The sequence below is a fragment of the Tripterygium wilfordii genome, chromosome 17 (genome assembly GCF_013401445.1).
Source record: "Tripterygium wilfordii isolate XIE 37 chromosome 17, ASM1340144v1, whole genome shotgun sequence".
Classification (NCBI taxonomy): domain Eukaryota; kingdom Viridiplantae; phylum Streptophyta; class Magnoliopsida; order Celastrales; family Celastraceae; genus Tripterygium; species Tripterygium wilfordii.
In genome coordinates, this window is record NC_052248.1 from 9,380,709 (window position 1) to 9,452,797 (window position 72,089).

The 72,089-nt window shown below is 38.2% G+C and overlaps 3 protein-coding genes and 3 long non-coding RNA genes across 11 annotated transcripts in view; 2 read left to right on the top strand and 4 right to left on the bottom strand.

Moving 5' to 3' along the window:
• The first annotated feature begins 6,112 nt into the window (after nt 1-6,112).
• LOC119982774 lies at nt 6,113-11,059 on the top strand. Of its 6 annotated transcripts, none has more exons than XR_005464466.1 (9): nt 6,115-6,733; nt 7,015-7,075; nt 7,496-7,570; nt 7,752-7,826; nt 8,389-8,986; nt 9,639-9,700; nt 9,857-10,102; nt 10,493-10,569; nt 10,680-11,059. It is a non-coding gene; the product is annotated as an uncharacterized LOC119982774 (long non-coding RNA). The 6 variants fall into 6 exon arrangements; XR_005464464.1 differs by having other exon boundaries at nt 6,118-6,733; nt 7,496-7,826; nt 8,389-8,481; nt 8,684-8,986; XR_005464465.1 differs by having other exon boundaries at nt 6,113-6,733; nt 7,752-8,986.
• Nucleotides 11,060-12,255: 1,196 nt separating this feature from the next.
• On the bottom strand, nt 12,256-14,330 carry LOC119982483 (adenosylhomocysteinase). Its single transcript, XM_038825889.1, has 2 exons — nt 13,559-14,330; nt 12,256-13,285 (listed from the first exon to the last, which is right to left on the bottom strand). The coding sequence occupies exons 1-2, from the start codon at nt 14,267-14,269 to the stop codon at nt 12,539-12,541; spliced, it is 1,458 nt and encodes a 485-aa protein (XP_038681817.1). The 5' UTR covers nt 14,270-14,330; the 3' UTR covers nt 12,256-12,538.
• Nucleotides 14,331-19,275: 4,945 nt separating this feature from the next.
• Nucleotides 19,276-20,561, bottom strand: LOC119983092. Its single transcript, XR_005464551.1, has 2 exons — nt 20,267-20,561; nt 19,276-19,830 (listed from the first exon to the last, which is right to left on the bottom strand). It is a non-coding gene; the product is annotated as an uncharacterized LOC119983092 (long non-coding RNA).
• An 8,459-nt stretch (nt 20,562-29,020) lies between these two features.
• Nucleotides 29,021-30,988, bottom strand: LOC119982819. Its single transcript, XR_005464505.1, has 2 exons — nt 30,550-30,988; nt 29,021-29,337 (listed from the first exon to the last, which is right to left on the bottom strand). It is a non-coding gene; the product is annotated as an uncharacterized LOC119982819 (long non-coding RNA).
• Nucleotides 30,989-63,496: 32,508 nt separating this feature from the next.
• LOC119982565 (stromal 70 kDa heat shock-related protein, chloroplastic) lies at nt 63,497-68,580 on the top strand. The gene is made up of 8 exons (XM_038826021.1): nt 63,497-64,178; nt 65,284-65,536; nt 65,730-65,809; nt 65,921-66,063; nt 66,592-66,690; nt 66,864-67,053; nt 67,192-67,590; nt 67,882-68,580. The coding sequence occupies exons 1-8, from the start codon at nt 63,624-63,626 to the stop codon at nt 68,275-68,277; spliced, it is 2,115 nt and encodes a 704-aa protein (XP_038681949.1). The 5' UTR covers nt 63,497-63,623; the 3' UTR covers nt 68,278-68,580.
• A 2,114-nt stretch (nt 68,581-70,694) lies between these two features.
• The window catches only part of LOC119982990, a 1,822-nt gene continuing 427 nt past the window's right edge, over nt 70,695-72,089 (bottom strand). The window contains exons 2-3 of the mRNA XM_038826624.1: nt 71,946-72,089; nt 70,695-71,657 (exon numbers count right to left, since the gene is read on the bottom strand). The exon at nt 71,946-72,089 is cut by the window's right edge and continues 100 nt beyond it. Coding sequence (XP_038682552.1) covers nt 70,783-71,657; nt 71,946-72,089 — 1,019 coding nt within the window. The 3' untranslated portion in view covers nt 70,695-70,782. The remainder of the gene's footprint in view (nt 71,658-71,945) is intronic.

A 72,089-nucleotide genomic window follows, 5' to 3' on the forward strand; every position in this document is an offset into this window, starting at 1 on the left:
TAGTGTTGTATTACAACAACTTGTGACTTTTCCCAAATCCATCAATTTCGAACCTTCTTATAACAATAACAAATCCAAGAGTACATGCAGTATTTTGAACCCATCCAGATAATGACTCACGCGAATTGAAAACCTGATGATAAAATTGATTGTGTTAGAAATGTATAAAATATAAACTTATATGAAATTCGTATATTATACGAATATACCATTTCAATGACAAATTCATCTGTGACATCGATATTCTTTTCTTCTTCGTTTTCTTCTTCCACAGCAACCCCTTTCTCCTGTTGTATTTCATTCCTAATAAAATCATCCTGCAAATAATAAAAATTATGCTACTATTTTACTTAAAAAATTAAAAATAACTACTAAACCAATGATTTACCTTACTGGAACCGGATAATCTTAAATCTTTGGTCCAAATTCTAAGATGATCCATACTTAATAATGTAAGCACACTTAACGTGAGAGGAAATCTCTTGAGAGGAACGAACCTCTTGACGTGAAGAAGACAACAGTGCTCAATGGAACACAACAAAATGAAACAACCGGAACACAAGAGAATGAGTGATAAAGCAGTTTTTAAAGGTAACCGGAGCACTATAGTAGTACAGTGCATAGAGAGATAGAGAAAAACAAAAGACAAAGAACATTGTCTTTACTTTTTTTCCACGGAATACAAAGAGAGATAAAAACAAAAGAGATAAAAAAAACAAAAAAAGAAAAAACAATATATAATGCTATAGACCCCCAAAACTTGACCCCCAAAAGTCCCCCAAATCTATGTGGCATTAAAATAACTATTGATTAAAAACACACATATGGGGCCCACTTCACATTCAACACTCCACATTAAATGGGGGTCTTTTGGGGGTCTCAAGCATTATTCTACACAAAAAACCAATGAAGAAAACATCATATCCCATGTAAACAGTTTGACCCAGTTCAATTTGGGAATCCATTTTTCAAACATTTCTAGTTAGGTATTCAAATTTCAAATTTGTTCCATTTTACTCATTTGGGCAGTAAACTAACTGAGATGACATTAAAAAATCAAATAATTAATTTTTTTATATTATGAATGATGTGAAATTTTGTAAAAAAATTAGAAATTAGAAATTAAAATAGGGAAAAATTAGTCAAATTGACATTTTGGGACTTATATATTCTAAAAAGGACAAAACGGGAAAATCATTACAAAAAAGTACATTAGTGTCAAGTTGACAAAAATATCCTTAGGATCCATTTTACTGTCACGCGCGTGCTATGATTCTTCTTTCTCATTTTTTCTCTCTTCTTCTTCTTCCTTCCTTCACACCGACCACCGGAAATTGGTCTTTCAACCATCCTTTTCGACGAACGAACTACCGAAATGAAGCTCTTGGTCAGCCCAATCAAAGCACAGTCATTACCGGTCATCGATTATCACTTGATTTGCTGGAAAAGCTTCTTGAAATCACGGTCACCTTTGGAAAAGAGCTAGATCTGGCCAATACGGCCAACTCCGATGACCATCAACTCCACAAATCTAGGCTCATCACTTTTGAGGTTTTATTGCTTTTTCCAACTATTTTTTTTCTATCAGAAATCGGATATGAATTTTTCAGATATCATATCTGTTTCGTATATGATATTATATCTATTTTGTATCTGTCAATATTATATATTTTTTTATCTTTAAATATTCTTCTGAAATCGAAATCTGAATCTGCAGATATTGTTGTCATCAAAAAGTGGCCCAAGGTGGTGATGATTTGTAGGTGTATCAAGGCTTATAGTTTCCTACACTAATTTGAATGAAATGCATCGAATGTAAATAAGACTTTTATCTAGACAATTGAACGAACTATCTTGGGACCTCAATAGTTCTAGGTTCCCCAACTCCATTGGAGTGCGCTTTATTGAGATTGAAACGAAAAAGAATAGATAGATACCAAGAACAATTTACACAATGATGGTTGGCATTGAAACTTGACAATGAATAAATACAAGACAAATTGGAATGAACAACATAATATTTGTTCGAAATTGATAAGGATTTGAAAAATAATTGGGATGCTAGAATGCTAGGAAGCTTGAAAGTGCCTTTGGGCATGAGTAGTTTGTTTGATTTGTTGAGTGTGTGTGTGTTTTCTCGGTCTATCTGCCAGCTTTTATACTTTCTATCTTGCATGACATTCTCCCTTCATAAACCATGATCTTACTGCAGTTATTCCCTCATTTGTGCCATTTTCTATCAGTTGGAAGTTAATACCACCTTCTCACAACAACTTCCCTCACTTCTCTCATAAGCTACCACCTGGACCACATTTTTGTAACTACCACAACCTCTTCCACTTTACACGGGACACTCTTAACAAACCTTCCTGGGCCATTTTTCCAGCAATTGGACTTCTTTTCCTCTCCAATATAGGCTTATAGGCTGCACCATTCCAAATCATAATAGATTGCACCATGGGCCTTGCACATGTTCTACCTCTTAGGTGGTTTCTCTTGCCTTCTGCACCAATCAGGATAGCTCAGCCACAGACACCTCTGGTTCAGCTCTAAAGAACTGAGTATGAAATGACCGTTCCATCTCCTACCATGTGTTGATGGAATTTCTTGGTAGTGTGGAATACCAAGTAAAAGCAACTCCTGTCAAAGAGTTTGGAAATAACCTGGGACGAAGGTTGTCAAAGTTGTCATAGTTCGCCAATTCATCACATGACATGGTGAAACGACCGATATACTCCACGGTGGACAGCCCTTCTTCTCCAGAAAATAAAGTGAAATCAGGTACTCTAAATCCTCGTGGGTAAGGATTTTCCCTATCCAAAATAGCTGGATAGGGTTTGTGATACTCTGGCCGACCAATCTTTCTAAGGTTGTGGCCATATAACTCTTGAACTAACTGTCTGAGAGTCTCCAGATCAACAGGTGGTATTTGTGGTGGAATAATAGGTTGAACCTTATGAGCAGCTCCCATCCCTGTAGCGATGTTGCCTCTTGGTCCTATAGGTTCAGTGGTTGCATAGGCAGTTGGATTGTTCATAGGATTAGTATTTCCATATGCAACAGGCCTGAAATTCTAACCATTATTAGATGGAGAGCGCATTGGAGGAGGAGTGTACTTGCTGTAAACACCATCAGCTTGGTAGTTTGTTCCTTCTGTGATGGGAATTGCCCCCCGTAGTCATATCTTCAAACTTCTACTCCAACTTTCGCTCAACTTGCTTCATGGCATCTTCAATTGTTTGGTTAGAATGTACCTCTAGATTTTTGATGATTTTAACCAAATGTTCAAACAAAATGGCGGCTTCATCAGATAAGCCAGCTAGTCGTTCAATAAGCTCTTGTTTTTCTTCAATGCTACCATCATGGGCAGCATCTTCCATCTCAACCAGTGGGTTTTCCTCCTGTGGATTCTCCTCAAAGATTGGTTCTTTTCCTGACAAGCGAGTACGCGGTGCCATGGTAGTTTTGAGATTTTTCTTCTCCGGTCCCACCAGGTGTGCCAAAAAATGTTGTTGTCACCAAAAAATGGCTCAAGATGGTGATGATTTGCAGGTGTGCCAAGGCTTATAGTTTCCTACACTAATTTGAATGAAATGCACCGAATGTAAATAAGACTTCTATCTAGACAATTGAACGAACTATCTTGGGACCTCAATAGTTCTAGGTTCCCCAACTCTACTGAAGTGCGCTTTGTTGAGATTGAAATGAAGAAGACTAGATAGACACCAAGAGCAATTTACACAACGATGGTTGGCATTGAAACTTGACAAGGAATAGATACAAGAGAATTTGGAATGAACAACATAATATTTGCTCGAAATTGACAAGGATTGGAAAAGTAATTGGGATGCTAGAATGCTAGAAAGCTTGAAAGTGTCTTTGGGCTTGAGTAGTTTGTTTGATTTGTTGATTGTGTGTGTGTTTTCTCAGTCTATCTACCAGCTTTTATACTTTCTGTCTTGCACGAAATTCTCCCTCCATAAACCATGATCTTACTGCAATTATCCCCTCATTTGTGTCATTTTCTGTCAGTTGGAAGCTAATATCACCTTCTCACAACAACTTCCCTCACTTCTCTCATAAGCTGCCACCTGGACCACCTTGTTGTAACTGTCACAACCTCTTCCACTTTACATGGGCCACTCTTAACAAACCTTCCTAGGCCATTTTTCCAGTAATTGGACTTCTTTTCCTCTCCAATATAGGCTTATAGGCTGCACCATTCTAAATCATAATAGATTGCACCATAGGCCTTGCACATGTTCTAAGCCCATTAGGCCCAACATATTTTTGGTGCCAACAGATATTATATCTGTTTTAGATATGTTCTGATATGTTATCGATTTTGGTCCTTTTGAAACTTCAAACAAATAACATTTTAACAAGACATATAACATTATAATAGCTATCAAATTAATCGAAACAGATAACATATCACCTGCAGTCTGCAGATCTCACATCAGAACCAAAAAATCACGAAAATCATCACAGAAAATGTCAAAAATAATGATGTGATGACAGATCGAAGGAGAACAACAAGATCTACAAGCCTCGTGGTGAGTCTGAGTAGATCTAGTTCGAATACAAAAAAAAATGGGGATGAAAAATCACTGAAAATGCCATAGAATTATCGAATAAGCCATGGGGGGCGAGGACGAAGCTTCCGGCGATGGAGACGAAGATTCCGGTGGAGGTCAGAGATGAATCATGGCTTGTGTCATCTTTGAGGATGAAGATGAGGGTATTTTAGACAACAAAATCATATATTTTAACTTTTTGTCCTTTATGGAATAGTATTTTAAACTTTATAGACTTTATGGAATAAAACTTTTAAAAATGTCCTTGTTGGAATAACACTTTTAAGAGATGGACTTATCACCAATTTTCCCATTAAAATACTACAAATCATCTTCTTCAAAAGTTAAACCCTAAATTCCCAATCCCCTCCAACCTCTCCTCACCTCCTCCACCTCTCCAGCTCCACTCTCTTCACGGGGCCTTGACAAGCTTTTGAACATGCTTTTCCCCATTACTGTTTCTCTACTCCTCATCGACTTCTTCTTAATCGTCTTCTTCCTCAGCAATAGTGGTATGTTGTGTTTTGAGTAATGATGCCCTCCACATCTCTGAACTTGGAGGACCTGCTCTTAATTTTGGCTTCCCCTTCACCTCCAAAATCCAGAATAATAGTTAAGGTCGTACGGATTTGATAAGTTCAGGGAGGACCTCCTTTTCGCTTGCCCCGGTCGGCCAATATATCCTCGGGAAAGGTAGTTTTGGTGGAATGGTGTTGCATTGGAGGGGAGGTTCAACTTTGCTATTCCAAAATCATGAAAATAGCCAAATAGGTGGACGGCCAGGTTCGGAAGAGTCGGATTTCGTGGAGTGCAGGGTGGTGGTTATGTGTAGTTGGGTAGATGGAGGACATTGAAGGGTCAAGGGAGGAGCTTTGATGGGAGGGCGACTTTGGTAATTTTACATAATGTTTTAGTAAATGGTAATTTCTCGGTTGGTATTTTCCTATGTCTTATTATATTTTCTTTATAATTATATAATAATAATATCCAAATCATCAAGCCACACATAAAGCAAAATCAATGGAATTTGATTTTTTGAAGCCACATCGGATGTTTGACCGTCCAAAATGGTGGAAAATTGTCTGTGACTATCAAAACTGGTGGAAAATTGTCCATGTGACTTGTTTGAAATAATTTTGAAATTTGAATACTTAATTTGAAAGGTTTGAAAAATGAATTCTAACTTGAACTAAGCCAAGTTATTCGAGACCAAAAATGCTATTAGTGTTATTACCCCTAGATTCATGCCAACAATAACCTAATACTATCAATTACAATATATAAAGTCCATAGATTTAGAGTTATTCTGTGGCGAGTTCCCTCTTTTTTTAATACTCGCGCGGCTTTTGCTTCACTTTCTCCAGCGCAACGTCGTCGTTTCTAGCTAATTTCGGGACACCCAAAACGACGTCGTTCTTCGGCTCTCGAATTTTGTTCCGTTTGGGGTGCTCCGCGTTTCGTCGTCTCTGGCGAGTCCATAGCTAATTTTGTACGCGCACGAGTCCAGAGCCAAATTTCTTTCAACCTGTTCTGCGGTTCATGTATCTACTTTTCCTGCCTTTTCAGTGATTGTCACTTGCACACTTGCAGGTCTTCCTTCGGTTGTCTTGCTTTCTTGTGGGTTCATGTATTTACTTTTCCTGGCTTTTCAGCAGTCTTCGTTCTGTTTCTTTCTTCGGTTGTTCTCCAGTTCTTTCTTCGGCTTGCCGCGGGTGGTTGGGGTGTTTATCGGTGAGTTGGTGGGTTTAGGGGCTTTCGTGCTGTCTTTGCTTCGATTTTCTTGGCCGTTGCTCTTGCTTTTTGTAGGTTCATGTATTTGCAGACGATCTTGAGTGAAGAAAGCGATAATGGAAGAACATACGTGCTTCGACTACCTCGGGCGTCGAATCAGAGCCGATTTCTCTGATCAGCTCATCTCTTCCCATGCTATCTCCGATTCCGCCCTCCCCTTCTCCTCCACCGCCGTCGTTCACGTGCACAAATACAGCAAGACGAGTGCACATATCTATTTCCATTGGTTTCTATTTCGATTGAATTGAACTCTATGGACTGTGTGTATGTCTCTTTGTTTAAACTGTGCAGATGCCGAGTTCGGCTTCCCGATTCATTGTGGTACAGCTAGCTCACGATGGGCATCAGTGCTTGAACAATTATATGTAAGATCGTGTCTCTCTTCGTGGTCTTTGGTGGTTGTAAGATTTTGGGTTTCATGGTCGATAACAATTTGACTATTTATTTTGCTTATCTATGCTGGAACTACGTGATCATTCCAAAACTGCATGAGTCAGAAGTGATTTGGAGCAGAGATTATAAGAAGTCATATCGTGTTCATATCATGGTTTATGTGCATCAAAATTTAAATCCATGTTTTATGGCTTGACCTGTACATCTCCCGCGGGTGATTGGGGTAATTTGTGCTTGCTTTCTCTTCTCGCAGATGAAGAAAGAAGAAATTTGGGAGAGGCGACAGCAAAGGCTTCACTCGACGAAAAAAAGAGGTAACTTCCAATTACTCTTCCAACTTTTTCTCTGTTTCTTTGTCGTCTTGCAAGAACTGTTGTGATTAGAAGCATGGTCTCTGCGTGATGTAACGAAGATGGCCTTTTTGAGGAGGGCGCTATTGTGGGGTTATTTATGGGCTAAGCAGCTGACTCTGTTGTCCATCCTTTGCAACACAGTTTTTTTAGAACCCATTCCCATGTAATAATTGACTTATGATTTTGGTAACCAAGCAAATAGTCTTGCTCACTTGCTTACCACTGAGACTTTTTTGGTAAGAATGCATCACATCACTTTACTTGTGTTTGTTCAAGTTGATAGTTGCAAGGTCTGAGAAAATAGAAACAAATGTTTTGCATCTTTAGAGTCAGAAGGAATTTGGTTATTAATTTGTGGTCTTTGACTTGAATATTACATAGACAATGGAGAGATCAAGGTCTCAAGAAATTGGAATTTTTAGAAAGAAGCCTGCTCATTTGTTGTAAATCTTCAAGGTATGGTTTGTTTGACGCAAATTACTGTTGTGCGGATTTTGGGAGTTTGAGATTTATATTTGTATTTAGAAAGAAGCACACTGAAAATCCAAAGAAGGTGCACAACATCCTTCATAGGCCTCCCCTTTACGGTTGTTTTCTCTCTCCTTTTCCTTGGTTTTTCTTTTGTTTCTTGATGCAGGTCTCTCTCAATTTATTATCAGCGCTCCTCTTCTTCACAAGAAGAACCCCCATGACGATTCATGATCCAGGCCAGGTTCATCTTTGAATATTCACTTTCCGTCTCTTTTTACATAATGATTGCTTTGTTCTTAAAGAGATGAAGTTGATTGGTTTTTGATTATTTTGCTTATGTTATTGAAAATCTATTTTTCGGGAAATTGTAATTATTTCTATAGAATAGCTTTTCATTCCCCAACTTTTTCACGTAAAATCAACTGAAAGTATTGTCAAATCGATACAACTTCGCTGTCCTGTAAAAATGAATCCACGCATAGACAGAAACTGGTAAAAATCCTATGAATAGTACACAAAGCTGTAGGATCAAAGTAAAGTTCTTCGAGATGTATTGATTCCGTACAGATCGATAATCCAATAAATATTCCCGACCGTACGCATAGATAGAGGAGGTCAGAGAAGAAGTTAAGAGCACAGCGAACCATAGCTCAAAGCCAAATAGCAAAACAGCAGGCCTGCGAAGAAGATACTCCAATTATCATCGATTCTCTATAAACACTTATTAGTCATGCCAATATCTCCAAGGCTGGTGGATCTTCGATTGACTCACTTCTATGTCTCCCTTTTCTGCTTCTTTCCAGGGAGCTTCGGTCTTTCGTATTGGGCATGAGGCAGAGGAAGCTATCAATTATTTCCACAAATCTTACCTTGACATTTGCAGAAACACATGTGAGGTATGTACCCACCATCATTCTTTCTTTGTTATGTTGTCCTTCTCTCTTTCTTCCTTCTATTCATTTTCTTTACGAAGACTTTGAATGCTTAAGTTTTAAAGTGTTTTTTTTACATCTCTGTATAGCGCAACAAATCCCTCATCTATTGTTTCCTAATATAATTTAAAATGGTTTTCATGTCCTTATCTTGGCATGATCTCAGGAGTCCTTGGTTGGGTTGTGTCGGTCACATTGGAGCGTTTCTGTGCGATGCTGTCATAAATGTAATGCTAATTGGGCATCAAACTGTCTCTTATTACATTACATATGTATAAATTTGAAAAAATTGGGGCGTTTCTGTGGCGAGTTGAGGGTCCTTTTTTGTACTCTCGCCAATGGGCTTAGTTTTACAGCAGTTGTGGCCAGGAAACGATGTCCCTTTTACAGCACTGATTGTGTTACGAGCTATATCGCTGCTTAGATGTTGCCATGAAATCTAATCAGATGTGAGGAGAGTGCTTCGTAGGTATGATTTCAAATTTCAAATTGAGTTAATATTTAGTGCTGTAATTCTCATTTTTCTTTACACGTTATGCGGCATTGACCCAAAGGTGAGGGAAACTTTGAGTCATGGGTATTGGGTAGAATAAGCATGTCCATTGAAGAGAATCCAAGCTTGGCCACTAAGCAGAGAATGGTGGAGTCAAGTAAGACAAAATTATATTGTTTTGATACTCACTTACATGGTTTTTCTTGGTGCATGACAGAGAATCGTAAGATTCCTTCTACAGTAGAAAATTTAAGGCAAATTATTGTTACTCTTCTTTGGGGATCAATTCATTGCATGGTTTTGATGCTTGATGAGCATAGTAGTAAAAAAGAATGAACGTTCTTTTTTTTTTTTGGGAACCATTGAAAGAATTCAGCGAATGGTAGGATGCTTGATGAGTGTAGTAGTGAAAATGAATGTTTTTTTTGGAGACCATTAAGGACATGCTTTGTTTTAGAGGATTTTAGGGAAAGCTGTATTCATTTTTTTTTTCCTGCAACACCACTGTTGAAAGTGGTTTGGTTAAACATATATGTAGCCAATTCAAATTGAGAATACCAATTAGTATTTTCCCTGATTGTCATCTGTGATCTCAATTTCTAACAACAATGGTCATATCTATTTAAAGTGCATGCTATTAGGGCTTTTTTGTGGCGAGTCCCACTGCTTTTCAGCTGAGCTTCATCTCTGGTGAGTGCTTACTGTTACGATTTTCTTTATTATTCTTGCCTCATTCTCTAAACTTGACAATAGATACTCTGTGCATGTGGTGTTATGATTTTCTTTAATAGTCTTGGCTCCTTCTCTAAACTTGACAATGGATATTTTATGCATCCTTGCTTGCAGAAGTTGAGTGTCTCTTGCTTCGAGGCTGCTTTTTTTTCTTACTAGGAAGTCAGGTCCAAGCTCTCCAATGTTCAACAGGATCATCCGTGATTCATCCACAGATGAGTATTCCAATAATAAATCAGCTGCTCTGATGGAAAATCCATTGTTTTCGCAAGTGGACGAGGCGAAGGTCACAGTGGGATCCCTAACTCCATCCTCCTTGCCAGTTTTAACTTCGATTACAGTTTTATCTTTGCATAGCCGGTAATACCTTCAGTTCTCCCCTCTATTGTTCTAACTGATGATACATAAGTCATTTCTTGATCTTTCTTGATGTAGTTTTGGGGGAGAATATAAATATTAAAGTGGTGAACTCATTTGAACTCAAATAACCTCAAATTGGAACTTTGGTTTTCTTTTAACCCTTTCTTAGAAAGACGAAAATTAACTGCATGTTTTTGGTTTCTGGAGCCCACCTTTCCTGAAACTTCTTTGCCTTCACCCTTTTACATCTTAGAGTTTTCACTCTTTGCTAGGGTAAAATTCTGCTCATATAATGCTCTTATTTTCTTGGTTATTGAAATGGAAGAGGTCACTCTGTTTATACTTCTTTGTGTTCATGGCTGTTTACTTTTTCTTTGGGTTTATTTGTAGGAGAGGCTCATTCACTTGGAGTAAAAGAGCTATTGTACGAGGAAAAATTAGAATACCAAGAGATCTTGGTTTTTAAGGTATGCATTTGTAAATCACACACACGGTAGTTATCTTGAGACTGGCTTACCTAAACATATACCTTATTTATGTCTATATTGGTGCCAAACTCTTTTTCTTTTATATGCAGTCCTCAACATATGGGAAAGTGCTTGCAAACAGACTGAAATTCATGTATTTCCAACAACCACGCACAAATGGAAGAGCCTAGAGGAGCGACTTAACAAATTGCAGGTTCTTCTTTACAGGTGAGGTGAGGACATGATTGATAATCTGGAGGATGGTTACACATAGAGAAAATATGGACAAAAGGCTGTCAAGACTGCTGTTCTTTTGTTCCGTACTATTTTTTTTTGTTCTTGGGTTCAGCACTTAGCATGTGTTTGTGCTCACTATTCTTTGGATATTTTGGACAGATCAGTAAAACTAAAGATGACATAGTGAAGCTTTTTGACAGTATTGAACAATATCGTATGTTTGTTATCTGCTATACTTCCTTTTTGTCCCAAATGTCGTTTTACAGGCATCGCCTCATTTTATGCTGCTCCCACTACTAAATATACTAACACCTATGTTATTTCAAATTTTCAATGTGATCTAATGGATACTTTGCTATGTATTTCCTTGATGTGGATGATGGGGCCTTTTACTTTGATGAGAAAGTTAGTGAGTGCACTTGAGCATAAAGGTCCTCTGTCAACTACTTCCTCCCTGTGAAACGTCGAAAAAAAAATACCCACAGCAGAGCGCGGGCTACACGCTAGTATAACTCTAAAGTTGGTGCTTTTGGGGTGATTCTGTGGCGAGTTCCCCACATGTTTTTGTACTCGCGCATATATGGGTGTTTGTGTCTTAATATGGACTGTTCAATTGCTGTTAGCCTTTCATCCTGGTCATACAAAGTGATGCATGCACCTCTGAAATCGTGAGATATGTTTATCCCTTTCTACGCCTTTGTCTTCTCCTCCATCGTTCACTCTCTCAGTCTCTCTCATAGTATTTCCTGAGGCCTATTTGATTCTCACTAGAAAATACTTGGTGGATTTTGTGTTTAGAGTGCTTCTTTTGGTTTCTTCTCTCTCGCTATAAAATATTTCCGTTTCATTTTCCTTTGCTCAGGTGAGATTTGTTTTGGGCTTTCTTATATGTTTTGTTTCCCGTGGTTAAAAAGATTTGTATCTTCGTTAATTTTTTTAGTGGTTTTATTTCTCCTTGTGAAGAAAAACTATGAATTTGTGCAGCTGTTTTTCTTCCAGCAACTTGACTTCAATTTCGTCTCAACTCTTTGATCTGTGTGTGCTGTGGGTAATAGCTCGCCTGCTTCTTCTGGCTAGGCTTAGGTAAACTCCTCCGGGTTGTGTCTTTGCTCAGGTAAGAAACACTGACGGCTATAACATAAAGAAACATGCACATAAGGTAGTCACGGTGTTATACGGCTATAACATAAAGAAACATGCACATAAGGTAGTCACGGTGCCATAACAAAAAGAAAGGGTTAAAGAGAGGAGAAAGTGTTTGCCATAACCCAAAAAAAAAGGGTTGAAGAGAGGAGAAAGTGTTGCCTTTGGTTTCAACTAATGAGGACCCTAACAACTCACAATTGTGTTGCGTTGAACATTTTATTTCCTTTCCCCTATTCCATACCGTTAGCTTGAAAACATTATTATTTTTTGATATAGATTTTTACATTTCATTTCTCATCTGTATCGTTCCAATGGCTTTTTATTCCAATTTTATCAGATGACTCCGAATGGTTTCAAAATCTTATTCAATGCCATTTTGGTCCAACTCCTTAAAACAGGGGCGGAATTCATTTCCTTCCCTCCAAACCTTCCAAACCAAAACAAAACATAAATAAATTTTAAAAAAAAAAGGCCCTACAAAAACTCAAATCCCAGCATTCTATTGCGAATCAACATTCATATTGTAGAAGAAACAGTCGAGCCGTCCAGGTGTCTTCTTTTTCTCAAACTCTCAAGAGTTTATCCCTCAATACCTGTAGTGCGCAGGCTTGTATGGACCTTCAACAGGAACACTAATGTAGTCAGCCTGGTCCTTGCTGAGCTTGGTAAGCCTAGCCCCAAGCTTCCCAAGGTGAAGAGCAGCCACCTTCTCATCAAGGTGCTTAGGCAAAACATACACCTTCTTCTCATACTTTCCAGTGCTCTTCTCTGTCCAGAGCTCGAGCTGTGCAATCACCTGGTTTGTGAATGAGCATGACATGACAAAACTAGGGTGGCCAGTGGCACAACCCAAGTTCATGAGTCGTCCTTCCGCCAACACAATGATGCCTGAGTTGGTGTCAGGGAAGACCCACCTATCAGTTTGGGGCTTGATGGTGATTCTCTTCACACCAGGGAAGGTTTCAAGTCCAAGCATGTCAATCTCATTATCAAAGTGACCAATGTTGCAAACAATGGCATTGTTCTTCATCTTCCTCATGTGGTCAACCATGATGATGTCCTTGTTGCCGGTGGTGGTGACAAAGATATCAGCCTCAGAAACAACATCCTCCAGGGTCAAGACTTGGTATCCCTCCATCAGAGCCTGAAGCGCACAAATAGGGTCTATTTCGGTCACGATCACACGAGCTCCAGCTTGCTTCAAAGCAGCAGCACAGCCCTTGCCCACATCCCCATAACCACAGACAACACCAACCTTGCCGGCAATCATGACATCAGTAGCCCTCATCAGACCATCAGGGAGAGAGTGGCGGCAACCGTACAAGTTATCAAACTGTTTACACCAAAATTACAGAAATTCATAACATAAGAAAGGATTCAAACTTGCTCACCTAGACCTAATCAGTATTAAGCATCAAAACAAAATCATTCGGGGATTAGCAGCCAACATGCATGTGTAGACTACAAATGTCACTTTGTCTCAAGATCTTTGAAAGCAAAACCGGATTTGATAGCAAAGGCTTAGTCTTTGACTAACCAAATTATAAAAACTACGCAGATCTAAACCATATCAACAACTGAAATCAGATCTGGATAAGTAGAGTACCTTGCTCTTGGTGACAGAGTCGTTGACATTGATAGCCGGGAACAAGAGAGTCCCATTGATCTGCATCTGGTACAGCCTCTTAACTCCAGTGGTGGTCTCCTCAGAAACACCAACTAATCTCTCCTTCATCTTGTGGTATCTCTTGGGATCGGTCTTGAGTCCGTCTCTGATGATAGTCAAGACGATTTGAAACTCTGCATTATCGGTAGATGCAGGATCCGGAAGCGTCCCTGTCTTCTCATAGATCTCCTCGGCCTTAACCCCCTCATGAATCAAGAGAGTAGCATCACCCCCATCATCAACAATCACGTCAGGGCCACCACCAGGACCCCAATCAAGAGCACGCTCTGTACACCACCAGTATTCCTGAAGAGTCTCGCCCTTCCAGGCGAACACAGCAGCACTGTCACGAGCAATAGCGGCGGCGGCATGGTCCTGGGTCGAGAAAATGTTGCAGGAGCACCAACGGACTTCAGCGCCGAGTGCGGTTAGGGTCTCGATGAGGACAGCGGTCTGGATTGTCATGTGGAGGGAGCCGGTGATCTTGGCACCCTTGAATGGCTGAGAGGGGCCATACTCAGTCCGGCAGGACATGAGCCCAGGCATCTCGACCTCGGCTAGCTCGATCTCGAGGCGGCCAAAGTCAGCGAGGGACATGTCCTTGACCTTGTACTCGCGGCCGGCGGCGGTTTTCTCGACAAGCAAAGCCATTTGGTAGATGTAGATCTGCGATGAAGAAAGGGAGAGATTGGAGTCTGAGCGAGGGTTTAGAGGAACGAGTGAGGATGTATATAGAGGGGAGAGTGTGTGAATGGACGGCTGAGATTTAGTGAGTAGGGTTGGTGGATCTGGTAAATGATGTAAAATATCGCTTGCGTAGGGTACGCGGCATCTGATGCGGGGCCCCTTGTGGCTGTAGATCAATGGACACACTAAATAATGGCAATTATTATCAATCTTAGAGAGGGATTAGGGTTTTACAAATTCTGAGTGCTTTTGGTACTTCATTTGGATAAAATTATGGCTGTTCTATTGTTTATCATTATCATTGTCATTGATAAGCTAATCCATGTTGCCAAATGGGCTTCTCTTGTACTACGAACAAAAAAGGAGCAAATGAATAACATTGATTTTATTATTAGTTTATTTTTTAGAGTGTGGTGGGTTTGAAACTTCGACCTGATCAAACTAGTTCTTATAGCATTGGTAAATCTGATTTACAATGTCATGAAAATCGTGTCAAACATCTATTCGGACAAGGGACCAGGTCATCAGGACAAGGGACCAGGTCATCAGTTCAATCAGTGAATCATCGGTTGAACGAAAGTTCAATTAAAAACTAAAAAATACATTATAATTAAGCTTTATATTAAAAATAAATACCAAAATATGATCCTCCAAAAAAATCTAAAACAATAATAATTAAAGTTCACTTCATATATCTAATGGCTAATTAATTAATTATATAGAGCAATACACCCAATGATCCAAAATGCCAAATACATATGAAAATCAATGTCAAATAAAATTAACCTTGGGCCGCAATGCTACGTGGACCTCCAAGTTACACACCTTCCGATGGTCACTAGAGTCTTCCTCGTCACAAGTTAAATTTCTGCCGCAGAAAATAGTCAGCGAGTCTGTCTGCCACGGTGGTGATCGAGAACGCTCAGACCCTCAAGTCGGATTTCCAATTTTTGAGTAAGTGTTTTTGTAAGCAAGAATTCATCTCATACCTTATGTTACCTTTCTCCTATTTATAGTATCCATATTATCCTTTAATTAAGGGATTTTCGTATCTTTCAATAACTGATTGCGGAAGTTACTATGCAATTAGAGGGATCCGTTAGAGTAGTCAATTTGCCTCTTTGGTGGGTCAACTATCTTGGCGGATCGGCCAACTTGGCCGAACCCCTTGATCATGTGATGGGTCTTCAGATTTGTCTTCCCCTTATGCCCTTCCTTCTTTTGACACGTGCACACCGCTTATTGGTGGGATTTTTCCTCCTCTACAGACATTAATATATTATATTGATATATTATGATTTCATGATTTATACTAGTGACATCACATAATAAACTGATAAATGATATGTCTGATATTAATCATATATTATATTATATGACATAAGATTTAATGATTATATTATATGTGAACATCTGAAATGCCCCAACCTTTTTCAATGTTTGGAGAGGAGGAGATGGTGATGCCCTCCTCCTCTCCCCCTAGTTATTATTCTTAATACTTTTCTTAGTTTTTTTTGTAGTTTTTTGTTTCAAAAATATGGACATATGGCGGGTTTTTCTCTGGAACTCAATTTGGAAATAACTTGACTTCAAGAACGGTATATAATCGGCGGTTCATCAACACGTTCTAGATTTCAAGCAACAAGTTTAAGCACAGATGGGTATAATGTTCAGTGGATCTTGATCTAGATGTAGATCTACTTCTAGATCTATTTGGAGGATTGCTCAAATTTCTATATCTGCCTTGTTAAAGTTGCTTCTTTATGGTGTTTGTTCGTTTAGTCTACTCGGTTATATTCCGATGTAGTTTGTAGTCTGGTATATTCCGATGTAGTACGTTATAATTTGTTGTTGTCCGATGTTTGTGATTTTATAGTGTAACCCGATGTTGTTCGGCGTTCGTAAATTTTAGGCCACTTTCATGGCGTTAGGTTTAACGATTGTTATCATGGAATGAAATGTTAGGGTTTTCATCATTTTCAAAAAAAAAATACAAAATAATTCAATATTTATAATATGTCTTTTTTTTTTACTTAGGTTTTGTAGCCATTTAATCCTAAAACATGAATCTCTACGGTTCGTATAAACCTAGCCAACTTTACGATTAAATGAAATACCGTCCGGTTGGAGCGAGTTATTTCTAAGTCATTTGTTTAAGTGGTGTTCCTAACAAGAGTGTGTTGGTTTGATGGCGGCCAGGTTACTGGATTTGTGATCCGACCGGCCGGCATAGTTGAATTTTTATAGCACTAGATTTTCATATTTTGTTTCTATAAATAGTTAGACTCAATTTTTTTATTAAAAAAAAAAAAACGGTGCCTTACTTGTTTGCCTATTTAGGCCCTTTTAGGGGAAGCCTCTATGCCCTATGGATCATAAATTTTAGTCAAAGAAATGATGACGTCGGCGCTACATCAAAGTTGGTGATCCATTACGCGACCCATCAGATCCCTCAAAAGGCTCCTGCTTTTTGCACTCCCATTTTTACTTCGTAAACTCTCTCTATTATTTCTCCCATCAAATCACTTATCATTATCAAAAGTCACCTCATCACTCACTCACCCACCTCTTTAATATTTCTCTTTTTTAGTATTTATTTTTAAACAAATGAGACCCATATGACATTTTCTCTCTCTACTTTTGCATTAAAAACTATCCATATGACATTTTCTTTCGGTTTTACAATCTTACCATTTTTAACCAAATTGACCCTCCAATTGTTTTCAATTACCATCTTGTCTATTGCTCTTTTTAACATTTTTTTGCTAAAATGATAAATGCTATTAATATTTGTAGATAAAAAAAAGTTTAAATTGCTATGCATCAATTAAGGGAGAGGGGGTTCAATTAACCGGCTATTCTTCATTCTACATAAAGACTCCAATGCTTTGACTGACTGAAATCACGGCGTTGTAATTTACATAATTTGTTTGAGTATTGAAATGTTATTTGTTTGTATTTTAGTTGAATATTTAACAAAAAGAGACATCCTATAAGTGAAACCAATGAAAAGTAGTGAGTGCATCAAAACATATATATATACACACATATATGTACGTAAAAACTTTATCAAGACAATTTGGTCAATAATATTTCATACCTCCATGTTGTCCCAATTCCAAGCATACTACTAGATTTGGGTTAGGAATCAACTGGTCACAAAAAGCACCACAAGGCCTTATTTGTCCTTTTCCGATTCAGATCTTAGCAATTGTCTGTGGTGGATAGTGTAAGATTAAGATAAAGACAAAAGGTGATTTTGTTCGCTTCCCAGCCCCTCCCTCCCCCAACTACTTTCTAAAACGGGCCCTACACAAAACAACATGCCCAATCTAAATTGCGAAACTTTCCTCGCTAAATTAGTAGCATAACGAGTGGCTAAGAGTGTATTTGGATTGAGAGATTTGGGAAATGGAAGAGATGAAAAATGAGCTCTCTCTTAATTTTTGTTTAAATATTAAATAGAAAAAGAGATTTGGAGAGGATTAGAGGGAAGTGTCATCCAATTTTTTGTTAGGATAGTTATTTCCCAAAATAGAATTATTTGGAGGGAACAGATAGAGAAAATAAGTTATTTATAAGTTAAAAAAAATCTATTTTGCCATTATAAATAGTAAATTTAAACCCCAATTTTATTTTATTTTTCTTTTATGATAATTAACAAATTATTTTATTTATTTTGTATCTATCGAAGGCCTAGTTTGGTAAACCTTTTTGAAAGTAGCAGATATATTAGCAGAAATGGTGGTAGCTGAAATGCTGGATAATTTTAGTAGCAGATATGCTGCATGAATGCTGGGTAGGTATTTGATTGTACTTTTGCTGGTAACAATTATTCTGTGTAGCATATTGCGACAAATTACGTCCAGGGCTATTAAGCATTTTAGCTGTAGCAAGACATATAAATGTATATAAACATAAAAGTTTAAATTTATAAAATATATAAAATTAATGAATATAAAATAAAGATAATTAATTTACAACCCATAATTAAATATAATATCGGTGACTATTATTAATTAATTAATTATATAAAGTGTAAAAATTGTGATATTTAATTATATGAGGATAAAACTGGAATAAAGGTAATTGAATAAGGACAAAACAAGAAAAGGCTGGTGAAAAGCTAATGAAATTGTTAAAATTTGTAGCATTTTAGAAGTAGTAGAAATGCCCTATAAAAATGTATTGGAATATGTGCACAAAAATGATTGTTTGAATGATTTATAGCATTTACACTAGCTAGTAGTATAAATACTGTCAGATGCTCCAAAAGTGCCCAATTATAAGAGTGAAAAGCGGAAAAGGATTTGCTAGAATGATTCCAGCAATTTTAAATGATCTACACCATTGAATGCATTGAGTGTAGTGTTGTCAAATCAATGCATTGTTGCATTGGATGGTGAAGATTAGGTGAAATTGCTTGAATAATTCCAACCCTTATCCCGTGAAAAACACTCTTACCAATCTTTTATTCTAACACCTGTCAATCAATGTCTTTGACTCCTTTCATCAATTAAAAGTCATAATGACTTGTCACTTGTCATTTGTCATTTGTTAATATCAAAGGGGGTTTATATAGAAAAATGAAGAGTGTCAATAGTCACGCCGCCCTCAAAAACATAAAAAGGGGAAAAAATATCGAGCAACTTGCAGGAGCGTGACAAAGAATAAAAACAAAAAAATAAGGGTATATTTGGAAATGCATTGGATGTGTTTGAAAACTGATTCGATTTCTAGTATCTAAAATCGATTTTGTGTTTAGGTTTTGAAAACAAATTTTAGAAAGAAAAAAATGTTTAAAAATTCATTTGGCTTGTGATTTTTGAAAACTATTTCTTAAAACAGAAAATAGAAAATTCATTTGGTAAATGGTTTTTGGAAATGAAAAAATAGAAAATTCGTTTGGATGTATGTTTTCTTATAACAAAACACAAAATATATATTATAATCATATAGTTATCCCTTAATAATCAAAAAAAAGACGACATTATCATAGAGTTAAACATTACAGAAGTTATAGGGATCCCAGTAAAAAGCATACCAGTAGTGGATGTGTCACTCTGGTTCAATCATAAGGTTTTGTAGGCCCCTACACTTACATCAATCAAGGGACAAGATCCACTACTAGGATAACTGTGATACTTTTTACTAGGATCTAGAACATTTTTGTAAACATTAACATCGATGGTGTTTTATTCTAATTAAATAGACTAAACATTTGCTGTGTTACAATGATCCAATCAGTATGGTTTAGAAGATCAAAAAATACACGGTGTTTAATCCTCAACTGATGAAACTTTACCTTGATTTGTTTAATCTGGTAAGATCTTCCAGACTTGGTATGCAACTCAACCAAAAATTGAGCTCCAGATCTTGTTATGAAAGACCCCACCCTTCATATTCCCCTTATTTGCTTGTTCAACCATGATATCAACAAACAACTTCTCCATGATAGGACTCCACAATGAAGTGTCCTCCATATTGTCATTAGTTGTCTCCATGTTTGTCTTGGTAAAGCAGAACTGTCAATTAGGTATAGTCATACATAATAGTACACTAAGTAGTATATTAATCACTAAACAATTTAGAAATAGAACCAAAGTGGGAACCATAAGAGACATGCTAACCACTCTCGAAAACTCAACCAAGCCAAAGAAATCATAAACTACCACCCAACAAAAAATCCTAAGAATAAACAAATGAAACACAGATACCCATGCATTATACCAAAGTATGCCCCATATTATGTGGCACCCTATAGCCGGTCTCTCCCCGACTATGAGTATAGATAAGCAGGATTCTATTATATATCGTCATCTAAGATATATTTATTATCTTATAAAAGCAAGACTTTCGTTAGTTTGAGTGACAATACGAATCAAAAACCTAGGTATAAATACAGATCAATTTAGGAGCAGATGAACCCTAGAAGCAACAATTAAGGAGAGAGATGTTTACCTTTGTGGGTGATCACTCTTCGAATTCGTCTCGGAGTAGAGGGCGAATCAAATAGCCAAGATTGAAGAGAATATCGACGAGGATTGTTGAGGCGGAGAGAATCGTAGATGCCGAACTATAGAGACAAAAGAGTGAGAGGCAGCTTTAACGTCGATTTGGAAGGGAAATAGGGTTAGTCGTATTTATAGATATGCCATTGATTAATGAAAACTGTTCTCTATTTTTTTTCATTAATTTTAGGAAGAGTTTCGCGTGTTTGCACGAAAACTCACCAAAACGACTTTACATAGTTCTAAAGTAGCGCGCGTTGGAGTGATGCTGATTTATGTATCTTATTTAAGAGTAATTCACATCACTAATAGTAATAGGAAACAAAAAGGTGTTCCTATTTCCTAGTGTGATTGGTGAGACTAATCACCAAAACTTCCCCTACAAAATTAGTTTGAAAATGCTTTTCAATGGTCGGCAACAAAAAGGCACACGTTGTTCAACATCTAAATCATTGAATCGGGGGAAAAAAAAAAATTCTCTGTATGAATTTGGAAAAGATGTGAATGGGATGTGGCAACTTGCAATATTAGACAAGACAACTCATTTTTTGTTGTTTATGGATAATGGTAAATGTTTATGAGTTGGGAAGAGAACATGGAAGCCAAGCGTCGGTGGAAAAGTGACGATGAGAAAATGAAAAACATCGGAGTGAGATGGGTGGTGAAGCATCACGTGACCATGCCAAAAGCGGCATGTAGGATTGTGGAGCTCATGAATTCACAATCATTTTGATTCCCACTTATTGTATTTTTAAGTCATTTATTTGTGCATAAATGCACGTGTATTTGGTTCATAAATGTTCGATCGAGTACATGGATTTCATGTATTTATCTTAATGAATGTGGCGGGGGTATCAACATGGTTAGTTCAGTGGCATACGTCAGTCTACGGAAACTCTAAAAAGTGACCTTCTGGATTTCAGGTTACTATTAAAAATCCACACCCTCACCCAATCGATGTGATATATATGGTCTTAATGGTTACAGTATTAGTATTTTTGGGCTACATAAATGTTAGTATTTTTTACTGCACTAATATTAATATTTTTCTAAAAATTTGGGGCCCCAAGGATTTGAAAGCCCTGGGCGATAGCCCTGATCACCCCACTGAAGGGACACCCTTGAGTTTTAATTAATCTAAACTTGAATCCTCCAATTGGAAGGATTTCATCCAACCAACTCTCTCAATCACGTGTTAAAAGCTTGTATACACAAAACTTAAAAAACTTGAACCAAGATTAATATTAACAGTAAATAAGAAGAACACGATGAGAGAGAGTTGAAAGATTTTATTAATGCTTATTTCAAGTTGCAGAAGATAAAGGCTCAACGCCTCAACGGATACAACTCACATCAGCACAACGGTTATAATGCTAGGCAAAAGATAAAACAGCCCTTTAATTAGACTTTAACTAAGTATAAGAAATAATTAGAACATACTCTAATACTGCCCTCAAGCTAAAATGTGGAGATTTATTACATTCAGCTTGATGAGAAAGCTTTAAGTTGATGAACCATAACCGTTTTATGGAAATCACTGAGATGAGATGAAGATGGTGCTTGAAGAAGTTTGATCAAACCCTGCTAAACATTCTCTCTTACAAAATGGCATTAATCCAATTTAATATACTTTGTTCTCTCATGTAAAACAGATCGTTGCCTATGTGGATTGTAGCTTGATTGTCACAAAAGAGATCTTCATATAGTATATTGTTTCTTTGATTTTCGTGATATCAAGGATTTGCATATGAGATCTTTCAAAGCATTTCTAGCTTGACATTTTGATCCATTGGTGTGACTCCAATGGCTTAGCTAGAATTTAGAAATCCTGTATTTTGAGATATAGCCAATCCCTTTTGGGAAGAAGTAATATCAATTCCTAACAATGACTTGGGTTTTCCCAGGTCTCTAACTTTGAAACATGATTAAATTTAACTTTCTATTTCAGAGATCAATTCATCATTGTCTTCTCCATTTGCTATATCATCAACATATATACAACAACAAATTCATAAAACTTGAACCTTTCCTTAATATAAAAATAGTGTAATCATTGATGTTTTATTGTATGATACTTGATAACCTTTGTTTTCTCTCGAAAGTGGGGCGGTGGGTACCCATTTTCTAGACTCTTTCACTAATGAAGAGGCTTCAAGGGATTCACAGGAGGGAAAAATAAATAGAAATAAGAATGTGAATATGTTGATGCATCCAAAGTTCTTATCTAATCTATCTGGTAAGACTTTGACTATGGACAAAAAGCAATTGTCTCTTAGCTCCAAAGAATCTGGAGGGTAGCATTCCCAATAAGGGAGATAGATGGTGGTTCTGAAGAGGGCTGTAATAGTGGGAATTCCCATCAAGCCCAACGGGACACAGATATAGTTACTAGAAAATGGATGAGAAGAGAGAGTTCAGAAGGGGGGCTGACGTCTATTTTTGCTAAAAGGAAATTTGAAGGGGAGGGTAGGAAGGACATAGAGGATGGAAAGGAAGAGTTGAGGGGAAAGGGGATATCACCGCAGATGATATCGAGGCAGAGGCTGTCGGACAACCCCGCCCGACATTATGAAACTCTTAATTTGGAATTGTAAGGGGCTTGAGAACCAACCTACCATCCGAAAATTATACCATTTGGTGAAATCTAAGCTCTCTAGCCTTTGTTTTTTAATTGAAACAAAGATGTTTTCAGCTCAGGCACAACAACCTGTTGACATTTTGTTTTCATATTCATAAAGTGATGTCTGGAGAATCTTTCCCCAAATCTTTCACAGTTAAAGATCACAACATGCATCTCATTATAGCTCTTTTTTTGGGTTTCATTGTTGAGTAGCTTCTCGTCTACAGTTCTCGCCCTGGTTTGGACCCTCATGCCATCACGGCTCGAGTCAAGGCTGCACTCGATACTGCCTTGGTCCCGTATCTGTTGGCCGATAGAGTCAGTATCACCACCGCCTCCGCCACCACCTCCATGATCCTAGATGCATTGAAAATTAGGGTTCTAGGGGTGTAGATTGTGTTTTTTTAGAAAGAACACAAAAAGGAGTGTACTCATAATTGTTATATTTTCATTGGGGTTTGTTTAGAGTGGGGTGTTCATAGCAAATATTGGGGTGTAAATAAGTTTCATCTATATTAAATTTGGGTACTTCCTCTTCAGATCATTGTTGTATGCTTGTCTTTTTGAAGTTAGTAAGGGCTAGACAACCTTGTAAGGTCTTTTGTTTTCGCTATGTAAACGAGTGGGGTTCGAATGAGGAGTGTAAGTGTAACACGCCAAAATCATTACCAGGGGTAATTACATGACACGGTAACTATTCACACATTCTCAATTACCCGAGTCTATGCAGATAGTGTACCGTAAGCCTTAATTATTGGAATACAATTAACTAAACTTCAACACATCAAAATACTCCATAGTACATACATACTTAAGTTCTTGATACATTAGTCCTTGCAAATATTTTCTTCTTACAAAGTACCAATTAACTCTATACCCAACCTCAAACCTTATCAAGCCTGGATTTCCCCACTTAGCCAAGTTAAACAAAAGCCAATTAAAGGTAAATTCATATATTTATCAAAATCATTAGAGCAATCTTTTTCAAATATAAAAAAATCCATATATAATGTATACAAGATCACAACACAGATTCCAAATTTCTTTTGAAAACAATAATTATAGATTCATAGGATTCATATTTGAACACAAATTATCGCTGTCTGACATTTCAAAATTTATATCCAATCATTGAATTCAAGCATCCCCACTTTACTGTTATCCCTAGATTCGTCAATCTGGTTAGTATGTGGAGTATCCACCGGTATGCTTTCCCATCGGCAAGATCATGGAAATAATTTCATTACGTAGTGTGGGAGTAAAATCACTCTGACCACACACTCTAGTCGCACCTTAGAACTAGTTAACAGAAACCACAACCGAGACAAGGTTGTGTCGGCCATGTGCACAGGCAAACAAGATATTCATATTCATCCATTTTCAGATATTCAAAGAACTCGATACTCAAGGAATTCAGTACAGGGAGTTTGAAATCACATGAACATTTATATCAAATCGTATTTTATGAAAGTTCAGTTGCACGCAATAATTTACACCATCTCAAATATGAATTCATTTTTCCAAATATTCACAGAGAATTTCCCATTCATCACATAATCATTTTTCAAGATAAATTCGTGAGTCGTAGTAGTTTCCAAAATTTATAACCATAATTCAACATTCGAACACATATAAAAAAAATAGTTTTGGCAACAAACTTTCTTTATTGATATAGAATTTATCTTATCAAATAAATTGTATATTGCATCAAAAACATTTTAAAATGTATTAGCAGTGGCAACACTCACCTTAGCTAATACTTTCAAGCGTGAGTGGATGCTTTTCCTTTACCTTTACCATGGACGATACTCGGTCTTATGTCTTCAACTCCTATTTAACTTCAACCAATTTAATTCTTGGATCCTTTCTAGAATAACTCATCTGAAAACCTTCATCTGGTTATGAAGCTTAGTCATTTAATTTGAAATCCCATCATAGATGCAACCTTTAAATACATAGTCTACTTATTTATTATGCATGGTCTTGCTTATGCATGAATCAATTAGTAATCTGTAGATACCCGAATCTATAATCGTTGAATAGTCAACGTAATTTATAAGGAGGCCTTCTATAGCAGGATCCTGAGAAACAAAGAAAGGTTGAGATCAAAGAACTTGGGCACCGGTGGGATACTTGCCAAAGAACCTCCGACGCTCAAGTCAGTTAATCAGAATCAGGTTGGTCAAAGCAAAGATATAAGAATCGTAAAGTGCAAATGCTGGTATGGAAATGGTGGATGCAGGATGTAAGAGAGCTGTGAATGAGTTGAAGGTTGAAGAAAGTGAGAGAGCAATGGGTCTAAGTTTCCAAGATCATGTCCCCCTGCTCCCGAAGATGAGAGGGCTTTCTATAGTGGAGTAACTTGTCGACCAAGACTGACATACCGGATATTCTACTACAATTTACAGGCGATATGAGAAGGTGGTGTCAAACGTCGGGACATGGGACCTATTTTGGTTGGTTGGTTGACGTCAGGGTTGTACAGTGGTCAGACGGCTCGATGCTAGGAGGTGGTTGCAGATTGTCTGATACGATGTGCTAGGCTGTTTGATTTGTCGGGGTCAGGTTCAATAATGATCTCAGATGACCGTTATCTTAGGGTGACCAAGTCAGGATAGGAGATAGTGGTTTGTGTGTACGATCAATATGGTGTGAGACATATGTATGTACGAATGTATGTATGAATATGGCGTAGGACATATACCTGAAGCGGGCAAACCCGTTGTCTGTCGGTGGCATCGGATATCTCTTCTGGGATGTTCGTTTGGTGGGCCGCCCAGTGTTGGACCCTTTTGGTTTGCACTCCCCTTTGATGGCCCGCTAGAGAGCATTCAATGCCACAAGGTTGACTTGTCTTGGGTTTGACTCGATGTTAACCGTCCTTTATCCTGTACATGGTTAGGTCATCGAACGACAAAATACCCTAAGACGATTTTTGGCCACTACAGTTTGTCCCCCACTCTCGGAGTCAGATGAATTCTGGCTATAAGAGTAGTTCATTGCTACTTTTAAAAGGTTTGCTTGGACGAGTTCGATGGTTGATTTTTTGCTAAGTGGCTATTTTAATTTGTGTTGGAATGATGCTCAAGTGATTGCTTTGATCGACTTGGATTGTTCAAGAGGTCGTGTTTGACTAACTTGGATAGCTCAAGTGGTCGCTTTGACTGACTTGGATTTGCTGAAATGGCCACGTTGGCCGACTTGGATTTGCTCAAATGGTCACGTTGACCGACTTGGGTTTGCTCAAGTGATTGCGTTAATCCACTTGGATTGCTCAAATGGTCACATTGACTGACTTGGATTGCTCAAGTGGTCATGTTGACCGACTTGGGTTTGCTCAAGTGATCGTGTTAATCAACTTGGATTGCTCAAATGGTCATGTTGACCGTCTTGGATTGCTCAAGTGGTCGAGTTTGACCGACTTGGGTTTGTTGACGTGATCCTGTTTGATCAATAGGGTGCATTGAATGTTGTATGTTACGAAGAGATGGACATTAAATGTTTTGAAGGGTTATGTCTTGCTGGGTTGCGTGAATTGGGGATGTTAATGATGGGTTTGGCTGACGTGGCAAACTCGGATTTGTGGGTTGTTGAAACGGCGGTTTGGAAAAGATGAAAGTCTAGGAGGCTTGATTGATGGGCGCCATTTTATGAAACGGTGCGTCTCATCACTGTGACATTCTAAGACGATTTTACCCTCGGTTTCTCTAGTATAAATAGTGGGGTCCTCCGATTTACTTCAACTGTTTTGGCTTTCAACTTTTTAGAGAGAGAAGGAGGGCCATTCAACAATAGTGGGTTCAAATTAGGTATTTCCCTCGAGATAGGCCTAAGATGCAGAGTTTTAACTAGGCTCTCCCTTAGTGTAGAAGAAGTGTTCAAGTTTGGGTAGTGAAGAGAATCAACAAATGGCATATCTCCAATCCTGTCTTTCTAACAATGTTGTTGGGGAAGATGCTTTTAATCAAGATGAGCTGAGGAGATATGTACTGCCATTGATGTCCTTCGGGAGAATGAAGAGTCCTCTTAAAAGAAAAAGCTAAAATTAGATGGCTGCGTGAAGGTGATAGAAATCAAGGGTTCTAACGATGACTTCATCTTTTCGGTGCCGGAGATTCATTCAGTATTTCATTCCTATTTTTCTACCCATTTTCAATCTTCACTGGTTGATTTGCAGTCAGGGGATTTCTAGTTGCCATGCCTTGTGTCGTCACGGACTCAATGAATTCCCTTCTATGCAGGGCCTGTTCAAAAGAGGAAGTGTATGAGGTTGTTTCGTAGATTGATCCGAATAAATCTCCTGGTTCCGATGGTTTTTCTTCAGCCTTTTATAAGCAAAATTGGGAGATTCTTGGGGACGACTTATTCAAGGCAATCCAAGAATTATGCAGGATGGATTTCTCTCTATCGAAATTAATATCACGGCTATTGTTCTTATTCCCAAAGTGCAGGATCCTGAAAATTATAGACTTTCGCCCGATTAGGCTTTGCAATGTCTTGTATAAAATTATAGCCAAATTTTTGGCTAACCAGCTGAAAACTATTCTTCCGAGGATTATTAAAGGCAACCAATCAGCGTTCATTGCAGGAAGATTGATAACAGAAAATATTATTGTGGCTTATGTAGCTTTGCATTCTATGACAATAAAGCATCGGAGCAACAAGGATTATATATATATAGGTTGTTAAATTGGATATGAGCAAGGCGTATGATAGAGTTGAATGGAATTTTCTTGAAGAGGCTATGGCGAGAATGGGGTTTAATGCTAATTGGATGCGATGAATTTCTCAATGTATTCGCTCAGTCTCTTACTCTATCTTGGTTAATGGTGATCTTAGTGAGACGGTGGTTCCGTATCAGAGGATCAGACAAGGTGACCCTTTATTGCCTATGTTGTTTGTCTTATGTGCAGAGGCCTTAAGCTGTCGTCTTTCTCTTTCGGAATCCCAAGGTACTATGGAGGGTATCCCTTTTGGAGGCGGCCTCCTCCGTGTTTCTCATTTGTTCTTCGCAGATGATTGTCTTCTCTTTTGTCAGGCTTCTATGGCTGCTTGGGATTGTGTATGCTCCAGCCTGGCTTGGTATGAGAAAGTCTCTGGCCAGAAGTTGAATTTGGAGAAAACATCGCTATTTTTTAGTAAACATACATCGTTTGAGGTGAAAGAACCCCTAAAAATCTCTATTGGGCTCCGGGAGATTAAATCATTTGAGTTGTATTTGGGCCTGTCGGCCATGGTTAGTAAATTAAAAACTGAGTCTTTGAGATATGTGGTAGATAATGTCAGGAGGAAAATCCAAAATTGGACCAATCGATTTCTTTCAAATGCAGTTCGGGAGACTCTTATTAAGTCGATTCTTCAAGCGATTCCCACGTATAGTATGCAACTCTTTCGAGACATGCGAAGAATCCTTTCACATTTCTTTCTACAATTATGTTGTGCTTTTGACAATGATTTAAGATATTATTTAATTGAGTTAGCATAATGATTAACCACTACAAGAAAACCAGTCCATTACTATTTGTATTTCATCTAAGATTGTTATACATACATCATGTTTGGTTTTTGATCTAACATCGTCATACATATAGTTAGGAATAAAACATAAATGGTTATAACTTAAAATATGTATGCTTGTATTTAGGTCCCGTTTGGTGAAGCATTTGCATAGTGGCAACGGTAACGAGCAATGGTGGCAAACGTTGTTCTGCCAAACAGGCAAGAAATGCCAGATTCCCTCACTACCCCTCTCAAAGCCTAGATCGAGGTTAGGGGTCTGGCCATAATGGCTCAAAAGTCTTGGAGAGTGAGTGCAATATGCCCAATTAGAACCACATAATCTGTGTCTCTCAACATCACCATCAATGTTCTCAGTGAGAGATGAAATATGTGACTCTCTGTGCTACCTTCGTCCATGTAGCTGCTTAGGCAAGGCTCTGTGTGTGTTTCTATATATACAACTTCTTCTCTTACAAAGCCTTCCTGATCCATGTCTACTTCTCTGAGGAATCGAGACTTGCCACCATATCAAGTGAATTATGATGAATCTTCTGAAAACTGTTAATAATAGGAATCTAAAATATGTAGTGCTTAATAAGTAATTTAACATAAAATATTTATAGGGCAGTTATTTTATAATAGCTTAGTTTGATTCGCGATAACTATAACAGAACTCTATGGAGAAGAAATAAAGATGGGGTGACCCATAGGCAGAACAAGTAGCTCAACATAAACAAAAATAAGACAAATCCGCATAACTTCAAAAGGAAGAGAAACAATAGCAATCAACCCAAAAGACATGGTTTAAATACCTACAAATAACACCTTAACAGTAGGGGAAATCAAGACTTTAGACCAATAAGTCTGACAACGGTCAAATTCATGAGAAATATGACAAAACTCTGCGCAGAAGAAACAAAGATGAGATAAGCCATAGGCAGAGCAAATAGCTTAACATAAATAAAGAAATACGAATCCACACAACTTCAAAAAGAAGAGAAATAACAGCGATCAACCCAAAAATAACTATTGGAAATTGTGGTGAAGAAACAAATTTTTGGTGCTGTTTTTCCTGTAGAATTACAACTGTCTGGACACCATAATTGGCTGTCCGGACAGTTGGGGCTGAATTAGCCGCTGGGCAGTTTTTACGTAAGCTGTCCGGACAGCTCAAGTGGCTGTCCGAACAATAGCAACTTTGACGAATTTCAATCCAATTTGGTTACGGGTTTTTTTAGTGGTTTTAGGTTTTAGGACGACCTAAACTTCTCCATATATTATAAATAGGTTATATGTTGTAAACCCTAGGGGGAGAGAACACACAACAAAAGTTAGGCATATTCTTTTCTTGGCGGCAACCTTGACAACTTTGGGGTTTTGTTCGTCCGTTTTGTTTTCGGAAGAGTGTGAGAGAGTTGATTGTTATTCCGGGTGAGATTTTGGTTAGTGTTTGGCATAGAGAACTTGTCTCTTCGAATTCATTGTAATCTTTTTGTTCATACTAGTGGAACTTTCGTTGGCTTCGCCCAAGGATTAAACAATTTGTCGAACCTCGTTAAATCTTGTATCTTGCTCTTTTTTCTCTATTTTGTTTTCGCATTATTTTTTCGTCAGATTGAGCCGTCATTATTCACAACAATAACCTTAGCTGAGAATGAAGGAAAATTGCAAGCTTAACTTTGAGCTAAGAACACCATCGAGAATTACAAGCTCAAGATGCATATATGAAGTTGAGAGTTTGATTAAAGAATTGATGACATCAATAAGTGCGTGAATAGACGGCGTAGATGCAGAACCTCGTATCCCAAAAAAATGAATCAATATACAATGTAGTTTTGATAAAGCATACGCCAAAATAAGGCGTCAATTTGCTCAAACACACATCCAAAAATAAACGAAGCCCATCTAGAATACGACATTTTCAGAACATCACACCCACGCTGAAGCTTCGTGAAAAACCAAAAACCAAGACGTTGTAGGTGTACTGAAAGATTACGCATATTAACGCAATGGAAATTTAAAATTTATTAACTACGCGACTGAGCAGGATCAATTAGCATACATGCATTAAAAGTAATAAGTATAATAATCTAATTAGCAGTTTAGATTCGTACCTTGCGTTCCTTGCTCACGAACTCAACGAACTGGATTTTTCAGAGATTAGAACGCGCCCGGCCTCTAATTGGTCCACACACGCACGTCGAATCTTGAAACTTCCAAAACCGATCAAGGACAATCTTTTGGAATAGATGACAGCCACAAGCACTTCTTTTGTGTTAGCAAGAATGTGTTGGAAAACAAAAAGAAAGATCCACAAATAATTTCTTGAATCGCTCTTGAAACCGGTCAAGATTGAAGAAAGGTGTTCTTGACAATCTTGCACCTTTTGCTCTTGATTTGAGATGAACTTTTCTTCTCTTATGGACCACGAAAATAGAACACAACCAGCCCTTAGAAACCTTCTCTTAGCGGCTAACAAGAAAGTATAAAATCTGTAATTTCTTGCTTAGATCATGTATTGAAATCGGCAATAGAGAAAGTGACAAGAAAGAAAAGAATATTTTTTGTTTTATTCTTTCACTCTTCATCTCTTAGATTGATTTTTTCCGTGTGTAACTTTCAATATATCTATATAGATATATATATATATGTATGTATGTATATATATATATGTATGTATCTATATGTTAATCTCCTAAGGAATATAATTCCTTGGCTTCACATGGCACACACACTAAGAGTTCTAATCCAACTATAACTCTTATTTATTCAAGATTATCAAGATATTCTTGAGAGTATGTATGCTAACCTTTGGATCTTGATCATCCAATTGTCAAGATTCATTCTCCTTTTATTATTAGGATAAGTAATAATTAATTATTATCATAAATATTTATTTTCATAAAACAAATAATTAACAACTTTATCTAATAAAGCTTCTCCTAATCCCAATCCAATTCAATATAACTAAAACTTAATTATACATAAAATTAATACTCACTAATTGATTATTTTCAAGAGCATAATTAATTAGTTTATTCTTATTATCATATAATAAAATACCATCTTTAATTACGAAGATTCTTCGCACGCTATTGTGTGTGACCTCAATAGGTTCCACATAACCTAGTAATGGAACATCAATAATTGATGTGCTAATTGAAACTCTTTTCAATTTACGCAAACGAATTAGAATTCCTTTAATTCTTCTTGAGCAATTAAGTAATTGGAGTCATTAATTATATATTAGTATTAATTTGGAGTAACTATTATATGAGCACTACTATAATTAAGTAATTGGAGTCATTTTTATATATATGTGACCGTAATTTTATCTTGGACACATATACTAAAGATACGTGTTTCAGATTGTTAACAGGTATGGAGAATGATGAAAAACATAATGATTGATAATCGTTGGATTTAGTGATAATTACAGCCATTTCAAGTGCTATTAATGTAGCATTTACTAAAATTGACTTAACCCTACCACGTGAACCATTTTGGAAATCCTTGCTAACATGGCATAAATATATCACTGATCCGTTCAGATGAAATCGTACCAAATCCTTGACTATGGAGAAATGTGTCTTTGTGCAACAATTTGTCTATGAAGTATGGTTTGATGAGTTCACGTGAGATTGGGGTTAAATAGATGGTAGACATATTTGTATATGCTATAGGAGAAGTAATGGAAATAGGAAAGTGCAAGGATCAGTTTCAACACTTAGGTGAGACAATTGATCGAAAGTTTCACAATGTTCTGGAGAGCCTATATCGTATGTTTATAGAAATTATAGATTAAGGGATCCATAATTTAGGAGAATCTAGGGAAAATTTTATGATAAGGAGAGGTATTGGCCATCTTCAGAGACTACATTAGGGTTATTGATGGCACATATATAAGAATGAACACTCACAATAAGACACGTGTAAAGATAAAAAAGATTTCCCTTTTGAAGATTTTTAAGTTGTGTTTATTTGGTTTTTGCCATAATAAGACTATTAAAAGCTAGGACGATTAGCAATAATATAAATATAATCATTAATGTAAATATCAAAATGGACACCAAGTAGATTTCCGTTACCTAAGGATTTTCTAAGGGCTATGCTGCTTACATTAATATACATATAATCATTAACGTAAATGTCAAAATGGACACCAAGGAAGTTTTTTTCTTAACTGCGTTTTTAGATGGCAACAAATTATTTAAGAGAGTGAAATTAACATGTCGATACAGTAACAAAAATATTTCTCATATGGAATTTGCAGTAGCTTTTAGACATACTTTAAGTATCTATTCTGTAGAACTATATACAATCTCATCGAAAAATATATGGGGTGTGTTGATGTAAATTATCGACAATCGAATTGTGGAGAATGAATGGGCAAATATAAGACAAAACAGAGAGATTTTATGTGGTTCGGCTTTTAGCCTAGGTCCACGGTGCAGAATGATATGGTATTTTATTTATCACTTGTGAATACAGTGCGAGTAAGAAATCCCAATCCGAATCCCCTTCCACCCTCCTAATGAACTCCTTTTATGCTTTTCTTGAGCAGTTACCAGTAGTTGTGGCAGTTAGAGAAGTTCATAGCAGTTTGGAGGAGTTTACGGTAGTTTGGAGGAGTTTGTAGTAGTTTGCAGTAGCTTCGCCTGTCACCATTTAACGAGGAACTGCCTTATCTTCGGCTTCGTCCCTTAGTTATTGGTTCGGCCTTATTTGCATCGGCTTTGTACTGCCTTGATAAGACCAAGTCCTTTTTGGAGTGTAAGTTCTGGTCTGTTTTATGTTGTTGGGCTTCGGGGCCCTAGCCTCTGTTGGGCTTTTATTATTGTTGGGCTTCGGGGCCCTAGCCTCTGTTAGGCTTTTATGTTGTTGTTGGGTTGAACATGACCCATATAATTTGTTGAGTTGACTTTGACCCCTACACTTTGCCTCCTATTTTTAAATTTGATTTAAACTTAAAAATATTTTGCTTGGGGTTGCGTCTTCTTCAGAGCTCTTCGTCTCATCATCTTTGTTTGCAGTTTTTGCATTTTTTGACTGTTGAAGTATTTCTGCAATTGCAATTTCAGAGCAATGAGATTAACAATGAGAATATCTTTGTCAAAATAAAACATAAATACTTCATACATGGGAATAAATATGCAATGGTATAACTCTTAACGAGCCTAGGTACGAATAACATCATTTATGATATTCATTGCATTCCCAACATGGGCTGCAAGATCTAAAAGAGATTCTTGTAATCGATAAACGTTTTGAGTTCGAGAATGACCCCAAGCGTTATCGCGAACTCTGTTCAGCGCATCTCTGGCCGCTCGAAGCACATCCGTATAAGACTGGTTTCGTTCGTACTCGTTTTGCAGATTTCTTTCGGCTTCTTCAAGAAGTCCTCTTAATCCTTCGATGGAGTTTTGAGGATTTTCTTCGTACAGTTCTTCAGATACTACAAATATTTCAACGACTAAATCGTCTGGTTCGTCGTTGTTTCGAGATGTGGAACCTTCTCCTTTGGCCTCTACCTTTTTTGAAGATGAAGGGTCTTCGTTTCTTGCCCGTTTTGAAGGAATGAGATTCTCTTTCTCATCCAATGCTCTTTTTGCAGGAGTGGGGTCAGAAGAACTCATCTTGCTGAGTGTTTGAGAGATTTTTTGGAAGGAAACAGGAATGTCTTCTCCTTCTTATCGTCGTGTATTTAAAGATGAAAGGTTCACGTTTAAAGAAGCAGTTATTCTTGAAAAACGTGGGGAAGCTAAACGGTTGCACCGTTTTTTAGAGACCATGGTGTCTTTTCGTATTTCGAAATAAACAATTCAAATATCTCGCCTTTTATATTTGTTGGAAATGAAATGGAATTTCGTAGAAATTTTCCTGAAATAAAATTTGGAAAAAAGGAAAATGGACAGGAATTTTATTCTAGGGTGTAAAGAACACTGTCTATTCCATCTACAACAGAACCAAGTTGTACCGTGATCTCAGTGATTGCTTCGTGCAATTTATCTGGATCATGACTACTTGCTTGTCGGCCCCATGACATATATCAAACGCCTTGTATGGCATATTTTGAGACCATAAGTTGTCTTCTGTAGTCTTGAACTTTGTCAGTTGCTTTCTTAAGTCTCCTTTTGGTTTCCGTTAGAGCTTTTTGTAGAGATTCGATGGTTTTCTGGTGATTGTCCTCGTATACATCTTCTCTTATAGGGGAGAGGTTGAATCTAGGATCATTTCCATCTTCATCTTCTTTAGAAGTAGAACCTTCATCGGTTCTAGATCATTTCGCAGGTGGAGAGTTAGGAGTATCCATCCTTGAAGATTTCTTGAGGAAAATATTGGTTTCTGCTGATTCTTTCTTTTGAATATTTATACGAATGGAATATGAAGGAAGTTACCTTTTCCTTGGAAGTTGTAATAGATAATGGGGAAATGGACGGTTGCGACATTACTCCACGTCTTTTCTCGAGGAGTTGGAATGCCTTTTGGTTTGCTCAAGGGTTAACTGATCAGAATTGATATTTATTGGTGTTGAATTATTTTTGGAATTTTTGGGAAGCTTCGTCTTCCTCTAATAAAGCTTCGTTTTCCTCTAATAAAGCTTTATCTTTCTCTAATAAAGCTTTATCTTTTACCGGTGAGATTTTTGCTTCACCTAAAGGTTTCATCTTTGACAGAAATTGAATATTTGGAATGTAAAGAGGAGATTCTTGGTTTGTCTAAGAACTTTATCTTTGGCAGAGATAAACATGGAATAGTATTTATAAATAGTTAAAATTGCTCAAGCTTTTAAGGTCTTGGCCATAAGGCATGATGCATTCTAACTAGATTATTCTTCATAAAAAGATTGATGTTTTGTAAAGCTTGTCGTAGCTTTTTAGGATCATTTTCCATAGCAGCATTTTCTGACATGTCTCGAAGCCGATAAAGTGACCTTCCAGCCAATTTGTAGGCTCGGGTAAGCTCTATTATCCTTCTTTTTGCTTCATGGAGATCTTTATCCAAATGTATCAGCAGATCTTGCAGATCGGAGACGTGTTGATAAGGATCATACCCATCGGGGTATAGCTTCAACTGTTGAAATTCTTTTGCCACTTCAGATGGTCCTTCATCTGACTTGGTTGGTTTGGACATTACTTTTCGGTACTCAGGCTCGATAGGAAGCTTGGAGGAACTCATGATTGTAGAGGTTTTTTGTTTTGGAAGTGGTGTTTCTTTGGGTTTTCTCTAGTATATTTATAGGAAAAAGAGCGCAACTTTAGAAGTTGAATCGTATTTCGATTCTAACTAGCCTTTTAGTGACATGATGTAGCGCCGCCATTTTCGCCACTTATCGAGAAGTTACTTTTGATCGAACGACTTTGATTAATTCGTGGAAGAACGATTTCCGAGGAGTTTTAACTTTTGAATTTCGAATTTACTATTTAGTCCTTGGGGGTTTTTTAATGGGTTTACTGTAACCACCCACTATCTTAAAACTTCCAAGACACGGTTTGACTTTCGGTACGTTTCTTGACTTTTTCTTTTTCGAATTTTTGATTATGGCTTGGCTCGGTTCCTCTAAAGAATTCATCGATAGATTTGAGCGAGAGAATGAAAGGGACGAATCTAATTTCGGTCCCTCAATCATTCCGAATGAAAGTCCGGCTGTTATAGATACTCAGGATGAGTTTCCTGAAGGTGATATACCAGAAAAAGAACTAGGAGATCAATCCACTAATCTTAGGGTTTCGTCTTACTCTGAATCTGAAGGAGTATCGGGTCGAAGGATGATTAGTTCATCTAAGGTTAGCTTTTTACCAACTACTCGTTCAAAAAGTAAGACTCAAAAAGTTTTGGAGGATGAGGTTATAGTAGACAAGGATCCTGCTTCTGTATTAACGGAAGAGGATTTAGATAATATTAGGGTTGATTTCAGAATTCCACAGGAAATAGAAATGCGAATTCCTGGTTCTAGCGAATCAACTTCTTATGAATTTCCTGGATGGACTGTAGTATATGCTATATCATTAAGGTGTGGATTAAGGTTTCCTTTAGGACCTTTAGTTAAGTCTGTGTTAAAATTTTTTGGAGTTGCCCCCTGTCAACTTATGCCTAATTCTTGGCGTATTTTGCTATCTCTAGAAGCTTTAAGTGCAAAATACGGTCTTACTTTTGGTCTTCACGAATTTCTTGCTGCTTACTCTTGGCAAGAAAACAAAAGGGATGTAGGTAGATATATGTTGTCGAAGAAGGATAAGGAAAATTTGATTGTTGGGACGACGTCCAGTGATCATAACTGGCAAAAGAGATATTTCTTGGTGAAAAAGGAAACTCTTTTGGAAGATGACGATGCTATTCCTAGTTCTTGGACAATTCAAGGTATAATTAATTAAGTTTTCCTTTACTTTTATTTAATTCCTTTATGAACATTTATCTTTTAATGGCGGGCAAATCTCCTAAGACAACTATTACTAAGGAGGCTCAGAGGAATTGCCAGTTATTTTTAAAGTCAGTTCCTCGTTCTGAAAGAGATTGGAAATTCGTTTTCTCAAAGTATCTTTTTGAAAGTAAGTTGATGAAATATTTACGATTTTGATTTTGTTTCTTATTTCTACTAATTTCTTTTCAATTTTTCACAGGACCCCATATGGCTCCAAGAGTAATCGTTCCTTTGAGTCTTAAGGAGATTGCTGAAAAGAAGAAAATCCAGAAAAGTTCTAAGGAGAAGAGGATGAAGAGAAAACATGATTCTATCTTGGGACTTCACAGTGAGTTAGGAACAATTGCTGAAGTAACTAAGACTTCTGAAGTTCCTGAGGGTGACATAGATGATGATTCCACACTTATAAGGAAAAAGAAAATCAGGGTATCGTCTCCTTCTCCAGTAGGTGAAAGTGCGGGATTGAGCAAGGAGGCCGATGACATCATTCAGGTTCCTGATGATGAAGTGAGAGAGGAGACCGTGAGAAGAGAAGGAAAAGATCCTGTTCATCCAGTTTCACCTCTGAGAGCTCTAATTGAAAAGGAGTTGAGATTATCGGGTGCTGATCTTCCATCTGATTTCCCGGCGAGGAGTTTCGAAATGTCAATCCCTAACATCCCCCTTTATTCGAGGTCTGCCGAGTTATTTCCTGATTTACACAAATTGGCTTGTCCCCTTGGTTTCACTCCTCCTAAGTTGAATCTTGAGGATGCTTCTCTTTATAGCATTTCTCATGCTTTTTAGGTATTTTCAAAATTCAATCTCTTTGTATTTCTATGTTAGCTTAAAAATAATCTTCGTCTTCTTCTTTCAGGCTTTGTCAGTTCAGCTTTACATTGATAAAGAAGTCGAAAAGTTAAGTGAGGAAGTAAAGAGTCTTCGACTTTCCAATGGATTATTACAAGCCGATATTAAAAAAATTTCGGAGGCCGAAGAGCAGGAGAAAAAGTTAAGGATGGAGGCCGAAGCTCAATTGGAAAAAATGAAGAATGTTGCTGCTGAAGCTTTAAAGAAAGCTGAAGATAGAAGGCACTATTGCTTTGAAAACTGACTTTACAGATCAGGGTAGGCAATTGTCCAACATAATGCAGCAACAAAAAGATAAGGAGGAGGAACTTTCAGCTTTCAAGATCAAATTTCAAGAAAATGAGATATTAGTGAAGGATCTGCAAGAAGTCGATTCTAAGCTGAAAGATTGTGAAATTGAGCTAAGTGCTTCTATCGAGAAAGCGAATCGGCTATCGGATGAACTGACAGAATCAAAGGAAGATGTCGATTTCTACAAGGGAGAATGTGCTCTTACTGCTGGAAAGGAAAGAATCAAAGCTTTGGGAGAAGTAATGATGCACTACAAGGCTGGAACTTTAAACGAGGAAGAAGTTGATCGAATGATCAAAGAATATGAAGAATTCAAAGTCATCGATGCAACGCAAACTTCTGCCTCTAAAGCCAAAGACGGCATTTAAGCTTATATTTTAACTTTTGTAATCCTATATCTTCCCTGTTAGTCTTAAATACGATCTTAACTCTTTTATATTTCTTATTAATTGAGATTTACGATTTTAACTATCTACTTAAAATTTTAACTATGATGCAAACAAAATGCAAATAAAATTGTGCTTAAATAAAGAGTTAAATGTACATGACCTTTTGGGAGATTAAAGGGCATCAATCTTCTTCTCTTTGACCTTCGTCCAAACTCTGACATTTTATCCAATATGCTGAGATGTTTTGCATTCCAGCTGTTGTTAAGTATCTTTCCTTCTCTAGTTTGCAATTTGTAAGCACCATTGCCAACGACCTCTATGACTCTGTACGGTCCTTCCCATGTGGCCCCCAGTTTTCCAGAATTCAATTGTTGTGTGTTCTGAAAAACTTTGCGTAAAACCCAGTCACCAATATCGAAAGCTCTTGAGTTGACTGTTTTGTTGTTATATTTTGTGATCCGATGCTTGTAAGCTGTTGTTCTAACAGATGAAAGATTCCGTCGTTCATCAAGCATATCTACTTCATTTGTAAGTACGGTGTTATTTTCCTCATCTTTCTTCCATTCAAATCGTGCTGTTGGAAGGCCAACTTCAACTGGTAGCACTGCTTCAGCTCCATAAGTTAAAGAAAATGGAGTTTCACCTGTTGAAGTTCTCACTGTCGTTCGATATGACCACAGAACTCCTAGGAGTCCGTCTGCCCATGCTCCCTTTGCGTTTTCCAGTCTCTTCTTCAAAGTGTTGACTATCGTTTTGTTTGTAGCTTTCGCTTGGCCATTCGATTGTGGATGCCTTGGTGATGTGAAGCAAAGCTTTATCTTCCACGTGTTACAGAAATCTTGAAGTTTATGGCTTATGAACTGAGATCCATTGTCACAAATGATTTCATAAGGAATTCCAAATCTGCAAATGATGTTTCTCCAGATGAAGCTTTTAACTTCTTTATCCCTGACTTGTTTATAAGCTTCCGCTTCCACCCATTTTGTGAAGTAGTCAGTTAAAATTAATAAGAACACTCTTTGTTCCGATGCTGGAGGAAGCTTTCCAACGATATCCATTCCCCATATCATGAATGGCCATGCTGATGAAATTGGAACTAGCTCCGTTGGTGGTTGATGCGAAATTTGTGAAAATCTCTGACATTTATCGCATTTAGCCACATATTCGGCTGCATCGCCACGGAGCATAGGCCAATAATAACCTGTTTGCATGACTTTACTAGCTAAGCTTCGGCCACCTGAATGGTTTCCGCAGACACCTTCATGTAATTCTGCTAAGGCATATTGTGCTTCTTCCTGAGATAAACATCGTAGCAATACTCCTTGGTATGATCTTTTGTAAAGAATGCCATTAACTATCGTGTAACGTGAAGCTTTTCGTTGTAGGGCTCTGGCCTCATTCTTGTCTTGTGGTAACACATCATCCTGTAGATATTGTATGAATGGTGTCCTCAAGTCATCATTGTCTTCAATAATAGCAAATGATTGTTCCACCGTGGAAGTTTTGCTTATTGCCGATGATTCCAAATAAATCAGTGGGACATTCTGAGTTATTTGCGCTTGACTTGCTGATCCCAGATTTTCCAATGCATCTGCTTGTTGGTTTTCTTCTCAGGGAATTTGATGAATCTTTGAATTCAAGTTGCAACTTCCATACTAATTCCAGATAATCGTTCATTCTTTCATCTTTTGCTTGATATTCTCCATTTAATTGATTGACGATCAACTGGGAATCTGAAGTCACGTGAACACGTTGAACTTTTAATTCTTTTGCTAGTTTCAGTCCCTCAATCAGAGCTTCATATTCTGCTTCGTTGTTTGTAGCATGAAATCCACAATGTACAGCTTGAGGAAATTGATCTCCTTGTGGTGAGATTAAGATGATACCCAGGCTGCTTCCCTTTGCAATACTTGAACCATCAACAAATAATTGCCAAATAGCGTCATCGTCTTCTTTGTTTTGATGCAATTCTTTGTGAACACCATCCATCATTCCCAGACTAAATTCAGCGATGAAGTCTGCGAGAATTTGGGCTTTGATTGTTGTTCGAGGTTGATATTCGATATCATGCTCGGTCAATTCAATTGCCCACTTCGTTAAACGTCCGGATAATTCTGGTTTTATGGAGTATTGTTTTGATCGGGAAGCTCGTCACCACCGTGATAGGATGACTTTGAAAATAAGGACGAAGCTTTCTTGTTGCAGTGATAAGTGCTAAAACAAGCTTTTCCATTAAAGGATACCTTGTTTCAGCATCTAGCAAACTTCGACTAACATAATATACCGGATGCTGCCGGTTGTTCTCTTCTCTTAGCAGTACTGCATTAATTGCAAATTCAGAAACTGCTAAATAAAGATAGAGTATCTCACCGGTGTTTGGCTTCGCAAGAATTGGAGGATTGGTCAGATATTCCTTCAATTTCTTTAATGTCGTCTCACATTCACCTGTCCACTCGAAGCTAGCTGATTTTTTCAAAGCCGTGAACAGATGATGACATCTTTCAGATGATTTGGAGATGAATCTGTTTAACGCTACAATCTTTCCCGCTAGCCGTTGTACGTCTCGTATTTTTGTGGGAGAAGGAATATCAAGTATCGCCTGGATTTGATCAGGATTTGCTTCAATACCTCTTTGTGTAACAATGAATCCCAGAAATTTTCCTGCTTTGACCCCGAAAACGTACTTGAGAGGATTTAACTTCATCTGATGAACATCAAGAATTTCAAATGCTTGTTTGAGGTGTTCAACATGATCTTCGGCCTTCAGAGTCTTTACTAACATATCATCGATGTATACCTCCATCGTTTTTCCAAGTAGACTTGCGAACATACGATTAACCAACCGTTGATATGTCGCTCCTGCGTTTTTCAATCCAAATGGCATCACTTTATAACAATACGTACCACGTTTGGTTATGAATGCAGTTTTCTCTTGATCTCCTGGATGCATCAAGATTTGATTATATCCGGAGAATGCATCCATAAAGCTGAGTAGTTCATGCCCTACTGTCGCATCCACAAGTACATCAATATGAGGAAGTGGGAAAGAATCTTTTGGACAAGCTTTATTCATATCTGTGAAGTCGATACAGACTCTCCACTTTCCATTCTTCTTTTTTACCACAACCACATTTGCTAGCCAGTCTGGGTATTGAACTTCGCGAACGAATCCAATATCTAGCAGCTTTTGAATTCCTTCATTGATGACTTTATTTCTTTCTGGAGCGAATCTTCGTCTTTTCTGCCTTACTGGAAGGAAATTATCATCGACCTGCAACTGATGAGTGATGATATTCAGATCGATTCCAATCATATCTGCATGCATCCAAGCTAAAGTATGTTTATGATTTTGCAGGAATCGGATCAAAACTTCTCGAAGTTGATGATCCAAGTTGGCTCCAATCTGAATCTTCTGATCTGGATAATCCGGATGAATGATGACTTCTTCTATCTCCTTATTAGCCGGTTCTTCTTGATTACTTAGAATCGGCCCTTGCTGTAATTGCTATAAAGCTTTGGTTTTTCCTTTCAATGCTTGTTCATAGCAACGTCTTGCTTGATGTTGATCCCCATATATTTCTTGTATTCCATCTCTTGTTGGGAATCGTATCACTTGATGATAAGTTGATGGCACAGCCCTCATTGCATGAATCCAAGGTCGTCCAAGTATCGCATTATATGGAGATTGACAATCTAATATATTAAGTCGAACATGAAGATTTATTCCTTTGGCATATACTTGCAATGGAATAGAGCTGATGGTGAATTGCTGTTCCCCGCTGAAGCTGATGAGTGGTATAGGACCTCTGATTACATCTGCTTCTGAAAGTCCCATTGCTTGGAGTGTGGACATGAACAGTAAATTTGCTGAACTACCATCATCAATCATGATTCTTTTAACTTCGCAATTGGCAATTTGCAATTTGCAAAGTTACTACCAGGGCATCATCATGTGGATTGAGTAGCTTCGTCATCTCATCGTCTGTGAAGCTGATAACTTGTCTCGTGAATTGTACCATCGGCTTATCATTCCATACCTCATAATTTTTTGTCTACTTGCCATGTTTCTTTGCCGATGAATGTGTAATTCCGCTAATCTCCGATCCACCAAATATTACGTTAATCGTCTTCTCTGGTGGTAGTGGCTTCTGTTCCTCTTCTCGTTTTTCAGCTTGGGACATCGCCGCTTTTCCTCTTTCGGATAGTGAATCTCAAAGATAACCTTTCTTTAGCAATTGAATTACTTCTTTTTTGAGGGTGAAACAGTCGTCTGTTGTATGCCCGTAATTGTTATGAAACTCACACCATTTGGAAGTATCCCGTTGATCTAGCGATTTACGTAATTTGTCGGGCCATCTAACAGCATCTCCCATTTTCTTCAGCACTGATAAGATTTCATTTGGTAGAATTACCAAATTCTATTCAGGAGATGGAGGTTTCTTCTTGAAATCGATCGGTTTAGGATCTTTGCGAGGATATCGCGGAGCTTTTGAACTTGTTTGCTTTTGCTCAGATTTCTTCGACTACTCTGTTAGTCGCTCTGGAAGCCTTCCTTCATCTTCCTCCCATTTAATTTGAACGCTTGCTCTTGCCTGAACTTCTTGAAAAGACTTACATAGATAACGGGTAAGCTTTCCGTATAATTTGCTTCCAGGAAGAAGAGCCATGCGAAATGCATTGATCGCAATTTCATCTAAGCATCCTGGAATTTCTAGTTTTTCTTTATTGAATCTCGTCAAGAATGACCGTAGAGATTCTCCTTGCTTTTGTCGCAGTCGATATAGATCATCCGATGTTGGAATTATTTTCCTACTGCTTGCAAATTGTTCAACAAATGCATCGGCCAATTGTGCGAATGAAGCGATTTGCCCTTTTGGAAGATTAAGATACCACTTCAAAGGAGGTCCCACCAAGGTTGAACTAAATCCTCGGCACATGCATGCTTCATGCTTGTTGAATGGGTTTGATACCAGAGTCAATCGTTGACTATACTGATCCACATGATCTTCTGGATCAGTGGTACCATCATAAGGTTAAATATGTGGTATGATGAATTTCTTTTGGAGCTCTTCCATGGCAATGGCATGAACAAATGGAGATTTGAGGAAAGTACGATTTTTCTTTATAGGTGGTGGCATGCTTGGTATCCTGAAGAAGACTGATTCCATTTCTTCCAGTCTTTTATCAACACTTCACTGCGTTGCAATTTCTGGCAATGTTGTAGTTATGTTTGACCAAGCACCAATTGTTGGGATAGCCGAAGATGACGTTGGTATAGGAAACAGTGGTGCCATGGATTGTGTCGTTGGTCTCAGAAACTGAGTTGATGTTGATGCCAATGATGATTCTGTTTGATGCACAAATCCTGACAAGGGAACACTTGCGTTGGGAATTTGCGTTGTTTGTCCATTATTGAGTCGAACAGAAGCACTTGGGACAGTACTTGCAGGGACGGTTCTGGTTACATGTGGACTTGAATGTTGATTCATAAGATCAAGTAGCTTTTGATTTTCTCTTCGAACAGTCAAGTTTTCTTGCTCCAACTGTTGGACCCTTCTTTCATGCTCGTCGAAGCGTTGAATCAAAGCTTTCATCTTCTCGCTTACAGCATCATCTCGTGAATCTTCTGCGTTTGTCATTGTGATAATACTATCTGCTCCCCTATCTGGCGCGCCAAATTGTTGATGTAAATTATCGACAATCGAATTGTGGAGAATGAATGGGCAAATATAAGACAAAACAGAGAGATTTTACATGGTTCGGCTTTTAGCCTAGGTCCACGGTGCAGAATGATATGGTATTTTATTTATCACTTGTGAATACAGTGCGAGTAAGAAATCCCAATCCGAATCCCCTTCCACCCTCCTAATGAACTCCTTTTATGCTTTTCTTGAGCAGTTACCAGCAGTTGTGGCAGTTAGAGAAGTTCATAGCAGTTTGGAGGAGTTTATGGTAGTTTGGAGGAGTTTATAGTAGTTTGCAGCAGTTTGCAGTAGTTTCGCCTGTCACCATTTAACGAGGAACTGCCTTATCTTCGGCTTCGTCCCTTAGTTATTGGTTCGGCCTTATTTGCATCGGCTTTGTACTGCCTTGATAAGACCAAGTCCTTTTTGGACTGTAAGTTCTGGTCTGTTTTATGTTGTTGGGCTTCGGGGCCCTAGCCTCTGTTGGGCTTTTATTATTGTTGGGCTTCGGGGCCCTAGCCTCTGTTGGGCTTTTATGTTGTTGTTGGGTTGAACATGACCCATATAATTTGTTGAGGTTGACTTTAACCCCTACAGGGTGTAAAAAGAAAAGAAGATTATTTAAAACAAAGAAGTATGAAAAATGGAAAAGTGAATTTTAAAAAAAAAGGGTTAAGTGTTGTTCCGAATGTGTCTATTTTAAACGGTTTTCTTTTACTTATGACCTAATAGACTATAATGTTTGAAAAGTCTTCTTTTACTTATTACCTAATAGTAATGAACATTACATAACAATATTAACCTTGAAATTACATATTCTATTATTGTTAATATTAAATAACAATACTTATGTGTTCTTGTTATACATTTATTTATTATTGCATCTTACATGATCTTTAATTAGTTTTCATCGATATTAATATATGTATTTACATTAATCTTTTGGGTTAAGACTAAACATCAAGATGAATGATAATCGATAATATCATTCAATAAGTTGTATTGTTGTTAAATAGCCCTTAAAAAAGTTTTTCGGGGGTGCTACCCCAGAACCCCACTAAGATTTTTGAAACAAGTCAAAATGCATTAGCCTATCCCATTATCAATTCCTGACTCCGCCTCTGGCGACGGCTCACGGGATGTCTTTGAGGTTGGGGAGTCTTTAAACTTGATTGAAGATATTGAGATGATAACTTTACATGATATAATTGCAGTAGAGTTAATGAGTACTTAGTTTGTGTAAAATTGTTATGTAATTATTTGATAGATTAATTTTAGAAAGATACTCATTTTGCAATATAATATTGTAATCAACTTATATATGATTGTACATATATAGTCTTGATTCACAAAAAGAAGGAATCATCCAAGGTCACCGATTATAGGCCTATCAGTTTATGAGTTTATGTAATGTCTCTTAAAAAATAATATCAAAAGAGCCGATGAATACATTACAAATAATATGAAAAAATAATGTCTCTTGTGGCATATGAGGCATTGCACACGATGAATACATTACAAAAGAGCCGAACAGATTACATGGCATTGAAGCTAGATATGAGTAAGGCATATGACATAGTAGAATGGTGCTTTTTATTGGCGATGATGGCTAAGTTGGGATTTTTGGTGACATGGCTGTCTTGGGTAAGTGGGTGTTCATGGTAACTAAGAATTGAAACATACAGAGAAGAACAACTTTATCAAAGATGAACAGCTGAAACAAAAAAAGGAGATTAGATTATGGAATGCCAAGCCCAGAATAGTCTCTGTCTCTTTAAGACTTAATCGTCTCCCCACAAGTTTGCTTTGGGAACTATGGACGATAGCCTCCCAGGATAGCATGGCCTCAGCTCTACATGGAATGAAAGCTCCACTCCGGGCACTTTGTGGAAACAACGATGAAAGCTCTCAACTCTCTCTGTATGCTATGCTTTGTGCTTTTTTGGTGTGATATGTGAATGCTATCAATGCCTCTATTTATGGGAGGGAGAAAATATTGAAACGAAAATGGATTGGAAAGTAATCAACACAGATAATTACGAAATCCACTTAAGAATAATAAAAAAATAGATAATTAATATCCATTTGTTGCAACAAATTATTAGATAGATAAAGCTGTTTAAGGCCTATGGGCCAAAAAGGAAATACTTGGACTGGGCTCGAAGCCCACTAATCTGTGGTCCAAAAATAAAGACCTAGACTGGCCCATCACACACACATGAGCGAATAGAATTGGATTGACCGGACGACGGCGACGACGCTCATGCATGTGTTGTTTTGGCATTATGTGCATTCTTTCCTTCTCACAAAAGCTTGGGTGCCCTTGGGCCCTAACCATTAGTTCAAACCTCACTCTTATATACAAGAGTTGGTTTACTTAATTCTCCAATGTGGGACTTCTATTCTTCCTTAAGTTTGGTGATGCCCTAATGGCTCTCATTGAAGCAACATTTCATTCACTTTATTCATGGCTTTGAACAAGTGAATACACATAATTATTCTCAACATGAAACACTATATATTCATGTTTAGATCCAACTTATCCATTAATTGAATTTCAATTAAATTCGTGGTCAAAGCCATGAATTTCCAACAATGGCAACAATGGATTATGCAATGTATTTCTACAGTTACATACAAAACAATCGTTAATGGTTCCCCTATAGACACAATTCACCCGCAAAAGGGACTCCGTCAAGAAGACCCTCTTATCTCCACTTTTGTTTGTTATATGCACTGAGGCTTCGAGTTGAAATATCCAATTAGCTCATGATGTTAATTATTTTCTTGGGGTACCATTTGGCAGGGGTAGGGTGCAAGTGTCACTTGCCTTTTTGCAGACGATAGTCTTTTTTTGTCGAGCAAAAGTGGAGGATTGGTTTTGTATCTAAGGAATCTTGATTGAATATGGTAGAGTTTTAGGTCAACAAATAAACTTTGATGAGACATGCATGCTTGTACTTCAGTAAACACACAGATTCACATGTTCAGATTATGCTACAAAATTTGATTGGGGCTATGGAAGCAAAAATGTATGAGCGATATCAGGGTTTGCCTGCTATTGTGGGTCGATCTAGGAGGAAGGCATTTACTTATATTCTGGAAAAATTGAGGAGAAAAATTTTGAGTTGGTTTCATCAGACTTATCATAAGTTGGAAATGTAGTCTTTATAAAAGCTGTCTTATAAACCATTCCGACGTATGCAAATGTAGTTTGAATTTTCGCAATGCCTATGTGATGAGATTGATCGAATTATTAGACAAGTTTGGTGGAGGAACCAATTGAATAATAGATCACTATTTTGGATAGTATGGTCTAAACTGTGTGAATCAAAAAGCATGGGTGGTATGGGATTTCAAAGTTTTTGTGCATTCAATGATGCCTTACTTGCAAAACAAGGTTGGACAATACTAAAAGATCCAAATTCCATTTCAAGTCAGGATCTACGGGGTAAATACTATAGAAACTCAGATTTCTTACACATAAACAAGGGCAATGGAAGATGGTTGATGGTGACTGTTGGCACCAAAAAAATCTCTTGGGCCTAATAAGCCTAGTCCATGTACAAGGCTCAAGGTGCAGCCCATACGGTCCATCATGTTTTATCACAGCCCATGGGCCCATTATATGAAGCCCAGGTGGTGAGTAACTGCCCAGGTGCAGTTGTGCTGAGAGTGGTCCATGAAAAGAGGAAGAAGTTGTGGCAGTTACCACAAGGTGGTCCAGGTGGCGGCTTGTGAGAGATTTAAGGGAAAACTGACATGAAGAGGTGGTAATGGCTTCAAACTGTCAGAAAATGGCACAAATGAAGGATAACTGCAGTAGAATCATGGTTTATGGGGGAGATTTTCGTGCAAGACAGAAGATATATAAGATGGTAGACAGACGGAGGACAGACACACAACCAATCAAAGAAACAAACTACTCAAGCCCAAAGGCAATTTCAACTTCCAAGCTTCCTAGCATTCTAGCATTTCAATTACGTTTTCCAAATCCTTGTCAATTTCAAGCTATGTCGTTCATTCCAAATTTTCTTGTATTTATTTCCTATCAAGTTTCAATGCCAACCATCGTTGTGTAAATTGTTCTTGGTGTCTATTTATGTTTCTTCATTTCAGTCTAAATGAAGCGCACTTCAGTGGAGTTGGGAAACCTAGAACTATTGTGGTCCCAAGATAGTTCGTTCAATCGTCTAGATAGAAGTCTTGTTTACATTCGGTGCATTTCATTCACATTAGCGTAGGAAACTATAAGCCTTGGCACACCTGCAAATCATCATCACTTTGGGCCACATTTTGGTGACAACAACCTTTTTTGGCACATCTGGTGGGACCGGAGAAGAAGCATCTGAAAGCTACCATGGCTCCGCGCACTCGCTTGTCAGGAAAAGAACCAATTGCTGGGGAGAATCCGCAGGAGGAAAACCCACTGGTAGAAATGGAAGAGGCTGCCAATGATGGTAGTACTGAAGAAAAGCAGGAGCTCATTGAACGACCAGCTGGCTTATTCGATGAAGCCGTCATTTTGTTTGAACATTTGGTTAAAACTATCAAAAATTTTGAGGTACGTTCAAACCAAACAATTGAAGATGCCATGAAGCAAATGGAGCGAAAGTTGGAGCAAAAGTTTGAGGATATGACTATGGGGGGGCAATTCCCATCACAGAAAGGAGCAAACTACCAGGCTGATGGTGGTTACAGCAAGTACACTCCTCCCCCAATGCGCTCTCCATCTGGTAATGGTCAGAATTTCAGGCCTATTGCATATGGGAATACTAATCCTATGAATAATCCAATTGCCTATACAACTACTGAACCTGCTGGATCAGGAGGCAACGTTGCTGCAGGAGTGGGTATTGCTCGTAGGGCTCAACCTATTATTCCACCACAAACACCAACTGTTGATCTGGAGACTCTCAAACAGTTAGTTCAAGATTTATATGGCCACGGCCTTAGACAGGTTGGTCGGCCAGAGTATCACAAACCTTATCCAGCTATTGTAGATAGAGAGAATCCTTACCCAAGAGGATTTAGAGTACCTGATTTCACTTTATTCTCTGGAGAAGAAAGGTTGTCCACCGTGGAGCATATTGGTCGTTTCACTGTGCAGTGTGGTGAGTTGGCAAACTATGACAACTTTGACAACCTTCGTCTCAGATTGTTTCCAAACTCTTTGACAGGAGCTGCTTTTACTTGGTATTCCACATTACCAAGGAATTCCATCAACACATGGTGGGAGATGGAACGGTCATTTCATACTCAGTTCTTTAGAGCTGAACCAGAGGTGTCTGTGGCTGAGCTATCCAGATTGGTGCAGAAGGCAAGAGAAACCACCCACCGATGCTTATATTGCTCGTTTTAAGAGGTTGAGGAATAGATGTCGTATCTATCTGCCTGAGTCAGAATTTGTCAAGATGGCCCAGCGAGGATTGGACATTAAATTGCGCAAAAAATTCCAAGGTATGGAATTTTATGACTTTTATGAAATGGCAGCAAAGGTAGCAGAGTATGAAGAATTGTTGAAAGAAGAAAGTAGGAAAAAGAAATCTTCTATGGAAACTTACTACCAGGAGATGGAGATGGCTGCTGCGGAGGTGACTTCAGAAAAGAAAGTGTGGGTTTGTCCCGCATTATCCAAACCGAAGGCAACTGAACCAGTAAAGAAGCAACCTATGGGTGGTAACATCAATTATACTTTTGATATGACCAAAACGGAGGAGATTTTTGATTTTCTGTGGCAGGAAAAGGTTGTTACATTTTCAGCTGGACACAAAATACCATCTCAGGAAGATATGAAAGGGAAGGAATATTGCAAATACCATGACCTATGGTCCCATACTACCAACAACTGCTGGACTCTAAAGAACATGATTCAAGAGAAAATAAACAAAGGTGTCCTATGATTCCCCGATAAGGAGTCAATGCTGGTAGATGAAGATTCATTCCCTCCGGTGGCAACCACAATGCATGCAATTGATGTAGATCTTCGTGACTACCTGGAGCTTAAAAGGAAATTGAAGGAAAAATCTCAGGTATGGGAACCGAAAGCTCATAATTCTCAAAATTCACAGGCCCACAAGGAGAAGAAGGGATGGAAACCGCGCTATGTGCAGCCACCAGCTAGCACCATTACCAATAGATGGCAGTTGGTGAAACATAAGAAATTTCCGACACCTCTAACCAGAACTCAGTTGAGGAGAAAGCAGAGACAGTATGCTGCATATATGAAGAGCCATTACAAGTCTCCAGTGGTTCAACATAGAAATTGGACATGGATTCGCAAAGAAAAGAAGCAAGAGGACAACCACCAAGTGGAAAAAGATCAACCGTCTGCAAAGGAATTCATGGTGGGAGCAATTCAGGTACCATATGAATGTTCTACTACTACTTTAGTTTTGCCAGCTGCTTGGCAGGCTAAGAAGCACATAAAGGAAAAATCAAATATCAAAGCTTGACCGGCTAGGGAAGGGTGATCAACCTTTCAGTTCAGTGACGGTGCAGATAGTGGATGAAAAGACCCCCAAAAGGGTTATCTTGGAGAAACCTTCAATCCAAATGTCACAGCACATCAAGCCATTGTATGTCAGAGCGCAGATGAATGGCAAACCGATTGACAGAGTCTTGGTGGACAACGGTCCTGCTGTCAATACCATCCCATGATCGGTTCTCAGGCTGCTGGGTAAGAAAGAAGATGATTTAATTCCAACTGACGTGACTATGGCAGGCTTTACAGGAGAAGTTACTAAGGCAGTTGGTATACTGCCAGTGGAGCTGACTGTCGGGCAAAAATCTTCCATAACTACCTTCTTTGTCATTAACAGTCAGGCCAAATATCAAGCTTTATTGGGAAGAGATTGGATTCATTCCAATTGGTGCATTCCATCTTCACTACATCAACTCTTGGTGTGCTAGAGAGGAAATGATGTGGAAATCATTTGGGCAGACAACCAGCCATTCAAGACTACATCAGACCAGGTGGAAGCTCGCTATTACCATGCCCAATGTGGACCAATCCAGTTCGGAACCAAGAAAGAAGAAATGCAGAAAATTGCAGGACAATTATTGCAACCAACGACCATTGTTCCTCATAGGCCGAGGAGGTCAGAACCAATCATTGAAGAAGTTCTATGATGTGGTCGAAGGATGAAGAGAAGATAGTGGTGGCTGCGATAAATAAGATTGTAGTACAAGCTGCCATTGATAAAGTTGTCACAGAAGAAATTAGTGAAAAAGAGATGATAGTAGAAGATGATGGCTGTTTAGCCACTAATAATAAAGGGGAGTTGAATTGTAATGATTTACAAATAGCACCAACCAAATTAGATGATTTGAAGGCCGAAACCCAAGATCCTTTGGAAGAAGTGAACTTGGGGGGGGGGGGGCAAGAAGAGTCCAGAGTTACTTACATAAGTTCTATCTTGGATTCATCTATCAAGGTAAAACTAGTAGCTTTACGTCACGAGTTTCGTGATTGTTTTTCTTGGGATTATCAGGAAATGCCAGAATTGAATAGAAAGGTGGTAGAACACAGACTGCCTATTAAGCCAGGGTACAAACCATACCAGCAACCATCTAGAAGAATGTCTTCAGAAGTGGAGTTGCGTGTCAAAGAAGAAATACAGAAGTTGGTTAAGGCCGGCTTCATACGGCCAACCAGGTATGCTGAATGGTTATCCAATATTGTACCGGTAGTTAAGAAAAATGGCAAAATTCGTATCTGTGTTGATTTTCGTGATTTAAACACTACTACACCTAAAGATGTGTATGTTATGCCAATTTCTGATATGCTGATAGATAGTGTGTCTCAACACGAGTTATTATCTATGATGGATGGTTACTCTGGATACAACTAGATATTTATTGAAGAAGAAGATGTCTCAAAAATGGCATTTAGATGTCCAGGAGCATTAGGGACATATGAATGGGTAATGATGTCCTGTGGCCTAAAAAATGCCGGAGCAACCTACCAACAGGCAATGAATGCTATCTTCCATGATATGATAGGCAGGAAACTGGAAGTGTATATTGATGATATCATTGTTAAGTCAGTTAAGGCCAATGACCATGTGGTCGATCTCAAACTTGCATTTGAAAGGATGAGGCAGTACCAACTAAAGCTCAATCCTTTGAAATGTGCATTTGGAGTTAAATCTGGAAACTTCCTGGGATTTTTGGTCCATCAAAGAGGCATGGAGGTTGACCAAAACAAAGCCAAAGCTATATGCCAAGCTCAACCACCGAAGAACAAACAACAACTCCAAAGCTTCCTTGGTAATGTAAATTACCTTAGAAGATTTATTTCTAATCTTGCAGGTAAGACCAAGGTATTCTCAGAATTATTGAAGTTAAAGAAGGAGGAGGCATTCAAATGGGAGTCAAAACATGAAGAGGCCTTTCAAACCATCAAGGCCTACTTAAGCAAACCTCCAGTTCTTATGCCACCCACTAGGCACAAACCACTGAAGTTGTATATATCAGCTACTGATGATTCCATTGGGTGCCTACTAGCCCAGGATGACGATGTTGGAAGAGAAAGAGTAGTTTACTACCTGAGTAGATTGCTGACAAATACTGAAGGATGATATTCTGTGGTAGAGAAGCTCTGCCTTGCATTATATTTTGCCTGTACCAAGTTGAGGCACTACTTGCTTCAAACTAAGGTGTATGTGATCTCAAAGATGGATTTGATCAAGCACATGCTGACCAAGCCATTGCTAACAGGAAGGATAGGTCGATGGTCATTGGCCTTGACAGAATTCAATCTCAAATAGAGACCACAACAGGCAGTAAAAGACAAGCACTTGCTGATTTCCTTGCTAACCACCCATGTCTGGAAATTCTTGAGACCTTACAAGGCATGATAGATACGCACACTACACCAAACTTTGGAGATGAAGGTGAATGGGTACTAAAGTTCGATGGGTCTAGTACAGAGATGGCTGTTGGAGCTGGGGTAGTCTTTCAATCCCCAAAAGGTACAAAAACCACATTAGCTTTTAATTTGGATTTCAATTGTACTAACAACCAGGCAGAATATGAAGCGTTCATCATTGGCTTGGAGATTTTGCTTGAACTAAAAGCAAAAAATATTTTGGTGGTTGGAGACTCTCAATTGGTGCTAAAACAACTGGCTAGAGAATACAAATGTGCTAGTTTTACGTTGGCACCATACTACAGTACAGCCTTACAATTGCTTGATGACTTCTAGGAGGTAGAGTTGAAGTACATTCCACGAGATCAAAATCATGAAGCCAACGGTTTGGCCCAACTAGCTACTGGTTTAATACTTCCAGAAAGTTTGATACAGCAAATCATCATGGTGGAAAGACGATCTCATCCATCTATCAGGGAAAGAGGCATGGCGGTTGAATGCCTAGCTCTTGATGATCAGATGGAGGATTGGAGGAGAGATATCATTAACCATCCGTCATATCCCAATAATCCAGCATCCAGGAAGATCAAAGTGATGGCACAGAGCTATGTAATGATAGCGGGTGAACTCTTCAGAAAACGAGCTGATGGTTTGTTACTTCGATGCCCTAGTTTTATTGACAGTATGAAAATAATGCAACAAGTACACGAAGGTATTTGTGGTGCACATCAAGCCAGGCCAAAGATGAGATGGTTGATAAGAAGACACGGCTATTATTGGCCGACTATTTTGAAAGATTACATTAAATATGCAAAAGGCTGTCAACAATGCCAGAAGTTTGGCAACGTTCAAAAAGCACCAGCAGCAGACATGTAGCCTATCATTAAACCATGGCCATTCAGAGGGTGGGCACTTGATATTATTGGAAAAATCTTTCCTGCCTCATCTAAGTGTCATCATTTTATTCTGGTGGCTACTGACTATTTCACAAAATGGGTAGAGGCAGTACCTCTGAAAAAGGTTGAGCAAGCAGAGGAAATAGATTTCATCAAAGAACACCTTATTTTCAGATTTGGCATTCCAGAAACCATCACAACTGATCAGGGGACGATATTCACTGGAGGGGAGGTCAAAGCATTTCTGGAGGACTATGGAGTCAAATTACTCACATCTACTCCATACTATGCTCAGGCTAATGGGCAGGCAGAGGCTTCAAATAAGGTGATCATTTCTATTTTGTAGAAAACTATTAAGGATAATCCTAGAGCATGGCACAAAATACTACAAGAGACATTATGGGCTTACCGCATATCCAAAAGAACAACTACTGCAACTAGTCATTTTGCTCTCACTTATGGGCATGATGCAGTACTACCTATGGAGTTGGTAGTTCCATCTTTGAGGGTCATGAAACAACATGGTCTATCTGCTGGAGAATATTCAGAAGCCATGAACATGGAGCTGGAATAGTTGGATAAAAGCAGGATGGAGGCTCTGAACAGGATGATAGTCCAAAAGAAGAAGATAGCAAAGGCCTACGACAAGAAAGTGAAGAGGAAAGTGTTCCATGAAGGCCAAATGGTGTGGAAGGTAATCCTACCGCCAGGAATTAAAGACAGAGAGCTAGGCAAATGGTCTCCAAACTGGGAAGGACCCTTCAAAGTTCATAGAATTCTCAAAGGCAATGCATACTGGTTGGCAGACCTAGATGGTCAACCACATAAGAGATTTATCAATGACAAATACTTAAAGTCATATTTCCCAAGCATTTGCGAATTCACATCTATAATGACATAAAGAATGTAAAAGCAAGCTATTTAGCCGCAGCCACGAGCTGGCCTTAGCGGCCGCATATTATAGAAATAGTAGATGGCCACAGACCACACAAAAGATATTGCAAGTAAATTATTAGCAATTATAAAAGAAAATATCCAAAATTAAGGCCAAGTAATGGCCAAAGTCAAGTACTAGAAGCCTATACAGATGGCAATAGAATAAACCAACCAAGGCCAGACAATGGCCAAAATCCAACAATCAAGTTAGCATATGCTTTAAGGTTGACCAGGTTTTCTGATGAGCCTGAAGACGAGCTTGAGGTAGCTACAAATCTGAAGACCAAGCTTGAGCATCAGGTAGTTGTGACTTGATAGAAGAACCTAGAGTATTGAGGCTTGGCTGAGCCTCTTGGAATTTTTCATGCACCTGGCTTCTTGCATCATATTGCTGTAAAATCTTATCTTTCAAACCTTGGATTTTGAGCTCCAAAGCTTCAATTTCCTCTTGAGCAGCAATAATGTCTTTTTGATCCCAAGGTCTTCAGCAGCCAGACTTTTAGAATTGGCAAGTAAAAATTCATAAGCAGCTCGGTCTTTAGATAAACCTTCTAACTTACTAGATAAGGTCTGTTCCAGAGAGTAGTCTTGATGAAAAGCAGTGGGTAGATGATGCAAATCATGCTCCAAACGTATGAGCCTACTTTTACTCTCTGGAGCTATCTGAGGATCTGCCAGCAAAATCTTCACATGCTTCAAAGCTTCCTTACCATCTGCTTCTTGAAAATCTGGAAGGTTTGTCTCAAAAAGCTGGACCAGTCTATTGGTTGCATGCTGTAGTTCTTCCTCAGTTGGCACTTTGCTAACAAGAGGAGGTGGAGTCAGGAAGGAGAAATCCAGACCTGCTAATGGGTTTACCACGCTGGTTAGGATGATGGAGGTAAGCACTTTAAATGATGTTGCTGCCTGCATACATATAGTACTGTCATAAGCATCAAAGGATTATTTATGGTAGCAAAATAAAGAAAGATATCAACCTGAGAAGAAGGAGGAGTAACTGAGCCAGACGGTTGGTTAGAAATTTTGGGAGTGACAATTGGCTCATCTGATGAAGGAACTCCTACATAGCTGGTGGAAATCTTTTCACTCTCATCTCTGAAAGCTTCACTATCATCATCTCCTGAGATAGTAACAGGCTCTGAACTGGATTGTGTGGTCTTCTTGACTCTAGTAGAAGATCGTTGAGATCTTCTAACAGCCACCACCTTCTTATGAGTTTTTGGCTTATTCTTGGAAGAAATTGGCTCATTCTTAATGTTCAATTTTTCAGAAGAGATTGGAATAGCAGGAATAGCTGCATACCATACTGCTATATCAGAATTTCATAGACAGACAAGCAAATGAAAAGGAGATCAAGAAACATACCAGGTGTAACATCTGCAATATCTGCCTCAGATTCAGTATTGAGAGGAGGTAGTGGATCAAGTGGAAGCAGATTTATGTAATATCTTTCCCTCCAGGATTGATAATCAGAAGTACTACCAGGACTGAATGGTGGCAGCAACTGGAACACAAATCTCCTTAAAGCGTTATTATTGGCAGCCACCTGGTTTTCAATCCTTTCTCTAGACTGAACACTGGTCCTCTCTTCTCTAGGAGGGTTGTAATGAAAAAGGCGGTTAAGAGGCACTTTTTGGGTATAACCCAACTGCCTAGCACAGAGCTGAGGATTGTAGGCCTCAAAGCCACAAAGAGGGTTCATAGGATTATCAATATTGGCACCTTCATGGAGATACCTAGGTGTAACAAGACTGGCCCAGAAATCACGAAGGAGATGGTCCAGTACCATAGAGATGGTAACTTTTGAAGACAACAAGGGCATCAAAGGACCACCAGGCAGAGTATCAGTAAACAAGAAATATTCAGAATCAGGTTGGTCTGAAGGCAAGGATAAGAAGAAATTGAAGATTTCTACAAAAGATCTATCACTAGTGCAAGCTAAGACAAACTGCCCATAGGAAGTGAATTTGGTAGGTAGTTGATAATCAGGTGAACGTAAAGCAGGGAAGTAAGTGAACAGGCAAGGCTGAAGAATCCAAAGGCTGCCAGAAAAACGATGGTAAAAGGGTTTTTCAAAGGTGAGCAAAGAAAGATAGTGATAGATATGGCCTAGCCAAATACTACCCAAAGCTACATTCTGACCTTCTGCTAGGGCACATGCAAGAGGAAGATAGTCTTTGGTAGGTTGATTTGTAAAGGTACCAAAGACATACCTGCATAGCAAACACCATAGGAACAGAGTATGCTCTTTGAAGGTAGGTTCCCCAAGATGCCTTGTGGAGCTCAAACCCTTGTAAGAAAAAGTTTTCTTTTCCTCCATTACTCCTACTTCGGCGATCCTGATAGAAGAAAAGAGGCAGGGAGCATCTGGACCTGTGATGGGCAATCCAGTTAGGGCATACATATCCCTCAACGTGATGGCCATATGGCCACCGGGAAAGACAAAATTGTTTGTTGAACGAGACTAGAAACAACAGGCCGCTGAAATCAAAGATGGGTCGAAAGGAATTGACTCAAAGGTCATGTCAATAAGCCGATCAAGTCCCTGTTTCGTCCATTGTACACCGAAGGTAGTTCGAAGTCGATTGACCTAGTCTCTCCATCCTAGAGGCAGTTTGGGCCAGGAACGATGTTGTTCCAATAGAGGTAACTCTTTTGCATGATTAGCAAGGTGTTCTTCATGAAAAGATGATGAAAAGCTTGTCAGTCTTTCAGGGGAAAGGTGGGAGTCAATAGGAGCGGTATTTGGAAGGAAAGAAGCCATTGTTAAAAGAAGAAGAAAGGAGAAATCTAGGGATTTCTCAAACAAATGAGGAAGTAAAGAGGCGTGCACGAGTGAGGGAGTAAGAGCAGTAGCTGGTCAAATTAAATGAGGTAAGAGAAGAGTTTAAATTTTAAATAGAGTTTATTTGATAGTAATTGATATTTGAGAGGGATTTGAAGAAGGATTGAAAAATCAGCTTGAAATCCAACTTTGAACAGTTGAAATTCAAGCTGGGGGGGCAATTGTTGGCACCAAGAAAATATCTTGGGCCTAATCAGTCTAGTCCATGTACAAGGCCCAAGGTGCAGCCCATACGGTCCATCATGTTTTATCACAGCCCATGAGCCCAGTATATGAAGCCCAGATGGTGAGTAACTGCCCAGGTGCAGTTGTGCTGAGAGTGGTCCATGAAAAGAGGAAGAAGTTGTGGCAGTTACCACAAGGTGGTCCAGATGGCGGCTTGTGAGAGATTTAAGGGAAAACTGACATGAAGAGGTGGTAATGGCTTCAAACTGTCAGAAAATGGCACAAATGAAGGATAACTACAGTAGAATCATGGTTTATGGGGGAGATTTTCATGCAAGACAGAAGATATATAAGATGGTAGACAGACGGAGGACAGGCACACAACCAATCAAACAAATAAACTACTCAAGCCCAAAGGCAATTTCAACTTCCAAGCTTCCTAGCATTCTAGCATTTCAATTACATTTTCCAAATCCTTGTCAATTTCAAGCTATGTCGTTCATTCCAAATTTTCTTGTATTTATTTCTTGCCAAGTTTCAATGCCAACCATCGTTGTGTAAATTGTTCTTGGTGTCTATTTATGTTTCTTCATTTCAATCTCAACGAAGTGCACTTCAATGGAGTTGGGGAACCTAGAACTATTAAGGTCCCAAGATAGTTCGTTCAATCGTCTAGATAGAAGTCTTATTTACATTCGGTGCATTTCATTCACATTAGTGTAGGAAACTATAAGCCTTGGCACACCTGCAAATCATCATCACTTTGGGCCACATTTTGGTGACAACAGTGACGAATTGGCAATGGAAGATAGGTGAAAAATTGGCAATATAGGTGGACATATGTTTCTATTTTTATGGCAATAGGACTGCTGAAATGGGGTTCTCCAAGGACGAAGCAATTGAGTCATTAATCGATTGGGAGACTAGTTGGTAAAATTTTAGTCTGCTTGAACATCTATTTACAGCTACTAAGTTGCAGTCAAAAATCAAAATTTCAGTGGGGTCGAGATATGTTGGTGATGTCCTCTATGGGAATGGCACTTCAAATGGTATTTATTCAGTTAAAAGTGGATATCATAGTGTAGTGGAGATTAGACAACAAACAATATTGCATGTTCTTTGGGGTCGAGATATGTTGGTGATGTCCCATAAGAGATTAGTGTTATGGAACATCCTTCAATTTGTCAACAAGTTGATGAGGCAATATTGCATGTTCTTTGGGAATGTGAAGCCACAAAAAATGTGTTGAGTGCAAGTATAAAAAGAATCCAGAAATTTGGAGATGAAGGCTATGGTAATTTTCGCCAGTTATTGAGGAGGATTGCAATGACATTTTCTACCTTGGAGATAAGCACTTTGGCTATTACTATGCGGTTAGTGTGGTTGCGACGTAACAAATTCATTCACGAAGACACTTTTACACATCCTAGCCAGATTGCTAAGTAAGAAATGTTATTGGCCTTTGACTTTCTTCCTGGCCAGGTTGTTTCATCAAATCCAACTCTTTCCAATGTAACACTACTATGTGTTGAGGAAATTTAGAGAGGTCCTTCAGTTGACTTGCTAAGGTAATTGGGATGTAGCAATAGATTTAAAGAAGAATCAAACTGGCTTTGAAGTTATCATTAAGTATGCACAAGGAGATACTCTTGCCTCAGATACATTGGTAAGAAAGGTTGCATTGGATTCATCTCTCGTAGAAGCTTTGGCGGCACTCCATGCAATACAATTAGCAGGTCAATTGGGTTTCTGAAGAATATTGATAGAAGCCGATTCCTCTATCATTGTGAATGCAATTCGAGGAAGAGATGTGTTTTTAACAAATTGGAGATCGATGGTATTGGAAATTAGAAGATTGCTTTCCTTCTTCTAGGAATGGTCGGTTTCCCATGTACAAAGACATTCGAATGTTGAACTGCTCACAGTTTAGCAAAGTTGTCTTTCTATGAGCCTTCCTTTAATGTGTGGATAGAAGATGTACCAACTACAGTTTCATCCATAATTGAAAAGGATAGACTGGCATGGTTGCGGTGGCTTCAAAATAAGGAGGGAGAAGCTGTTGGGGAGCAATAATGATACATTATCTTGCAAGGTTAAGTTTTTCATTTTGTTATGGAGATTTCTTTTAGTTCTGTTGTGTTCTTTAAATTGATAGTTTTGTTGATCTATTATCCATATTTATGGATTGTAATCCACCACTAAGGGTGGTGCGAGTGCCTCTGACCTCAATTTCTTTAACACTAGGTTCAAAAATATTATTAAGTCTATGACCTCTTTCAAAAAAAAATATTCATATTAATATTTACAAACAATAAATAATTTCAACAACAAAAAATATTATCTTTATTTTCTAAAATTTAATTGGTCATAATTTTTTTTGAATTTTATACGTTATATTATAATGAATAGTATACAAATTCGCTTACTCAAGTCTTGAATGCAATTCATCGCATTTTTGTACATGCCAAATCACATTTCACTTTTATCTCACCATATTGTTTGAATAATGCGCCAAATATTTTTTTCGATAGTGATAGTCATACACAATTTTGGTATCCATAAAGATACATAATGACATGGCTTGCCATGTAAGATGCTAACTAGACAAATTCAAACATCAAAAATCAAACCCCTAAAATCATTCTTTATCTCTCTTGGGATTTCAATTTTTTCTCTCTTCTCCGTCACTCCCCCTCCTCCCTCACGCGACTTCTCTCTCCCTCTCTCATGGCCAACACCGGATCTCCACTGTCCGACCACTAATTCGACCACCATTATTGTCAAAAGAAGCGCCCGACCCCCATAAGAAAAGCCCAACCACCACTTGTAGTCATCCGTCATTGGTTTTGTCGAAAATCCACCTTGAAGTCGTGGGTTCTCACAGAACAAAAAGCACCGATCCAACGGATTTCGGTGTCGGTTTGGCAACCCGACACCACCAATGAACTCCGTTAGGTGAGGAGCACCTAGCCCAACCCTTTGTCGATCGAAACGGCCACCAAAAAATGGAGACCCACTTCAAAGGTATGCTCCAGTTCATTATTACATTGTCCGAAATTAATTACACTGTGAAGAAAAAACGTAATTATCACATATTTCATGTTATTCCGTGGGTTCAAATGTAAGACCAATCTAATTAGGTTTTGTTGGGGAAGATTGGTTTTACACTTTCGTTTGCAAAAATGTAATTCATATTTTTGTAGACTTTAGACTATTACATAATGTATCTTGACAATCTGTAATTTTGCACAAAGCAGGGGCTAAATACTATGTTAGTTTAATAGTGTAATGAGGTTTGGAAGCCTTTTTTGGTCGAAAGCATACACTGTCAGTTCAAAAGTATAATACAATTGAAGTATGCACAATATAATTGATTTGTTTGTAGGCCTTGCAATATTGCATAGTGTATTCCCAATAGTGTAAATTTTACACAATACAGCTGCTAAATACATTGACAATATGAAAGTGTATTTTGTTATTGTTCCTGCATAAGACTTTTGTGGACTCGTTTTACATAGAGTTGTAAAATACATTAGCAGTATGAAAGTGTAATCGGTTATTGTTCTTGCATAAAGTAGTTCCTGCACAAGATGACTCAGCAACAGAGGCTACTACATCTTTAGATATGTTGACCAAAAGTGTGCTCCAAAACTAACTATGGATTTTATTTTGGTGGATCTGCACAAGACTCGTCTCACTTGATTTCATATTAATTTGGTGGATTTTTGTTCATTTTCTTCTCTCTAGTGGCACTATTTCTTGATTTCCGATGGAAATATTGATTCATGGTAGAACTTTAATTATTTATGTTTAGCAGCGACTTCAATTATGTCTTGACGATAGTTCTTGGGATTTTATTTTCTATGTTAAAGTATATGGGAGGTTTCATTGATTTATTTCTCTCTTTTTGTGACTATTTTGATTGTGTCTAGGATTTAGGGAAAATCCTTCTAAATTGTTTGAATGTAATTAGTTAATTACAATGCAGTAATTAAATACACTGTCAGCTGCATAATGTGTTTGAGTTTTGTATCAATATTTGGTTGAACGCATAGATAAATACATTGGAAGTATGCACAATGTAATTTGGTTGTTTGAAGGCCTTGCACTATAAATTTGAAAATGATGAACAATGTAATTTGGTGAAATTGATTATCTTGAAAAGTGTTGACGATGTGGTAACAAATACATACAGAAGCAATAAGCACTTATTTTAAGTACATGTTATTTATTACAATTTGGGCATGAATAGGATGATAAACAATTGAGTTAATTACACTACCAAGTGCATAGGGTAACAAATCACTGGGCTAATTACACTTCATGTGCACAATGTAATAATCCTTTGTGCTAAATACACTGTCAAGTGCACATTGTAATAACCCCTGATCTAATTACACCCCAGATTTCATTGTATAATAACCCACTAGGGTAAACACTGTCAATTTCATAGTTCATTACCCCACCAGGAGAAATACACTACTAGAAATCACAAAGGAAATAAAAAATGATAACAAATACACTGCCTAAATATAAAAGTGTAACCTTTTCACCTCCTCAACAAAATCAAAATTTGGAAGTGCTGATTTTACCTAATGGTTGAAGTACCAAAATAACAACCACAACAAATAAATTGTTTGTAAACATTAAGAACAAAAGTGACAATATTTTTTAGTCTCAACTTCATAATTCTTGTGAAATAATGGTAATCATTTGTCAACTTTCTTTGGTAATAATAGAATGTCGAGAAAATATGATTAATCACACTGTCTAATATGCCAATATAATTAGGCACTATCTCCATTATATAGCAATCCAACATAAAGAGTGTCTTATTACACTGTCAAATGGATATAGTGCATTATTACACTATCGGATTCCGGTGACATTTTTCAGTCGGAAACATGGTGGGTTAGATACTCCTTATCGAGATGAGTTTATCAGTGGTCTTGATTTCCTCCAAAAGGTGGTCGGATTGTCCGAATCTAACGATTTTTCTCGCGGTGTTCGTGGACTTCCGAACATGATTTCGGCAACTACGGTGGATGAAACTCGTCGAGATTTGTTGGATGTTGTTCTTCATCTCTTTTTGGTTCTTTTGGAACCAACCATGTCACAAACGGTGGCCGGACGGTAAAGATGCCATGTGACTAGTGGTGAGGTCAAGTGAGAAGAGAGAGATGAGGTGAAAGAGGAAGAAGCTGGAATGAAGAGAGAGAATGACAAGAGAGAAGAAAAGTGGTGTGTAACAAAATTACGCACCTCATACGAGCAGTAGATCAGTCGTTGCTTTGATTTCATGAAGAGAGACGTTTTGATTTCGCGAAGAGAGAGAAGGAATAAGAGTACAACCAGGTTTAGGAAAGCTTAAGAGAGAGAAGCGGGAAAACAAGTGAGATAAGTGGGAAAATAGTATTAACATTTTAGGATTGTGTGAGACCAAATCTAGGTGGCGTGTTTAGTTGGTATGTCAACTAAATTATGGACATGATGGATATTTATTTATATATATAGATATCATTTTCCTATATTTTTATTTATGCTACTCACCTCACTTTATCACAATTTTCAAACAAACATAATTTCAACAACAATTGAACGACAAAAGTTGAAACTTGGGTTGGGCCTAAAAGGAGCTCAATTGATGGGCCAAGCATCCTATTAGTCTCACGAAAGATGGACTCGGGATCATTCTCGAACGGAACCCTCACTCTCTTCTTATATCTTCTGGAATTATCTCCATCACTCGCGCCGCACGCACAAATAGCCTCACTGTTTAGGGTTGTATCATATATTGTATCTCGGAATATATAGATTTTGGTTGATAGTTTCCTCAGAAATGGCGGCTTCAATTGCACAAATCAACGTTCTTGGAGGGATTGGGTTCCCTTCTTCAAAGACGGGGGTCAACGCTTCGTCTGCTTCCAGGACTGTGTTCTTCGGGCAGGGATTAGGCAGTAGAAACATATGGAATTCTGGGTTCTTGAGGTTAAACACTAAGTCACAGAGGAGGTACCGTGCGAGACCATTAAGGGTGGTGAACGAGAAGGTCGTGGGAATTGATTTGGGCACGACGAACTCAGCTGTCGCAGCCATGGAAGGAGGGAAGCCGACAATAGTTACTAACGCAGAGGGGCAGAGAACGACTCCCTCCGTGGTTGCCTACACGAAGAATGGGGACAGGCTGGTGGGACAGATTGCTAAGCGCCAGGCGGTCGTGAACCCGGAGAATACCTTCTTCTCCGTGAAGAGGTTTATCGGGAGGAAGATGTCTGAAGTGGACGAGGAGTCGAAGCAGGTGTCTTACAAGGTGGTCAGGGATGAAAATGGGAATGTGAAGCTTGAGTGCCCTATCCTTGGAAAGCAGTTTGCTGCTGAGGAAATTTCGGCGCAGGTATATATTTGCTTACAGGGATTTTTTTTTGCTAGGTTTCACCCGTTGTCGTCTTTTTTTTTCCCTGGTTTTCAATTTTCGGGATTATTTTATGGTGGATGGAGGAAGACAATGAGCTGTAAAAGATATTTTTGATTCACTTGCTGAATTTGGGTACTGTGCAAAAAATAAATGCTGAATTTTGGTTGCTTTACTACTTTCCAAGTTTGATTGCTGAGGGAAGTAAGGGGCTTCTAATTCTTTCCCTTTTACATTGTGTTACGTTCGTTGATATTTGGTGTAAGGTTGGATTTGCGTGGTTAAGGTTGGATTTGTGATGTTCGCAGATTATTAGGTTGATAAGGAAGTGCAAGGGAATGTTTTATTGGGTGGCTTTATTTTGAATTGATGGGGGGTCCTGAAATTTTGGTTATTTGGACTTTCCATTTGATCTTTGCCAGATGGGGTTAATATGATCATGGGTTTGTAACCAGGTAGCTCTTTCCACTTTTTTGTTTTGGATGCTTAGAAGTCTATGATAAATGGAGAAAGGGATGGCTAGGAAGGTGTGTATTCTGCTGGCCTGAGTTCCCATGTCAGTCTGAAGCTAACACATTAGCCCAGACAGAAGTTTAACATGTTAGCTAAGGCAAGCACTCATGTCAAGCAGAGCACAGTTTAAACTGTGGTGTTTTCTTCTGTGCTCATTTTTTGCAAACGACCTTAAAATTCTGGACATTCACTTCTTTTGTTTTGAGTTTTCAAATTATCTTGCTGTAATTGTGATTTTGATGGAATCAGAAATATATCAGATAATAGTGGAATGTCGTGAATGATTCATTCCGTGTGGTTAGAATGAAATTATGCTTGAAATGTTACCTTGTGCTGTTTTTGGTAAAGGGTTCCTTTTGTATGCAATATGTCGGCCTGGATGTGATGTGTAGTATGCTAATACTTTTGAAGACATAATCAATAGTAAACACCTAACTCTGAAAAGCATTCGTTGAGTTAGTTTATGTTTTTGGTTGACCATTAAAAAACTATTGTTGGAATCTGATAAAGTGTAAATTGTAGCATGTACCTTGAAGGCTTTCGTACAATTAATTTTTTTTACCTTATGACTCAGGTTTTGAGAAAGCTTGTGGACGATGCCTCAAAGTTTTTGAATGATCAAGTAACCAAAGCTGTTGTAACTGTTCCAGCATACTTCAACGATTCCCAGAGGACAGCTACGAAGGATGCTGGTCGTATTGCTGGCTTGGAAGTTCTACGTATCATCAACGAACCGACGGCTGCTTCTTTGGCGTATGGTTTTGAAAAGAAGAACAATGAAACCATATTAGTATTTGACCTTGGTGGTGGTACTTTTGATGTTTCAGGTATCGTTATTATATAAGATTTATTATTAGTTTACTTTTATTGTTGAACTTAAGATCAATTTTGTCCGTGCTGGTTTCTTAGAAGAACTAATTTCTTATCGCAAAATATTCGTGGGGAAAATTTTCTCATAAGGATTTTGATACACGACTTTTGCTTCTGAATCACTTGGCTTGGTCCTCTTTTTCGTTACAGTGCTTGAGGTCGGTGATGGTGTATTTGAAGTGCTTTCTACTTCAGGAGACACTCATCTAGGTGGTGATGACTTTGATAAGGTTGGAGTTGTTATCTTACCTCTTTTTTTTTTTGTTGTGTGTGTGGACCCATGGACCCTTGGACTGTTACAGTTGATAGCACTGCTCTCATCTTTCACATTGTATTTGCAGAGAATTGTTGATTGGCTTGCTGCTAGTTTTAAGCGAGATGAAGGTATAGATCTTTTGAAGGACAAACAAGCTCTTCAGCGGCTTACTGAAGCAGCTGAGAAGGCTAAAATGGAGTTGTCATCTTTAACTCAAACTAACATCAGGTATGTTAGAATATACTATTCGGTAGGGGGCCAATGATATCGAGCACGCATATACCTTAGCATTCCACTTCTCCAACTCCCCCTTTATTGAATACTGGCTCCAGCAATGGGTCATGAAATAGAACATGGAAGCAAAGTCTTAACTAGAATCCTGATGTGAACTTTTTTCACCAAGTCAGGATGATGATGTTAGAGACTGGAAACTGGACCTTAACTCTGTAACATGAGGTGACAACCAAGTTCAAATGTCTTGAGCATTATCTTCTCTTGGTTAGAACAGAACACAGCATTCAGCACATATTCTTAAGATTATGTCTTTATGTTCTGTTTCATAACCACTTCCATGGCTTTCCATGAATATGGCCTGCTGTGAGGGGATTAAAGATCTGTGTATGTTTTTAATTATCATTCCTGGCAAGCTGACAGTAGAAAGTACATGTGCACATTGGTTGCAAGATCTCAATTCTCTCTTTTTCTTACACTATTTGTTGTGTTCTAGTTTCAGCTGATGGGTTTTGTTTGTTCCAGCCTGCCTTTCATTACTGCCACTGCTGATGGCCCCAAGCATATTGAGGCCACCCTAACAAGGGCCAAGTTTGAGGAATTGTGCTCAGACCTGCTCGACAGGTATTTGGCATTCTTTTAACTGATGTAATCATGAACTGTGCTTTCATGACAGGGTAATTTTGACTGTCTTTAATCATTGGTTTGCTTTCTGCATCTGAATTTATTGTTCTGGCTGGCACTGTTTTCAGTTTTGTTTGTGGCTGATGGCTTGTACCTGCTAATAATTCTTGTAGGCTTAAAAGCCCTGTTGAGACTTCATTGAGAGATGCAAAGCTCACCATGAAAGATTTAGATGAAGTGATCCTCGTTGGTGGGTCGACGCGTATCCCAGCAGTTCAGGAGCTTGTGAAGAAGATTACTGGGAAGGACCCCAATGTTACAGTGAATCCTGATGAAGTTGTTGCTCTAGGGGCAGCAGTTCAGGTGGGCATACTTGCGGTGACTGTATGCTATATAATCCGCCTTTTGTTTTCTTTAGCCTATCATTGGCTTGTGGAATATGTTTTGTGCCCTCTATCTCATTCATTCGAGAATTGATTTTTTGCATGTGTTTTATTATAGGCGGGTGTTCTCTCTGGGGATGTCAGCAACATTGTGCTTCTGGATGTTGCACCGTTATCTATTGGTCTTGAAACTCTTGGTGGTGTGATGACAAAAATTATACCGAGGAACACAACCTTGCCCACATCCAAATCAGAGGTGTTCTCAACCGCTGCAGATGGTCAGACTAGTGTTGAGATTAATGTCCTTCAGGGCGAGAGAGAATTTGTTAGGGACAATAAATCTCTTGGTAGTTTCCGCCTTGATGGTATCCCGCCTGCTCCACGCGGGGTTCCTCAGATTGAAGTTAAATTTGACATAGATGCGAATGGAATTCTTTCTGTCACTGCTATTGATAAAGGCACGGGGAAGAAGCAAGATATCACCATCACTGGTGCCAGCACCTTGCCGAGTGACGAGGTATGTTCTTGAACGATGTGGCCTATTAAATTTTGGGTTTCGTATAGCACCTTGAAGAATATACTATTTTCAGTTTAGTTTATGCTTATATAACCACCATGATGGACTTGAGTTCCTGGCATATGGAATGTTTTATGCAGTGTGTTTGTTATGTGCTTAAGCTGGGTGTTCACCAGCTCTCTTTTGTTAAAATTGACAAGTTGATTGCTTTTCCAAGGCGAGCCAGATGCACTTCTGCATATTGATATTGATGAACCCCATTTTGATTAAAAATTGGATTAAAAATTGCAGGTGGAGAGGATGGTCAACGAAGCAGACAAGTTTGCTAAGGAAGACAAGGAGAAGAGAGATGCCATTGACACAAAGAACCAGGCGGATTCGGTTGTGTACCAAACTGAAAAGCAGCTCAAGGAGCTAGGTGACAAAGTTCCTGGCCCTGTGAAGGAGAAGGTTGAGGCAAAACTCAAAGAACTGAAGGATGCCATTGCAGGGGGTTCAACCCAATCGATTAAAGACGCCATGGCTGCCCTTAATCAAGAAGTTATGCAGCTTGGCCAGTCCCTTTACAATCAGCCAGGTGCTTCTGGTGCAGGGCCTACACCTGGGCCTGAATCCCCTCCATCGGATTCGTCAAACAAGGGACCTGACGGAGATGTTATTGATGCAGATTTCTCTGACAGCAAGTGAGATTAGAAGGTTGATGTCTAGTTTTTTAGATGGGTGTTTCTTCCCATTTTCATTCAGAATTGTGTATAAGAAATAGATTTTACAGGGATTGGGATATAAGTTCCCAGGCACTTTTGTCTTTGGGGACAGAAATAGGATTTGTGCTTTAGGAATATGGTGGGAGATGAAATAGAAATTGCAACCCATCCTTGGGTCATGACACGTGCATTGTTTTAACTTATTTTGACTTCGTTGGCTTTACCATATATATTTAGCGTTCGTTTGGTGCTCCATTTTGATGCACCATATGTTGTTCACGAATCATATATTAGAGCATCAACAATGGGATGATTTAATGGAATGATTTTAAAGTGCTTGAGATGATACTTTCTTGATAAATTAAGCGTTAGATGTTCACAATGGATATTTGAGATGATACTTTCTTAATAAGTTAAGCGCTAGATGCACACTTGTGATAAAAAATGACACTTAAAAAATTAGTCCAGTGATGAATAGTGAAGAAAGAGATGATGAAAAAGGAAGAGAGATGATGAAAAGTAAGAGAGAGACGATGAAAAGTGAAGAAAGAGATGATGAAAAGTAAGAGAGAGACGATGAAAAGTGAAGAAAGAGACGATGAAAAGAAAGAGAGAGGTGATGGAAAATAAGAGGGAGATGATGAAAAGGAAGAGAGAAAATAAAGAAAATGAGTATAGAATGTTGAAATGTAAGGAGTGTTGATGAATAGTGTAGGTTGTGGGACTCAATCACCCAATTAAATTGTGCCACCTAAGAGAGAGTAGAACAGAGAGAACAGTGTGGGTTGATGAATAGTGTAGGTTTTGGATAATTATATCGTCATTTTGAAATTGTCCACATTTCAACAATTTCAAAATCATTTACATTCTAATTACTCCACGAAATATCACTTATACCAATAAACAAGGCCCACGTTACCAGACAAATTGTATTTTTTTAATTAAAAAAAATTATAAATACTTTTAATTGATTGTAACATTTACTTCCCAAGTGTTTTTCATTTTTTAATTCTTTTATTAGTTAACAGTTTTTTGTTAATATAAACATTATAAATTTAATAACAATTATATTTATTATATTAAAATTTAATAAAAAATTTATTATAAAACTTATAAAATATAATTTTTATAATCCTTTAATTTATTTAATATAGTTATTATTTATTAGAAATTGTTTACTATTTATTTCGCTATCTATTTTAATTTGTTACAATTTAAATATATAATATCCATACACGTAATTTACACAACAATTTTAACACCATATATGCTATCAGCAAAAATAGCACCAAACACAGGAACAATATAAACTACCATTTATTATCACCATTTATTATTTATAATATATGTTACAATATATATTACTGTCAAAATTATCTACTAAAAGCACATTTAGTATATGCTATTGACACACCAAACAATCATTTTGTGACGGTCATTTAAGACAATTTTGTGACAATGAAGGTTGTCTTTCAAAATGGTATTCACAATTTCATGCCCAATGTTTCTCAATTTCGAAATTAACTGTGAGGAAGGGTAGTAAATTGTTAATTATGATTTTAATACGGTTTTATGTAGTAAATTGTTCTAATTATTTCATTTAATATTTAATATTTACTTTATCGTCTAATTAAGTAAAAATATGAAATTATTAATTTTAAATATTTATCTTTATTTTTTAATACTATTTTTTTTTTCCATCTGTAACAATTAAAATGTATAATAATTTGTCTTTTGAGCCTCTATAGTTCAAGAAAACTGTCATGACAAATATTCTATCGGTTGGTGTTTGATAAAATGCAGCTTTTCCTTTCAAAAAAACCATTATTAGACACCAACATTTCAGATAGCATAAATGTTATCATTTTTAACCCACATATATATTACCAGCATATATGTTAGCATACAAAATTTATACATTAACTTATATATTACTGATAAAATTGTCTGTCAAACGAAGTCATTGACTCAACGAATGAATTGTAATAGTGCATGAGCATAACAAGTTGTTATGATTGCGTGATTGTACACCTCTACAGTGGAGACGTTATCAAGTGCTTTAAACACCATTTGTGGATAAAATGTAGTGCTAGATGGTTATAATGGACAAAATTTAACACTTGAAATTTGCTGAAAATTTTTTTATCTACACTCCATTTGTGGCGAGGCTCTTAATTTGTGAATACTACCAATAGTGGAATCCACTTTTTCAGTAATTTCACACAAAAACACAAGCACGCAGACACTCATGTGCAGGATAATAGTGGGACCCACTCTTTTAGTGATTTCAATAATTTGAAGTGCTTGAGAACATGTCTCATAAACTCTCATTGTGAGTTTATAGGATACAAATGCTTGAGAATACCGTTATTACACAAACTTCTGAGACATTTTAGAGTGTAATTGCAAGGGTCCCACTGTGGATGCTTGTTACATTATTGGAAAAAAGAGAATACAGTTCCCCCTTATCAATACCTAATCTACAATCTCATTCCCAGTTGTTCCCTCTAGGACTCTGGGGAAGACTATCCCCTCTATTAGTCCTACACCCGTAGATCGAGCAATACTCATCGTAGTATCCGCATCTGTTGCACTTTCCACAACTTATATTAGTCCTACTACTTGTCTTGTGGTATTGGCTAATCCCATGACCAATACCTCCCCTGCTGTTGCTCAAGTCTTGTCGACCCAATGACAGAGCGGTCACCAGCCTTTCATTCCCTCTACCAACCCGATGAGAGTCTTGGGGTGGTCTAAAGGATTGGTAGAGATGTGGGTATTGTTGTTGGAGGTTCTGATGGTGATGATGTTGGTGATGGTGGTGGTAATGTTGATTGCTGATCGTGTTGCTGCTGCTTTGTTGCTGGAAGTTATTGAGACTGCAAAGGCTGGGAGAGCTATGGACTTTGTGGATGTGAAATCTGTTATTGTTGTGATAGCCATTGATCGAGGCAGGCTCCGAAGGCGTAATAGAATCAATAACATTTCCATCTGGGGAGTTGGAATTAGGGGAAGAGGCAGCAGAAATGCTAAAGGAAGGACGGTTTGCATTGATATGAGGGAGTTTTAGGTTGGAAATGGAACGAGCAATGCCATTAATGGCATCAATGTAACGTTGTTCGATTACAGCCGGATGGTCCATGGTGGAGACATGAATGTTCTCTGTAACAACAGGATTGGAAGGGAACAAGAAGGTTCGGAACTTGGGGATTCCTTCCCTTTCTTGACGTTCGTATTCATCAAGCATGTGCTTGAGATCTTCATTAGACCTTACAGAGACTAAGGCATCAAGGTCCTCTGGCATGACCTGGTATTTGAGCACCAAGTCACCATCGAAGAGTGCATTGATCTTCTTCATTAGCTCTGCCCATGACAAATTCGCCATATTATTCTAAGCAAACAATTTTAACTCCCAATCAAAACCAAGACGCCATTGATTCCGAAACTTAGATTTTACCACAAACGATTGAAAACAATTCATATTATCCAAATTCCGAGACTAGCCATTTTCAGTGAGCATAAAAACAAGAGGAAACGAGATTGAAAATTGGGGGAAAATAATGACAATATGTAAGAATCAACTGTAATGATTAGGGTTAGGGCTTGAAAATGGGGACCAGAGAAGTAATTAAGTGAATACGAATGGCGTACCAGAGAAGTTGATGTTGCGGGGAACCGCGACGACCCGGGTCTCTCCGCCGACGTACTTAAGGTGGCCATCTGCGGGGCGTGGCATGATCTTGCCACCGAAACTGCAGAGGAATTTGACCCTGCTCTTGGGGGACGATGCCGCAG

Coding starts and splice junctions, on each gene's coding strand:
- LOC119982565 (XM_038826021.1), top strand. CDS start 63,624: ATGGCGGCTTCAATTGCACAAATCAACGTTCTTGGAGGGATTGGGTTC. Junction 65,537..65,729: donor TGGTACTTTTGATGTTTCAG/GTATCGTTATTA, acceptor TTTTCGTTACAG/TGCTTGAGGTCGGTGATGGT. Junction 67,054..67,191: donor CTCTAGGGGCAGCAGTTCAG/GTGGGCATACTT, acceptor GTTTTATTATAG/GCGGGTGTTCTCTCTGGGGA.
- LOC119982483 (XM_038825889.1), bottom strand. CDS start 14,269: ATGGCTTTGCTTGTCGAGAAAACCGCCGCCGGCCGCGAGTACAAGGTC. Junction 13,286..13,558: donor ACTCTGTCACCAAGAGCAAG/GTACTCTACTTA, acceptor TGGTGTAAACAG/TTTGATAACTTGTACGGTTG.